General features: G+C 38.7%; 2 protein-coding genes across 2 annotated transcripts in view; both read left to right on the top strand.

Moving 5' to 3' along the window:
* The window catches only part of tmem8b (transmembrane protein 8B), a 34,804-nt gene extending 30,969 nt beyond the window's left edge, over positions 1-3,835 (top strand). The window contains exon 13 of the mRNA XM_039804592.1: positions 2,733-3,835. Coding sequence (XP_039660526.1) covers positions 2,733-3,068 — 336 coding nt within the window. The 3' untranslated portion in view covers positions 3,069-3,835. The remainder of the gene's footprint in view (positions 1-2,732) is intronic.
* Positions 3,836-30,489: 26,654 nt separating this feature from the next.
* Positions 30,490-47,677, top strand: tars1 (threonyl-tRNA synthetase 1). The gene is made up of 19 exons (XM_039804004.1): positions 30,490-30,659; positions 31,150-31,227; positions 31,929-32,119; positions 33,944-34,067; positions 35,039-35,163; positions 35,869-35,986; positions 36,074-36,138; positions 36,669-36,747; positions 36,942-37,088; positions 37,892-37,990; positions 38,960-39,126; positions 39,910-40,072; positions 42,148-42,285; positions 45,284-45,361; positions 45,448-45,548; positions 45,970-46,074; positions 46,295-46,367; positions 46,814-46,928; positions 47,064-47,677. Exons 1-19 carry the CDS (start codon positions 30,600-30,602, stop codon positions 47,210-47,212), a joined length of 2,175 nt encoding a protein of 724 aa, XP_039659938.1. The 5' UTR covers positions 30,490-30,599; the 3' UTR covers positions 47,213-47,677.
* The last annotated feature ends 24,412 nt before the right edge of the window (positions 47,678-72,089 follow it).

Here is a 72,089-nt window from a genome sequence, read left to right on the forward strand (position 1 = left end):
GTGTATGATACACGCTGGAAACAGCTGATGTAAACAGACCCACCACGTGGCCTGGCCACGTTGCACGTTATCGCGAAACGCGACGTACTATTGCGAGAACAACGTCACACGCCTGTCAAGAAAAAAAAAATGGTTGAGTTTAGGAAAAGAACACAGGGAAAGGCTTTAGTAACAAAACAGTGACAAAAACACGGAAAATAATGACTAAAACACGCTTACGACAACAACAAATGGTTGGGTTTAGGAAATAAACATTGGGTAAGGCTTATTAAAAAAAAGAAAATTTAAAAAAAAAAATGGCAGAAAACGGCCGAAATCGCCACACGCAGGGCGCAAACCCGGCTCTCCCAGGTGAAAGTCCTGTATTTTACCCGTCCACCACTCCCAACCTACCTCCTTACCCAATCCCCCGTTACTTTATACCACTCGCTACGGCGGAAATGGACTCGCAATATAGGCCAATGGCGGCCGATTTGCGTTGATATACACGCAAAAATGCGATTATGCGTCTTCATAACACGCAAAAACGGAATACAAATTGGCGTGTCATACATACGCCAATTCATGAGATCAGTCTGAAATGTGAGTGTATTTGGAGATATACATAAAGACATTGGCTTCCACTATTTGGCTGGTTGTAATTCAATTATAGATGGCTTGTTGACATATGTTATTTGACAAATTTGAAATATCATGGTCTGGTATACTGTGTCAATATCTACACAATAGAAATATACACAGATTGTGTGCAGTGTCAAAATGACGGAAACAGTAAGACACAATCTTCCTATAGCGATGAACCACACAGTAACTAGCCACAAAAGTAACTTGGATGTTATGCTAATGTTGCCATTGTTTTAAAGATAAGTCTGTGCTCATGCTTTGATTACGAGACACTTCATAATTTATCAGCTGTTCCATAGCGTATGTCTGCATTTCAGCACTCTTTCCTCAGTGCTGCACCTCTGAGTTTGAGCGCCACACATTTTCTACAAGAGCCCTTTCATTTCAACTTGTCATGTTTCGGCACTCTGAATGTTCCCAGACACAACCGAATTAGATCAGTCAAGTGAAGGGCACGGAGCATCTTCTACTTTGTAGAGGTGTCATGAGCAGTAAGAAGAAAGGGGAGAAGTTCAAATCTGTCAATGCCAAATATTCCTAACCCTCCAAAATAAATGAGGTCCTTATGCATGAAAACACCGTCCTAGTCTGAAATTGTTAGTCCTAACCAGAAAAATGTACAGTTCCAAAGGTAGTGGAGCAGTAACAAAACATTTTAACTTGGCTTCATGTAAATTAATAGTCTTTATCCTAAAATGTATGCCTCATAATAACTCAATCAAAACCATTTATGTACATTCATAGAATACATTTAATTTGTGTCATTCATGAACATCTTGCATTTCCCTTGACAAGGTTGGGATTATTTATGGTAATGTTTTAGGAAAATAAATCTAATGCAAGCTATCAGTGTTTATGAACCGATGAAAATAGAGACTGAATCCAATAATGAAGCACTCTCTAAACACTGTTTAGAAAGAAATGAAATAAAATGTCTCTCTGTGCCACACGTTCAGCAAAGAATAAGCACATTCTCTCTATTAAACAAATAGAGACATCATATACAGTTACTGCCAAACAGAACACGAGCATAAATAGCAAAATGCCAAAGTGGTGACGGGCCAATCACTGATGACCAATTTAAAACATCTGTCAGCTGATTATGATCATCGAGATGGACTTTATGCTGCAGCACTAGGCATGAATGGAAATTTCAGACAATAAAACCAACCGAGATTTATTAAGAATCCCATCCCTCTGTTCTTCCAATCAAAGTAAACTGCCTGCTGCTCCCTCACTCAAATCCCATTGCGCTACATTTTTGAATGACTGCTCCCTGTGTGATCTCCCAATTCAATATCCTATTTCGGCGTGAAATGTGTTCATTAAATTAAGGAAAGGAGAGCATTAAACACGGGGGCCTTTGAGATCAATTGTAAAATAAATAAAATAATAATGTAAAATTGTATGGGTCCCTTAGTTTCTAATCATTTTCTGGAAAGAAATTGATATGCAACTGTTATTTCTTTGTAAGTGTTTTGGAAAGGACTGTTTAACTTGAGATTCATTAAAGAGAAACATTTTATTTTTCAGTTTCTTGCATAGCACACAGTTAGACAGTGTCTTAAACTGGAATTAAAGCGTGTTGTGCATACCTCCCAAATCTCAACAACATGTAGTGCTGACCTGCACTTTGTTTATTTCAGAAAAAGAGTTTGGTCATACGTTTCAGCATAGTACAGCCAAAGGTGATCTTCTAGCAGAGCATAGGAATCTAAATTCCTCTTTAAGGTACTTAATAATGTTGCCCATCCTGTCATTGCTCCAACTTACAGTGATAAATCCAAATTATTTCATGTGTGTTTCGTGGATGTAGTGGTTTGTTTACACTGTTACCAGAGTGCAATCTGTTTCCATTTCCTAATTTCGTCTGTTTTGTCTTTACACAGTGATTTGCTAAACGTGACACTGTAGACACATATGTTATACCCCCAAACACACACACACATAGAAACGTGTCCGAACAACACCTGTACACATCCGCTTATGTGCAGCCCGGAGAAGAATTGTTTTAGCTTTGCTGAGTCAGTATTTTAGGTTATTGGCATAGTGTTAAATAGTAGTGTCTAAATGGTAAAGTTGAAAACATTGTTTTATGTGTCTGTCAGACGGTGCGCACCATCCGTCGGCGGCGTTGCTACCCGCCCACCTGGAAGCGATGGGTGTTCTTCCTCTTCCCGGGAACCATGATTGCCACGTCTGCCGTGGCCCTCTATGCCTTCGTGGAGACAGAGGAGAACTACTTCTACATCCACAGCATCTGGCACATGCTGATCGCGGGAAGCGTTGGCTTCCTCCTGCCGCCACGCGCCAAACCCGACGCCAAGGTGACCCCGCTGAAGCGTAGGCGGGGTTGCGGCTATCAGCTGTGTGTTAACGAGCATGAGGAGCTGGGCCTGGTGGACCCCGCCATCATCTCCATCAACAGCATCTGTACCAGCTAATAAACTCCCCACTCCCAGCCTTTTACCTTAGAGACACTTCATTGCCTTCTTTTACTTGGGAAATTCACACACGGGAAATTAAGCCACAGAACTTGAAAAAGCAATGTAAATACTTTAATGCAGATGTGACACTTTTTTTTTTGGGTTGTTATTGTCATGGTAATTACTATCAATACAACTGTAATTATTATTATCTATAGTTAAAGTTGTTCTGATGAATTGTGGGTGTACAGTGACACACTGTGTTTGTGAATATGTATTTAAAGTCAAAGCTGAAACACTGCTGCTATCTGACGGTGACTGTAATACTGCTTCTGTTGGTTATTTATTGGTGGTCTTGTGAATAGGCCAATTGTTTTACTGTTGGGGCACAGATCAGGGGGAGACGTGGGGGGACGTTTATCAAGGGCACGGCTTTTCTGAAATTCTTTTCGAATATATCTTTTGCACTGAGACACAAAAATGTTATTCTGTACATTTTTATAACAATATAAACTACAGTGGGCATCACAAATGTAAAACCTAGTTGTTATGTGGAATGTTAGACTGTCTTTTGCAATTGCAATGTATTGCTTTTACACGAATGTGCAGATTGTTCTTGATGGGAACAATTCCAAAGTCCAGCTGCCTGTTGAAAGAGAAGAGGGGAGGCAGGATTATTTCAAAGACCTCAAACAAAGACCTCACCTCCCTGTTCTTTTTCTGACAGGACCTGTGTGACACCACATTCATAAACAATAAATGTTTCCTTTCTTGCCTCAGTATTACTTCTGCTTTCGAAGCTTTTGAATATAGTGTAACTGGTGAACCTCCAACAAAGACATCACATTGCAATTCCTGCCCTGATGGAAGCCAGTGGTACTCAGACAGTGAGATGAGACACTGTCAACAACATCCTCCAGGAATAGAGCAAGAGATAAATAATTCTCCTACAGAGCAGCAGTATGCGGGCAGCTTTGGAGCATACTGTCGATATATGTAGCCTCTCTCTTACATCAGTAAAGAGAGAGTTATATTGCTCTTTGCTTTATGCCTTATTAGGCGTGATCCATTCGCAGCACCTCAGTATTTATCATCCTGTGTGCACGCTCTGTCTTTTTCTATCAAATTATGAGAAAAGAAAAATGAAGAAGGTGAAGAATTCATTATTTTTTTGAGGTTGTACCTGGCCTTGACATCACACTTATAAACAAGATTAACAGTCTACAGCCATGCTAGCAGCTCTGTGAGGCTAAAATGCTTACATCAACATGCTCACAATGATAATGCTAGCATATACAAAGAAAGAAAAGTAGATAGATAGATAGATAGATTGATAGAATATTGATGTTAAGCAGGTATAATTTATATAATGACGTGTTAGCATGCTAACATTTGCTGATTAGCACTAATCACAAAGTAAAGTTGAGGCTGATGGGAATCAATGCCCTTAGTTTTGCAGGTATTGGTCATAAACCAAGTATTGGAAAAATGAAAATTTGACCAGATGATGGCACTAGATGAAAGGTCTGGGAAAGATTACAATTCATCTTCAGGGGACCATGAATGTGTGTACCAGGCATTTTAATAAAAACTAATCTTTCAAGCTCTAAGGGCATAGTTTTGGGAAACACACTACTATCATTTTCTTTCTTACCAAGTGTTGGATGAGAGGATTGATACTCCTCATATTTGTCTGCTAAATATGAAGCAACAGTCAGGAAACAGTTAGCTTATCTTAGCTTAGCAAAAAGACGAAACAGCACATACCCCTCTGTAAAACCATAACGTTTTCATACTTGGTAAATTGTACAGATTCAACAAACAAGCTATAAAGTGTTAATTAGTGAGCTTTATAGATGCTGGTAGGGGCTTTTTTAATCTTTGGACAGCTGTCAGTCTTTGTGTAAATTCATTCAACTCACAGCACGAAAGAGTTTAGGCTAGGTGTATTTAATTCCTTTAAGGTTTCTAGTGATACAGAATAAACACACACGCCTGCATACACCCTCATATTAGTGACCTAATCAACATTTTTCCATTGAAGTTTTGCAAGCAAAGCATTTATTTACAGGGCAAGACTGAGGAGGAAAAAAGTAATTCCTCATTTTTACCAGAGCTGCCACTGCTGCAGCTAATTATGCATCAATTCTTTACTCAAAGTGTTTCTGTTGAGCTTTGAAAATGTGATGGAATGAGGTCACTGGGGGCATTTAAAATCCTTACATGAACTTGTCTTCTCTTCTCTGTCCAAAAGGGGGAAAAAAGCACAGAAGTCTAGTGGTGTTTCTAAATAAGAAAGAGCAATATGACTAATGCACAGTAACATCACTTCATGCTTTTATCTAAATCTTGTCAAATGTCATGTATGTCCTTCATATGCTTTTCTTAACGATTATTAACCTGAACAAGGTACAACCCACACAACCTATATATTAAAAAGATATTAACACTGGTTAAATCAACACAAAACTTTGTGGAGCTGTATATATTCCAGGGCATTTCTCCAATACTCCCTTGCCACTTCAATGAAAAGCAAAGTAATGGAAATTTGTGTAAAAAGAGACTCAATATTCCAAGTGGAGATTGCACCCCTTGGCGGGAATAAAAGGCCTGTGACTGTACTTAATGAGACAAATAACACCAAAATGACAAGGTCTTCGATATTGAAATTTCAAACAGTGAATATCCCTGTCCTTCCACCACACATGAAATCAAAGAGAGTACCTTCTTTGTATTCATGGATGCTTGGCTAACATATCTAACAGGATTATTACTCACACACCATAACCTACAGCAGTAGAGCAATTTCAGCTCGGCTTACAGTATTTGCATGGCTTTTTTCCCTTGGGTAAATCCTGCAGTCTGAGTACAGAGCTACATTACCAGGCTAAAACATGATGAGCCGCAAAGTGCCAAATTTCTTTTGCAAAAAATCTTTTGTTTTTCCCTTTTTACTTTTTATGCCCCTTTTGTTACCCTACATGTTGCTGGTCCACATCATTCTTCAAAGTCTATACCATGCTAGCAGTTTTGTGAGGCTGTACTTAGGCACAGAGATGGTTTGAGCTAAATCAGCATGCTATCATGTTAACAACAATAGTAACGTGCTAATGCCAAGCAGATATAATGTTAGCATGTTAGCATGATAACATTGACTAATTCAGTCTGGACCAAAGTGGTGGACAGACCAACCGACAGACAGACAGACATTACCAGTCATGCTGCTATTGTCGCTAAAGAACTGTAAACAGAGACAAACTATCATGAAGAATATTTTTTTGTAAAATCTTTAAGAACATTTCCATCTAACTATTTTTATGGTGTTTATTCAGGATATATAATAATAAGAGTCTGCAGTGATTCAAATCAGGCATTTACATTAAAAAAACCTTTAATGGGAACATTTTGCATGAAGTGTGATTCTTAACACTTTTATAAAATGTCAAACCCCTATGACAGCTACAGTTTGCAGCATATTTATGAATATTAAGGCTCACCTTACAAATGTGCCAGCTTTCAGCATTACAAAAAAGAAAATCCCTGCAGAAAGGTGGAAAACAAATGTAAATTTAAAATTTAAATTTAAATTAACAATTACTAAGCCGTCGCACAGACAAGCCATTCATTTAAATAATGATTAGCAGTATGTGGAAGCATTACCAGAGTTCAGAGAATGTGAGTTTTCAACTGTTAAAATCGTATGTGCATCTGTCAGAAAAACTGAGAGCTATTGAATGTTGGAGAAGGAACACTCAAGATATCTACAGTTTGGCCTCCAACTTTACTCAGTTTCGAATTTCCACTTCAGTGTCAACAAAACTGCACATCACAAGCATCACAGAGGGAGGACCTATAACAGAAAAGCTGTTTGTGTACCACTTGTATCCAAGGTCAACCCAAAGATGCATAATGTGATCAATAGAGCTGAAACGCTGAAGGGCTGATTGGTAATGAGTCATCTTTCAGCCTCTTTTCATCCAAAATATTGAATTTGAAGAAAGCCAAAAGAAGAACAGTGTCTGTTGCCCACATGTTGATCAATCTGTTACAGTTTGGGCATCCATCTGGTGAGAGTCATCAGGTCCAATGTTTGTTCTCCACGATTGCTTAGCAACCAGAAAATATAAGGCCATTTAATAGGACCAGATACACTCTAGGGTGCAAACCCTGGTCCATAATGATGATAGGTTAGTTTAGGTTGGACTGGCCAACTTTTATTACCGGTAATAAAAAAATAGTTTTTTATATCAAATTTTACATCGTGGACAGGTCAAAGCTTGTCAACTGTGTTCCAACACAACCATCAAGGGCAAAACATTGGCTTTTCCTGCATCACCATCATGCCATCACTCACTTAAATTGAGCTTGAAACAGTAGAATGTCTCATTTGCCTTATGAGTCAGACATTCTGCATGAAGTTGTGATTTTAATACAAATGAGAGATTAGTGAATGTCCATGGGGGAGATTAGAAGTTAGGAAAGAGAGCAAAACCAGCAATTAAGTTGTTACAGCTACTGTAGCTCTATTAGTTAGAGGAGGCAGAGAAGCTCTTCTTTCACTGCAACAGCAAACAGTTCAGGGATTGAGGGGAAAGGGGAGACTTCCAAGTTTTAGCTTAGATTCTGAACTGGGGGCAGCAGGTTAAATACTGTACTGGCGAACAAGCCCAACATTGGACATAGCAGGTAACAGGAAGAGAAGGAGGTAGTCAACTGAGTTACAAACATGGAATATAATTTTGCCAATGGGCTTATGTACACTATTACTGCTTTTGATTTAGTGGGGGTGTGCATCTTTACGGATCATTGTTTACCAAGACACTGTCCTGTCTAGTTATCCCTAATGGCAGCCAGATCACACAGTATGCAGCCAATTAATATCCAAATCCAAATCCAAATCCAATTGTTACTGTTGTCTCTCGCTCTCTCTTTTTTTTTTTTTTACTTTTTATTGAAGTTATTTGCTTGTTGCCTTTTTTGATTTATTTAGTTTTTTGCCACGATGGCAGCATGGCTCTAAGGATGGCATTTCGGTCGGCCAGTTGGTCCACCACTTAAGTTCTAAATATCTCAGCAGCTGTTAGATGGATTGCTATTCAATTTGGTTCAGACATTCCTGGTACCCAGAGGATGAATCCTATTGATGCTTTGTGCTCCCCTGACTTTTCCTCCATGAGTTTGACATTTGTTGTTTTGAGTGAAATCTTTCAATAATTATTGATTGGATTACCATAAATGTGGTACACACATTCATGTCCCTCTCAGGATGAACTGCATTGACTTTGATGATCCTCTGACTGTTCATCTAGTGCCATCATCAGGTAGAAATTCCAACACTTTGGTGAAATACCTGCCAAACTAAATACATTCCTATAAACCTCAGCTATCTTGTATTTAGTGCTTATTAGCAGATGTTAGCATGCTAACATGCTAAACTAAGATGGTAAACATGGTTACCATTATACCTGATTTACATCAGCATAGTATTGTCATTGTGAGCATGAAAGCATGCGGACATTAGCATTTAGTGCATACAGCTGCGACCATGACTGTAGACTCTCAGTCTTGTTTGTAGACCGTATGTGCAGATAAAAATGAATTAAATGTAAGTTTTAACACAATAAATATATAAATCTTGATTGTCAAAAAGAGATAAAGGGCCACCAAAGCATATAAAACAGCTTGTTTTTATTGAAATTGAACTACTATGTGACTAAAAACAGAGGGAACCATCTTTTTCAGCTGGAATTATTTCCCAAATTACATCTTGGATGCTAATATTAATAATTCATACAGCCTGAGGATTTTGTTTCTAAGAACTGGAAGCAGACTGACTTCTCACATAAGACCAGGACACAGTTATCATCAGGTTACACAGGAAATCATATGTGATGAGAACGTTTTGCACAAAACTACAGAGCACAAATTCATTTTGTGACCTGCATTTCTGTGATTTTTTTCCCTACATAATCCATGATTAGGTTGGTAGATGGAAACTGGGAATAGCATGTGAGCTATCAGCCCAGTACAAAAAACTGAAATTAGATAAATTAAACACACATCAGAGTTTGTGCGGTCATCCATTACATTCACACAAGGAAGCAGGGGTTTAATTATGTAGTCTTGTTTGACATGTGTGCTTGCTGCATGCAGATTATTGAACTTCCTTGTCCAGTGAGCAGTTTGGTCCTGTGTCCTGAAATAAGTTTTATACCAGAGTATTGCTGGCAACTTATAGATAACCATCGATGAATATTTATTGTAAATTCTTTATAAAACAGTATGGTTCTGACTATTCTGAGTCTTTTACATACTGCTCATTCAACGTAGCATGAAATTTAAGCTCAGGAGGGTTTTAAATAGAAAGGTATGGAAAGGTGTAAAAACTGTCATAATAGGGCAGATCTGAATAAGCTTCACATCCCAGATTTGGCTGCGCTCTGCTCCTCTTCCGGTTTCCTGTCACCACATTGGACCCAAACACATCAAACAGACAGCCTAGCTGTCTGATGGGACCAGATAGGTCATGCTACATTTCATATGCTGTGTAGAGAGGGATCGGTCGAATGTTTGAGCTTGGTCATGGGTATATACCGTGTATAGCCCCGCACAGACATCTGTCATACAGGACTAAATGTTGGCTGGCTTTCAAAACTGAAAACCCTTGGGGTTTGTAGAGTGCTAATGATGCTCGCAGTTTAAAATGTTATAGTGTTGCGGCTTCAAGAAGGGTCCTTGTCCTTTTAGTTTAGTCTCAGATTTGACTGCTGCTGGTCAGAGGGACGGGGGCTTTAATTAGAACTCCTCAGTGTCAACACTCTGTTGTGAGTGTTGAAATGCCAAATCTTTTTAGTGTCTTATAAAGTCTGTCACAGTTTTATGCAAGGAAACTGAAACTAAAAATGCAGTAAGAGCCTTCATAAAATCACTTTCCATGATTTTTTAACAGGAATTATGTTACAAAAAAATCTCATGTCCTCAATCTCAAAACTGACAAACTTTAATGATTTGCAGTGGTGGAAAAAATACTGAGATCTTTAACTTGATTCGGCTATAATTGATATTTTTATATTAACAATGTATCAAACGACAATGTGAGAACAAAACGTATAGGTTCATGGTGATGAAGCATATTGTGATGAACCTGTTTAGTTTTCTGGCCTTCAATTTTACTATTTTGGTTCACTATCACCACTTCAGTTGTTTTCAGCTGAAGCAGAGCGTTAAAAAAATTTAGTAGCTAAAGTGCCACATATTTCCCTCAGTAGTTGGTAGAGACCAAAAACAGAGTTAAAAGATAGTGACTGTTGGACTACATTCCTTATGTGGACAGAAACACGGCGCTAAATAAAAATGCTGCGCAATAACAGCAGGATGTGTAAAAAAGCTATCGTTTGCTAACAAGTTTACAAACCTAAAAATATATGTCAATGTTTGTTCACAATTTGTTTCGCTGCCCCCAAGTGGCCAAACAAATCAGTTAATGCAGGTTAAAATAAAAGACTAAAATATTTTTCAAATTTCCCTATCTTTACAATATCTTCTCATTTGACTTTAACAAATCTTCCATTTTGATGAGGGTTACATGTTTAGACTCAGAGCAACACCACCAAACAGTTTTTCAAAAGATTTTCAAACAAGTAAAAATGGCCACAATATTTGCAGACTTATATGAAATCTTCTGATACCTCTCATTTTCTCTTGGTTTTGGAAAAGACATACAATCTAAAGATTTGTTGACATGAACAAAGCCCATGAGATATGGTTGAAGCTCCAAAACTACTAAATGAACCTCTGAGCTGAGAATCCTTTGTTACACTTGTTTCCAACAATGAACTTCCGTGCCCAAATGTACGAAGCAGCTCTCACCTGTGCTGCAACATGCTTCTGTAAGATATAATTTATCCACTACATCTCCACTTTCTATTTTTTTCAAAGCTTTGTTGCTGTTAAACTGTATAGCTTTCCCAAAAGTTCTCCCACTTTATCATTGCAGGAGAGCTGAAAGCATTTTCCTCTGGTTGGTGATAGTTATTTCATATCATGAGACACATCTGGCCCCCCTGTTGCCTCCAGGGGCTTGTGAATTATGCTAAACATTCAAACCTATCAGCATACCACATGTAGGCTTCTGCCTTCTGTTATTAAATTATAAAAATCACTTTAAATGATGTGATTAATTTTAACAAACTTTGTTAACAAACTTTGTAGTTATTGTGTAGCTACCATTGTTTTTATTATTTTGCCCAGTGGATGCAGTGTCTGTTACAGGAGTCATAAAAACAAGCACTCCTGAAGATTAAAGTTGATATGACAGAAGCTTTTTTCTGCTGCTCATCATTCACTGCCTTCTTTTGGACAGCAAGGTCTGATGTGACCTGTGCTGTGATCTTTTCAGAGGGTGTCTGTCACTCATGTCAGGCTCATATCTCAAGATCGCAGTCACTGACAGTGCACTCATGCTGCAGGCCTTCAAACTTCTGCACATCCCAATTTTTTTTTTTTCTTTGGATGAATGTGGGTGAGGCTGAAATACTTTAACAGCCTTTGGGTGGATTGCCATCAACATTTGGACACACATTCTTATCCCCCAGACGATGACTCCTAAGTATTTTAGTGATCCCTTGCCTTTTCCTATAGTGCCACAATGCAGCAGGTCAAATTATTCACTAATCCAGTGAACTATCTCAGCAACTAGTGGATGGATTGGCACATTTTGTACAGACGTTTATGGTCCCCATATATGTATCTTAATGACTTTGGTGATCCCCTGAATTTTTTTACAGACATGCATGTCCACCCCAGGATGAATTTGAATCACTTTGGTGGTCTCCTGACTTTTATCTGCTGTGATTACGTAAATTTTTTAATTTGTCTAATACTTTTTTTATGACCAAAAACCTGCAAAACTAATGCCATTCCCATCAGTCTCAGTTTTGTGTTTAGTGCTAATTAGCAAATGTTAGCATACTAACACGCTAAACTAAGATAGTGAACATGTTAAACATTATACAAATATCATTTTATATTTGTTATTGTGAGCATGCTGAAGTTAACATTTAGCTCAAGGGCCCCCCATGCACAACAAAACATGCAAGAATTATGTCCCCTTTTCAATACCTTTGATGGTGCCACTCGGCAAGCCATGCCAAAACACTTATTTATGAACTTCAATAACCAATGGAAAATAATCTCAAAATGACATAGCACAACTGGTGTCAACATAAAACACAGCACTTTCACCCAGGAAACGCTTGTTCAGTCCTCGGAAGTGTTTTAACCACGGTCTTTTTCCTAAACTTAAAGCAACACTATGTAACTTTTCCCACTTCGGACCCCCTACAGGTTGTCTCATTGGAACTACAGCTGCAGCTAAAAGTTACAGTGTTGCTTTAACTAGTCATTTTGGTGCCTAAACTTAACTGTCATCGCCTCTAACTTTTTCTGGCTAAACTACACTACCATGGCCCCTAAAAGGACCGTCATCTGGCGGTGCCTTTACCTGTCTCACAGTCAGCTATTGGCAGCTAAACAACTGCCTGTGTCCCGGAGCTCTATAGCAGCTAAATACAACCATACATTTTGACCCCACCAGGAATACAAATAATTCAGCAGAGGCAGGGACCAAAAAGGGGGGAATCCCATGCATCCCCCCTGGCAAATCACACCCTGTCGTAAGCCATATGTATTTCTCACATGAACTGATGGTGGTGGTGAAATAATAACAGACAATATCTCACACCAATTTGATTGGAATTTAATGGCACAATTTGATCAATTGTGCTGTTAGATGCCAGCTATTTTACTTTCTTTCCTTCGTTGTGTCCTATTGTCTTCCTGTCACCCTGAAACAGTTTGCTTGACTATGATGTTATGTACAGTACCTTCCTCAAACGTACCACATACATTTTCTACTTGGTGTTTTCCAAGAGATCGAGGTGGTAATTTGAGTAACTGTACTGTATGTCTGCTGTGTGCTGCTGCTCCCATGATGCTACAAGTAACTATGCCTTAACAAGCTCCACAGCCAGCATGCAGTTCCACTCCTCTGGAGAGGGAGACATCCTGGTTGGCTTATTTTTTTGCTATAAGCCCACAGTCTTCCCAATTAAGGACTCAGAGTATTGCTTTGGGAGGTGAAGGACAGGGAGCCCAGCAAGTTGGGTCAATCACTGGGTCGAGTCTGGCCATCCCTGAACAGCTTCTTGGGTTTCTTAATGGAGAAGATGGTGGGTCGTTGTAACTCAGGAAATGTACAGTGTTTTGTAAAGCAAATTTCTTCTTAGTTTTCTACAGTTAGGGATGTGCTGCTATCCTGGAAATCATTGAGCTGATACACGAGAAAAGTGCAAATGTGCCAATGCTGAGCCTATATCAACATTTGCTTAAGCTGCAGTATATAGCTTTTTGGTATTAAAATAGCAACATATTAAAAATTTGGGTCAATTCCACATTATCAACCTTTGCAGGTCTTGATCTTCTTGTTCACCTGGAATTGGCTCTTAGTGATGTTTTGTAACAGAGACATTTCCTGAGGGGCTGACATTTGGTGAGAATGAGCAGGTGGAAATGATTTCGGAAGGCAGCCAGAAAAAAGAAGAAGAAGAAGTGGGTGGCAAAGATAAAAATGGAGACAAAACATGTTCATTAACAGCTTATCGAGATGATGTTTTCACTCACTTGACACTTTATAAGCTGCAGGTGACACAAACAGGTTTGGCATTGAAGGCAGTTTAAGAGTGATCATCCCTTCTTAGAGCGACTCATTTGAATACATTTTTGAGTTCTGAAGATGTAAAACACTATCCACAAATTCCATCAAGTCCTACTTTTGTAACTCTCCTCCAGAACGGTAAACAGAAGTGATTTCTGATTCCCCTAAATGGCAGGACATCATTTGTCAGTGCCTTCAAAACTGTTAAAAAGTCAGTTTGGTTAGATTCAGGCACAAACACAATTTTGAAACATCATTGTTCAATTATGTTAAGGTAAAGAAACCTTTGTCACCATGGCTACAATAATAGCTACTTTGTTAAGGATGAGGAAATTATCACAGTCATGGTTAAAAGAAACCAACGTATAGGAAACTGAAATGAACATCGGCCCCCTATGGCAAACAAATTGATTAAAAAAAAATAAAGAATTTAAAGCAGGGAAGGGGTTCCTTCAGTCTTATGCCTATAATAAACTCATAACCCTTTAGATTTATCATATTATTATTTTACTTCAGTTGGAACATCACAGTGAGGACATTTGCTAAAAGACTGTTTGAATTAATATATACAATAGGGAAAGATTAAAAATATGTTTTTTGATGACAAGGCAGCAGTACTCCTTACTGTGCCAGTCAAGTAAGACAGAAGGTGTACTGGAGTTATAGAAGTGTTATAAAATCACAAGTAATTCTCACGAAGACTAATCTTTGTCTTGTTGTCAAGCTGTTAAAAGTCTTGTTTGATCCAGTTTTTTAGACCGTTCTGCATCATGTTCAACCACTGTCAAAGCAATGAAAAGAAATGTTACGTTAAAAATATATTTTACTTGAAGGTTGAAAGAATGTGCTTCAACACGATCTGTTCAAAACTTTGGATGTGTTAAAAAGTGTGTTTTCGAGTGTGGAGCGCTTCAACCAAAATATACTGTCTAGATAAACAGAAATAGAAAGTCAGCAGGTATAGGTAACATTTCAGTGTTCCACTTTGATTTACTTTGTACAGAAGCACACATCAGCATTATATTTAAACTGCCTTCTTCAGAGCATCTTCCGCCCAATCACATAGTAAAACAAAAAACAAAGGTCATACAAACACAACATAGATTCCCTTAATTAACCACTACCATCAACCGACATGTACATTAAAAACCAACCAGTACATCCCAGCATGCAGACATTCTCGTAGCCTGGATTTCAGTCTCTTTTAGTGGGAGAGAAAAAGCAGTAAGAATAGATCATTTCACTTCATCTGCAGAGGTAATGAACGTAGGTGCACACCAGAGGCACATCCTTAGTTCACTTCTGTATTCACATTTCACTCATGACTGCATTGCAAAATATGATAGGGACCGCATCATTAAATTAGCGAGCAGCAATACGGATAGAGGGAATTCAGAATAATGATGAGCCCTTTTTTTTTTTTACAGAGAGGAGTTTGTGTGACTCACAGGGTGGTGAAGTGAAAGTAAAGTTGATTTAAATGCCACCAAGATGAAGGAAATCATTCCTGACTTAAAGGCACACAGCAGAAAGCTCACTCCTATTAGTGTGAATGGTGCTGATTTAAAGAAAGTAATTTTTTTGACATTATCAGAAGTTCAAATGTCCAAGGACATTGAATTTCTCCACTGTACAGACATTGGAAAACAGGCTCAGCAACTACCGTTTAAAGAAATGCACTATGTAACAAGAAATTTCCATATTATAATCTAGTAAGAAAACTGCACTGATGAGGGGGAGGCTTACAGACAAGGCCATAAAAACAGCACATTAAACATCTCTGAAACACAGTTACCATCTGTGGGTGTCATTTAGGTGCTGTGATGGGGAGATAGTTACAGATGCAAAATCAACAGGGCGACAGACTGATAACTCCACTCTCATCAGATAAATGCTATCACTGGAAATGCAAAGTACTTGGTTTTGAATTTGTTACACCACAACAAGAACACAAAACAAGCTATTGAACTCATAATATTATTTATGACATTTGCTTCATCAAGCGCTATTTATTCTCTTATGCGTTTTCTTCCTATTAAATGTATCTTTCTTGGTATGTGTCCTGTATTCTTATTTTCTTGTCATGTCTTGAGTGATGATCAATGAATCAATTCAGTTGTTTAAAAGTGCAACAATGGCAAGTATTTTGTGATATACCTTCTGAAATGTGAAGATTTGCTTTTTTTAAGTGTGTGTGTTTTTTTTTTGTTAACCCTCCTGTTGTCCTCGGGTCAAATTTGACCCATTTTCAAAAAGTTTCTATATCAGAATAACGTGGATGGCTCCCTACAACGCTCTTCACAAGTGTTATCCAATTTCATAGCATTTACATTTTTTTGTTTTTATAAAAGAACATTGAAAAAAATGTCAGGAAAAGCTCCAAAACCGTGGGGAAAAACACACACATAAACATCAAAAGGTGCAGAAAAAACATTGAGGAAAAAGTGAAAAAAACATCAGTGGAAAAGCAACAAAAGTCATCCTAAACATTGAAAAAAAGTTTAAACTTTGACCCTGAAAAACAAAAAGCTTGTGTTGGACATTTGTAACTTGTATTTTGAGATTTCATAGAACCAAGAGATTGATCAATTCATCAAAAAAAAAATGGGTGATGAAAATTTGTTGCAGTTGTCTTGTTTTTATGTTATTGGTAAATTACCAAATGTATATGATGTGTAATACATCAAGTAGATGCAGATATTTTATCTATATTTCCAGTACTCGTATGTCACTACAATCAATTGATACATTGTCTATAATAGAACCCATAAAACGATGTGATATGAATAAGAAATGAATGAAGAAATGAATAATACAGTACTGTAAGTATAACTTTTTCGAGTATGATGTAAATATACAATGATTAGATGTGTTGCATGTTTTTATGTATAATTTATGTACATTTTGTTGATACTTATCTTTTGGATAATGTTTTGGAAAATTACAATATAATGGGAAGAAAAACATTCATCTATACATTTACAAAAAAGAATAAAAGTCATTACTCAGCTCATTAGGGATCACTTTTGCTGAGTGAATGGATCCTCATCGCTGTTTGAGCAGATTTTTTATGTGTTTCTTGCCTAAGGTGCCAGGTTGATTGTAAAACCGGTCAGCTTCTTTCTTGTAATACTCCGTGTTGTCAGTTCTTGTACTGAGCTCAGATAGTCTCCACTGACACTGCAACCCTGCACAGAATAAGCAGCTAGATATAATGGACAAATCCTAAAATGAAGAACCAGTTCACAGCACATATCTACAATTAGGAAACATGATCAGTAATGTGAAAGCCCGTGCTTGTGCCAAGAAGCATTACATTGAAGTGACCACTCACAAAACAGCAGCTCCACAGTGCGGTAAATTTATGCAGCATTTTTATCTCCTATCTTTATTTGTTATATAACCTGATCAAACTGGAATATCTTTCTGAGTTCCAGACGATTTTAACTTTGGAAGCAAGCGTGTGTTGCTGTTCTGAAAAGAGAAACCTTGCATGCTTCACTGGGGACTGCATTACATAAGGATGATTGAGTCAAATCAAGCTATTGTAACTCTACAGCCTGTCACAATCAAATAGGTAAAAGCCAATCATCTTCTTCACAGGAAACAGTCTTTTAAATTGCTTTCCCAAAACTCACCAACATACATAACAACTTTAGGTTTGACAAGTTAAAAGGCAGACAGGAAAAGAACACACCGTTTTCATAATGGTAGCATAATTACATACTTTTCCATCCAATATGGCAGTTTATCTAATTCCTAAAGGGTCCACTGCCATTTGAAGCATAATGATACATCTGTTTTTTTTGTGTCGGGAGTGATATATTGCAGCAAGTAATACTGGACATCATTTATCATTTACATTAACTTAACTAACTTAAACTTAACAATATAAGCTTAATTAATGAACTAATGCCTCTCTCATAGAAATATGAAGCTATTCTGTCAATTGGCACCTGCTATGATTTTTAGTGCATTGATCTCTGCAGTGCTACATGCCACTTCTTTTAACAACAACAACAAACAATAATAATAATAATAATAATAATAATAATAATAAAAATAATAATAATAATAATAATATAAAAACACTAACTCATGCTACAGCCCCTAGGTTGTAAATGTGGCATAACTACCAGTGAGTCATACAACATCATGTGATTTTTTTCATCTGAAGACCAGTTTGATTAAAAAATGTCCTATTTCTATGAGAATATGTATGGTTTTTGTCTGAAATGAACTCGTATGTAACTTAAATCCATCTAATTTCGGCACATATTAATTAATTAATGAAGTACCTGTGGATTACCACTCCTTAATTGATGATCTATTAAGTGTGAACTAATCACATAAAGTCATAGTGACTTGATGATTTGTTAATAGTGAGCAACAGGAATTCAAATGCATCCTGCATTAATTCAAGCATTAAATCATCAGGAGTCATGCATTAGCTAAGCGTTATTGAGTATGCTTTGTTGCCTTGGTCACAAACCAAAGTATTGGACCTCCTGGTGGTGCTACTGTAACTACTACTGTAGGGGATCAAAACGTCACTGGGATTCATTCTCTGGGGAACATGAATGAATGTACAAAATCCCATCTCAATCGGTCCAGTAGTTGAAATATCTGTCTATCAGTCTGGACCAAAGCAGTGGACCAACCAACTAACATTGCCATCCCTGAAGCCATGCTGCGAGCAACACTCAAAACCACATTGTTATTCAGGGACAAACAAAAAAAACAAAAAATCAAAATATCAAGTTTGTCCAGGACTGTTGGTTGGCAAAAAAACGTCTGACTGAGGCATTTACAAATTCAGTCTAAAACACTAATCACCTCCAGCCTGAACTGAGCCGTCCCAGTAATATACAACAGTTCTGCTATTTATGACCCTTGTGAAATTCTTGATGGGATAAAAGTAGCTACATACTGTATAGTCATAAAAAAACCTCTTAAGAGTTGGGTTCCTTGTGGACAGTATAGGACCTGCTTCCTCGGAGCATAACTAACGTGTTACTAAACCATCTCATAGGGAAATAAGTGTGTGTACGAGTGGGAGTGATGGGACTTTCTAGGTCAAGGAAAGTGAATCCCAGGAAAGCTTTTACTTAGAGCAACACAACACGATTTGCTTATCTTGACTTGCCAAAGCCATAATCACATTGTCACTCTGCAATGCTGCACTATTTATAGCTTTTCTATTTATATAAACAGCAAATTACCACGAAAAGTAATCCTTCTCCAAAGTCAGAAAGCTAACAGGCCATTAACCTTGTTGCTGTCCTCCTTTGAAGGCAGCTTATGTTTTGGGGTATTTTTAACCTAATTTTGACTGCTGGATTTGTTTTTAAAAACAATCACAGATCTCAAAATTTTGAGTGGCCTAAATGGAAACAGGTAACATAGAGGCTCAGTTGTTAGTGCATTTGCATATTTTTACCACATTTGTGTGGTTTTCTTTTGGATGTTGTCCAAATACATGCAGGCTGTTTGGATTGGAAACACTATTTCGTCCATAAATGAGTGAGACTGTCAATCTGTGTCAACCCTGTTATTAACTCCTGCCTGGTGCATGTTGGGAAATACTTCAGGCCCTGCAGACAAACCAGACAATGAATGATTTACCACATGAAAAGGTGTACCAGTCATGACCCTCGTATTAGCTGAATACCATCTCAGCCATTCTTCATTTTAATTTTCTCTGTCTGATTCACTTGTCAGACAAAAATGCAAAAATCCTGCAGAAATTTTGTATTTCATAGCAATACAAAATTTCTGCAGGATGTTTGCATTTACTCACTCTTATTCTCTTAGTCTTAAAATTGTTATTAATTCAATTACGCCTCCTAAGCCCTCTTTTATTAGTAGAAAGCATGCACATATTCCACTTCAGTGTGTTTTGTTTTGAGACTCCTGGTCAACTAGCCTGCAGCAAGTACATCTCAACGGTAGATACCAAGATGATATGAGTCATATGGTATTTTATAACATGGGTCTTATTCCTTTGCACTCACCACCTTAATTGTAGAGGTTTTGCTGCGACCCCAGCAAATCAACTTATATCAAGGCAAGCAGCACAAGCATATGTTATTGTGGTGACCCATAAAACATGGCCACAAGAGAATAAGAGCCAGGTTGAATAATACAGTAATATCTTAAGCTAACTGGCTGCTTCAGACATGCAGAGCCTAATTTCCGGCAGTGAACCTTGGGTAGAGTTCCTCAAAAACGTATCATAAATTTAGCATAATTTATAAATGTAATAAGGCATTTTTCTCAGCTAATTTTGTGGAGGTTCTAGGCTCTATCACAGTAAAACAAACAGCTGTTTTCCCATTTTACGACTGTCAGATCAGTTGGAGTTTTCTGGAGTCTCAACAAGATTTCACATAGCACTTAGTCTATACCGCCAACATTTAATTTCCAGGATTGTTCAGCTGCTGCCGGAAATTCCGCCGGATGTCCCTCATTTTTAGCCGGATGTCCATCACCTTCCACTTTCTTTGTGTTGCCATTCTAAACTCCGGACTTGCCAGACCCTCCTACAAAACGCTGTGGAGGAAGGTCTGGCAATGCGAGACTACATAGCACTTAAAGCTTTAGTGCATAACTTTTTTATAATAAAAAATGTCTGTTACATTCAAGCCATTGCCAAATGAATTGATCCAAAGCTGCAGTGCAGAAACTCGATTAAAGATAAGTACTTCTTCTGAAGAGTTGATGTTTTTTTAATCCTCCGTGTCCTCTTTGGCTTCTAGCAACTGTGTGGAGGAGGGGTGGGGGTGAAACGCAATGACGGAAGGCTTGTGTCATGTGAATACAGCGACAGAATTGTTGTCATTACTTAGAATTCCTCATGGGGGAGACATAAACTATGCACTATAGCTTTAACAAGTACTCTTTGAATGCTCTGTTATAGACTTGAATGAACAGCCTGTAACCTTGTGCTTCATTGGATTCTGCGACTTCCTGTGCCAGGCATTTGGCTAAATGACTTCTATTTCCCCCAAAACACTGTGATAGTGTTTAAGGACCTCTGTTAGCCAAAGGTCAGTAACTGTCAAAGATATTGGCAGTTAAATTAGAAATATGCCAGTCTTACTCTTGCTGGACTGCTTGTGGTGGCAATCCCATCAGGTATATTAGCCAAAGTGCAGGTACAGAGCTTGTTCCTCAAAAGAGTTTGAGCTTGTAATAGCATTTTCTCTTCATACATCAGGGGCTTATTCGTGGATAAAGATTCTGACCTTGTCTCATGTCTGTGTAAACTTGACAGTTAAAGGTAGAAAGTTTTAGTATTGTCTCCATCAGGTAGAACAGGAAGGAAATGTAATTTTTCATACTTTGTGTCTGATATTGAACGGAGGATGTCATGGTCCTTGGGCAGTGCACTCCACAGGTCCTAAAAAAGAAATAGAAAAAACTTTAAATTAGAAATGAAGGCCCACATTTTCTATCTAGGCAACTAATGATGATGTGTTACCGGCTCCAGCAGAAGGCTGAGGGTTGAAGGGAAGGTGAGACTCAAGGGTGGTTTGGAGGCAGGAGGTTTTAGAATGCTGTGCAATGCAACAGGTGATTTTAACATGGAGAGAATTAAAAGGATTTCTAGCACCGTTTCTGCACAACAAATGGTAGTGTGTACTTGCAAAGTGTATACAAGGAATCAGACAGTGAGTACCCTACATTATCTGTTATATAAAAATTATGTTGCAAGAAGTTTTAGCCTTAAAGATGATCAACTTTAATGCTCAAACCTAGTGCCTTGAAGTACGGACACAACTGACTAGTGCAGGCTCCCAGGGCACTCCTGACATTTTATGTGAAACACCACAGCAGTAATGTGTGTGTCATTCCTTTTTGCCTCTGGACTAACATCATGTAGGGCTGATAGAAAGATGTCTCTTCACTCGGTCCTGAACGATACATTTTGTTCTTTGAGAAGTGCCAAATGCTCAGTTTAATCTATTCACACACACTCTTTTTCATGCTGTTGTCTTCGAGGGCTGAGGCTACTGCTGCACACAGAGCAGCTCTTGTAATTGTAATAAATAATGTATGATTAATATGGCTGATTAAACAGTCTGGGAATCCTCTCCCTGTGGGCAACACTACTTCTAGCAGAATAACAAAGATTACCTCAGAGCTTTTCCGCTCTTGTCACACCATTGTCTGATAAGGAGTTTGACAGCCGCTCCAGATCAAAGAACACCTTCATGCAATGTAGCTCTGCAAGTTCAGTTTTAGTCAGTTTGAAAGTCTTGGTAGGATTACAAGGTGTGCAGGTATTGTACATTGCATTTATTTGGTCACCGCTTTTGTCCAAAGTGGCTTAAGCTTTCCCCCCATACACACCACCCCTATCTCCTTTATAAGATAAGATAAACATTAAGGTCCCGAAGGAAATTTGTCTTGGGCAAGAAGCGCTGACAACATACACTCTGCATACAAACACATGCATTAATTATCAATCATACAGTTTGTCACAGACAGTAGTACATGACAATATATAACAAGACAACAATGTACTTTAGGACAAGAAAAAAAAATAGAGATTATCCACTAGTTGAAAGGATATTACACAGGCCCTGATATAGTAGAGTACTGCATGTGCCCCATTATAAAATAAACTATGCATAGTAAGGGAATTTATAAGGCACACTGATAGTTTATGCGTTAAAACACTGACCTTGAATAAAAATAAAGTAAAGATGTTATTTCTGGTTCTACTGCAATGATTGTTGCTTTTACTTTACTTTTTTTAAACTGTCCATTGATGTTATAGGAGAGCAATGCTAACTACTCTTTTAATTTGTGCGAAACATTTTATACGATTTGAAAAATTAGGATTAGATTAAATACAAATAAGGCACAGTAGGTGGAAGTTTGAATGTTATTTACATGGTGAAATAATTAAAAAGTACATGGCTTTGTTGTCGCTATCAGTCGCTCGGTTCACTACCATACTTTTTGAGAGCCAGCAGCTGCTTTGCCAAACACAAAGCATTGCAGAGAGCTTGCCATTACAGGTATTTCTCCAGGCCATCCATCATCGTGGCATGGCTGCGCTGAGGTATGCTTAGGTGAGCCTGATTAAAGCCAAGGATGCCTCCCGACCTGCTCCAAAAGAAAATGGGAGGGGAGGGAGGACCTGAGCCCCTGCTCCATCCATCTCCCTACTGCTTTATTCATGTGCTATCTGGTTCACTGGCTTTTGCTTCGTGTTCCCTCTCCATTACTTGAATTCTACAGCAGGTGCCGGTGAATTGTGCATGTGTCATTATATGTTCCACAGTGCCTTCCTCTAACTGCTTTTTTGTGTATGGATGATTGTGCCTGGAAAGGTTATCGCCAACCATCTATTCACAAAATCTACCTTTTCAGATTAAAAGACGACATATTAAAATTCTATAAGGTAAAAATTAATAAACATACAACACTTAAATATTAAACCTCTGTGGCTCTCAGGCTTGCAGAATATTTTCAAATTAATTTGTTTTGATGTTACCCCTAAGCTTTATCTTAGGTATTACCTGTTTGTTTATTTCAATCTTTCTTTAGCGCATTTTATTGTGGTTTATTTTATTTTATTTCAATTTGTGTAATCTAATCAGTGGTAGAAGACATACTCAGAATGTTATAATAGCAGTACCACAGTGTGGAAATACACTGTTACTGTACATGTAAAAGTCCTGCATTCAAAATATTACTCAAAATTACAAAACTATCAGCTTCAAAATATATTTAAAGTACCAAAGGTAAGTAAGTAAGTATTAATTATGCAGAATGGCCCACTTCAGAATAATGTATATTTTATAATGAGATCATAATTATTATTGCATTATTGTGTACATTACTTTAATGTTGGAGCTGGTAAAGGTTGCGCTAATTTATACTTTACAGCAGGGGTCTTCAACTTCTTTTAGGCCAGGGACCCCTTCGCTGAAATAGAGACGGAGTAGGGGCCCCCTACCGTATATATTTTATACAATTGAGTTGCATATTAAACTGGGCAGAATGTATGAAAAGAAATGGATATTATTTATGCATCATGTTTTAATGTTAAACATACGATCTGGAAGGCACAGTGATTCCTTAAGCTTACATGTAACTGTGTGGCTACCATAGTGGCTACCTCACCTATAGTGAGCTTATCTTCAATGTGTGAACTCTTTTTTCAAAATTGTACTTGAGTACAGTACTTGAATATATGTACTTAGTTCTGTCCACCACTGATTCTAATTGCCTGAGTTTAATGTTTAATTAACTGTAGTGTTGGAATGTTTTAATCTTGTTTTTTCTAAGTAAAGCACTTTGTAACTTAGTTTTGAAAAGTGCAATCTGAATAAGGTGTATTATTTTATTGTTATTATTATTAGTAGTGGTTGTATTATTAACGAAACACACACAAGTATTACAGAAAAAATCTCTATGATCTTCAGTTTTCAGTGAAACTGATTTAAAATCATCATGTGTGGTTTCTGAGGACAAAGAACAGGTTGAATAGAGGGTTAAAGAATTACAATGTTTACTATGCGCCCCAGGACTAGATTTAACCATGCTTTAAAAGTAATCAGTAAAAATTTAAAAATCAATTCCAAACGGTCAATACGCGAGGAGATGCCTGAATTGAAATGGTGTGATTTTGTCTGCTTTCACCAATTAGGATCTGAGGTGCTGCATTCAGAGCAAATTGTGACTGTGAGAGATGTGTGACTTGATTGCAAAATAGAGAGCTACAGTAGTGCAGCCTAGGTTTAATTTAGAAAACCAGTTATTAACTTCTTCTTTTTTTTGGGAAGAATTACTTTACATAATTATACCTTTATGTTGAATTCATACTGTATCTCTGTAACACAAGAAACAAGAAAACTAGGAATGATAAGCTTCACAATGGTATGCTTTGTTGCCTTTCATGTTGTAAGGCCAAGTGGGAACGAGTATATGAACAGGACTGGGCCTAAGACTGAACCTTGAGGAACTTAGGAAGACATTTCTGTAGTCAGGATGAATGTTGTAGTGATATGAGTTGAGGCAGTTTAGAGTTTCCCTTTGATTTCAACCCACAGATCTAAGTCAGCCCATGAAAGTATGTGTTGTCAATGGGTGCATTAAGATCTAATAGAATTAAAATTAAACTTTCAACCCCAATCGGCTGCAAAAATGAAATCGCTGGAACTGCTTACTATGTGTTACTCTAAAAGCTAGATGTAATCTTTGTTGCTTTGAACAAATACCTCACAGACTAAAGTCACATCTGCCATCCATAAAGTGAAGGGTTGCTTAACATTTTGTTTAGTTTTGCTGCTCTCATAAGATAGAAAATCAGATATTCAATGTTATGCTCGCTGTAAGACGTATGAGCTTTCTGGAACTTGTTGGATGCTTTTCAATTTGTAAAATGAAATGAGAATTTGTGAGATTAATGCAGCTTACCTGCGTAGATCACTAAGACTTTCTTGTACAGCACTCACCAAAGATGTGACTCAGAGAAAGTCGTGCCGAAGTCTGGGTCGATTAACTTTTTTTTTTTCTCATTTTTTGTGCTCCTAATGAGCTGTTTTATCTCAAGGGGCTTATCCTGCTACTGAAGTGAATAAACCTAGTGTAATGTATGTTTGGAATTCAAAATGAGTTTAATTTTCTTTTCCTATTGTGTAATACAGTACCTTTTGTTCAAGGATCGAATTGTGCAGCAAAGGTAACAAAGTATTTAGTAGAATAAGGGTGATGTGTCCCTGATTCTATCAGCTCTTATATTAAGAGGCACTACATACAAAACAGCCTTTGACATGCAATGGTTGTATACATGGACAGGTCAGTGAGTCTAAAAGTATGCATGCACAGTGATGCTATCAACTGTACAGTACTCATTAGTCCAGTACCCATTTCCTAATGGATGTCTTTTCAAGTTCCAAACTCCACTACTATGATACATAATTGCTAAAGTTCAAAACATTGCCCTTCTCCTGAAAAAAGATCACAATAGAGATGCTTGGCTTCTTTCAAAGGAGGCATCCTCAGATTAACAAATGTTTAATGTGATTTTTGTTTTCAGGGTGGAGGCACTTTAAGTATACACCAGGATTCTTTTGGCAGTAGCAGAGGACATAAAGTGTAATCCTCTAATGACAGTCAGGCCCGGCTTGGCTCACAATACTGTGAAGAGGTTCTAGCTACAGCAGATCCTGTTAGTTAGCTTTTCTTACTGCTGCTGAGCCAGCAGACTGAACTGAATGATAATGGACCAGAATCAAGCCTAATCCTTCTATCTCCCTTCCTCTATGTCTCTCTTTTTCAAACTAACCACATCCAGCTGATCTGCCACCACCCCTGGCAGTAGAAAGAAGCCAATAAATGTTCCTCTAGGTGTGATGTGATGTAAATTTGATTGTCTTCCACACATCAAAAGATTCTTATTTCTTACTAAGATGAAAGCACGGGGGACGTCTATCTTCATTTTTTCCCATTCTACTTCTGCCTTCTACCTATCCCTCTGGCAGCACAGAAGGTTAGGAAATGCTACCTTTCTTAAGCCTTCCTTGGTGTATTTGACATGTGGCAATGCAGAGATGGCAGTCTAAGCAGCATAATCTGGATGCCCTACTATCCGCCTGGGATGTGACCCATGCTAATGCTTTAAAGAAACAGAAATGTGACTACAATTTCAATGCTATAGCATATGAATTATTTATAAGTTTTGGGTCAGACTGGCATACCTGATTTCTCATATTTTGTGGGTGCATCTACTCTTAAATGCATGTGATTGGGTAAGCTTTACTTTAATATAGCAGTGCACTTCATAACTTCATGCCACTTCACTGTTAAGCAGGGAAACCTTAGATAAAAACAAGCCAAGTCATAACATATTTCTTGTTTCTCCTTTGAAAAAGTTTTTTATTTCCCTGTATATTGTACTTCATTTGAGATGCTGTCAGAGCTGTTTCATGTGCATCAGCATTTGAATTTTCACTCAAAGGGAGCACCTCTGTGTGAACCAGAAACTCTGCAGGAGATCAGCAGAGGAAGGCAAGCAACCCAGAAACAGATCTGCGTGCGTGTGTTTGCGTGTGTTGTGGAGAGGAGTGGGTAACAATGGGTTAATGTAGATCAAGAAAGCCATTTCCAAGTATGTTATTTGTATTCATGCAGTATGAAGAGCTTTGAGGATTATTCTTCAGGAAAATGGACTACACAACTGTATTACCATGATATGATAAGATAACTTTTTACATAGATTAAATTTTACATGGATTACCATAACCATACAAGTTCTAACCACTGAAATAAACTGAAAGCATGGGAGAACTGGTACCTGAAAACACAGAAAAAACAAATTTACTGATATTGTTGTTTTATGTTGGAAAATGTTCCAATAATATAAAGAATATGTTTTGTCAGGCTACTAATGCAGAGACTGATTTTTCTCTGCGCCATCCTTATTGGCATGTGAATAGAAATAATACTCAAAATGTTTGGAAAATGGTATAAAATTCAAATTTTGTTAACTTCCATTCAAGAAACACAGTCACTTGAAGCACTCGGTGGCATTTCTGTAGCAACATATTGCTGAGTCTGAAGTCCCTAGGACAAAGAGACATACACAGGTGCCTTACAATTAGCAAAGTTGCATAAGACAAAGGAAATAAATAAATAAAAACCTTTGACATAATGTCCAGCCAGTAAAAAGGTCCTAATTAGAAAGGTTTACATTTCATTATGATAATGTATACATTATGAGAAAATGCTTTGACAATAACACATAATGATGAAAGACTAGAACTAGTAGTAGAATTTACACCCCATGCTCAGGACCATCTCATAAAGGATTTTGCAGCAGACGGTTGTCTGCCTGGTCGGGGTGATTCTCCCTGCCCTTGTCTCTGACCTGGTGTCATCCTTTTCCAGTACGGAGGGGAGCTGAAGGCCAGTGATTTTTCATATTGGAGCTTATGCTTGGAGTAGGAAACCAGCAGGCTTACTCATACATGTAAGAATGGTTCCGCTTACAATCATGTTTCATTAAAATGGGATTGTGGGCGCCTGGGTAGCTCACCTGGCAGAGCAGATGCCCATATCTAAAGGTTTACTCCTTGATGCAGTGGCCGCAGGTTTGACTCTGCCCTGTGGCCCTTTGCTGCATGTCATTTCCCCTCTCTCTCCCCTCTCATGTCTTCAGCTGCCCTATATAAATAAAGGCCTAAAAAAATTATCTTGAAGATTGTGAGGTATTGATGAGTCTCATTAAGTGCTCTAGAGATCTATTATTAGCTCTGATCTTGAAAAACATGCTTGCTGCTCTCATCATCTGTCTTGATCCATTCTTGACAACTCCAGATTTTACATCTTTGTTGCCTCACAGGTTCAACGCTTTGTTTTGTGGGTGTTGGCTTCGGGAGGCTTTAGTGAGGCTGTTTTCATTTGGGCCACCCTAAGCCATAAGATTTATAAATTGTCTAATCAATAGGTATCCCCCAATATTGTTTAGAGAAGTGTTTCATGGGACACAGACAATAGCAATGACTGATACACTCTGCATTGAAAAAAAATTACCATGGAGGGATAAAATATTTATGATCCATTTGGAACAAATCCCATCATTCGCCTCTGCAATTTCCTTTGAATGTGGAGCAGAGTAAAAGAGGCAGAGGCAGGAGTTTTGCGGTGCTCTTTCCAGAGATGCCTGTAGACAAAATGCGGGCTATATCAAAACTTCAGTGAGGGAGGTGACAATGTCAGCTGCTGAACTGTGGGGGAGTGCAAACTGCAGGCAGAAAACAGTGTTTGAGACTGGCTGGTATTGGATTCGGGCTTAGGTTTGTCCTTTGCAAGGTTTCTCTACTGACACCTAATGGTTATAGTGATATAAATTATTCAAAAAATCTCGAAAACAATTAGAGAATAAATATTGAAATGATATATACATCTTATCCTCACAACACCAGGGGCTCCCTGAATAAATCCACTTTTATTTTTGCCTCTGCCACATTTATTTTTCACTTTCTCGCTATAAATTATGAGCATCCTCTTTTCTCCTCACACCTTTTATGCACCACGTTATTTATAGAAAAATGGAGCAGGGGGTATTTTACCACCAATGTTCTCATAATACATTCTATCAATTTTTTGGGCTTTTCCACCTTTAATTGATAGGACAGAAAGGGGGGAAAGACGTGCAGGAAATCGTCAAAGGTCAGACTTGAACCCCAGACCTCTGTATCAAGGAATAAACCTCTCAGTACACGTGCGCCCGCTCCAACCACTGAGCCGACCTGGCCACGTCATAACACCGTCTTAAATCAGTAACCTACCAACATCTATTTGTTTTACACCCTCAACCTACTTCTAGAATATGAAATTAAATATTAAAATAGCATTCGAAAATGCAATGATTATTGATTACCATGCCCATAATGAAACATTCAAAATATATTATTAAACATGTTGCTGTAGTTCTATTGCATGTAATCATGGGGCCCATTACAGAGCCAAAAAAATAAAACATGGTGCCTGACTTTTCAAGTTCTTAAAGGTTAATTATTCAAGAATTCCCTCTTCTCACAAGAAGCCAAGAACAGCAGGATAGCACAGCTTCTTCCTTATTCCCTTGGAGAGTGGCAGGAGTTTAAAACCACTGTTCAACATAATTGAAATGCACACGTTGTCTGAAGTCTGATGCCTTAAAGCAAGGCAGAATGAAAATGTAGTACACCATAACCTCAGATACTTTCTCTGTTATAGCAGAGCAATCAGTGATATAGTTCTAATCAGCAATATGGTTCTAATCAGCAACAGGACTAATCTGCTCTTTCTTATTTGGATTATGCATACATTGTGAGTAGGAATTATGTGTGTGGATTAGTTGGTTCATCTAATTAGATTAAAAGACATACCAGTATTCTATATTGGACATGTAAATAACAACACAACACGTATAAGGTTTTCATAATTAGGTTACAGTTTAAACCAAAATTATAATTAAGATCCACATAAGGAGCTGACATTTTATAACATTTGCATAAAAGAAAAAGATGTAGGCTATAAAAAATAAAAAGGGAAATATAGGTTAATGTCAAACAGACAAATTTAGAGGTCGAGGAACACCTTTAAATTCACATGTTGAAATCTCCACCAAATTTATTCTAATCTTTTAGTATTCCTTCATGAACATTTCCCAAACCCAATCTTTTCTTATCTATACCAGTCAAAACAAGATACAGAAAAATATTTTGACGAGAGGAAAAGCAAAATTGAAGCCTAGACTTTGACCAAATAACTCTGTGAACCATCAAGCCACATTGTCAACAACAGGCCCTAACTGCATTTTCAGCATAAGCTGACCTTGTTTTCTGAGCACCTTAAAAATATAATGCAAAACATTATTTATCCAAACATACTGTGGTCTCCTGAAATGTGAGACTGAGCATAGGCGCCGATTTATGTTTTCCTCCGTGGGTGCTCACAGGCGCACGCTCTTTAAAACCCCCCCAAAAAAGTAGTCAAAACTTTTTTAGCTACATTTCAGAACCTTAGGAAATGGACAGCGGCCGACACGAACACACACGCAGGAGCACTACAAAACAAGAAATAAACCAAAATGTAGATATAATCAAAACTCCCTTGCTGGCTACTGCCCTGATGATGTTATTTGAAATGATTTTCTGACTTTTCCCTGAGTTTTTTTGTCATAGCAAAGCACCGCCTACTACGGCAATGTTGCATCAGAATCGCAATATCCGGGCAACGTCATCAGCCCTTACCCGGCACCAGTACAGTACAGTACAGCATAGACTTGCAAAAGTTATCTCTTAAACTGAGGTAGCCTTTCACTTGTTATGGCTGACCAAACTGTCGTGGAGAAAATGAGCGAATTGCAAGTGGACGAGAAAAAAAAGGTGATGTAACCGGCTACGTTTAAGTCATATTAGCCAGCTAGCAGCTAGTGTAACGTTAGTCAGATTCATGCTGTCATCCAGCAATGCGGTGCTACCCTTTGGCTAGCTAGCCTTTATGAGTAACGTTAGGTTTGCTTTACCCAAAATGTCACTCTCAATATAACTTCAGCGTTAGTTTAATTTTTGTTTCAATCTGTTTAGGCATTAAAATGGTGTTACATTGTCATTAAGCGAGACCAGCCAGCGAGTTTGGTTTGGCTAACGTAGCTAACGTGTTCGGGAGAGAGAATACCCTTTTACGCCAAACTCAATTCAAAATTCGGTGATTTGAATGTTTCACTGTCGCTGAATATATTATTACAGCACATGCAAATAGTGCGTAGATCGTATCCAGGTGAGTCTGAACCAGCGTCATACCAAACTTCTTTGTCTTTTATCCGCTTTCTTCTTGATAAAAGTTCACTAACGTCATAGCGTGAATTTTGGACAGGGGGGAACTGAAAGTGGTAAAGATGGAGGAAAAAAGAAGGCTAAAAGTTCTGCTGGGGACTCTGGAAGCAGGGCAGAGGTACGTTGCTAAATAAAGTGTCATCTATATAGATGCTATTATTAGACATCATAATGTATTGTTTTACAACAACTCATATCATGGTGTACATATTTGTGTAGGTCTTTGTAATTGCATGCCCACACATCTCAAGCAGCCACACACCCATTTTGATTAGATACTAATATAGATTAAAACAATTATTTTAATTTGGTAAAACATTGCACATATTTCGAAGTGCAATGAAAAAAAAAGGTCAACAATGACATCACATTGAGATAGTTCTAGCACGAATGGAAGTTTGAGTTTCAGAACAGAAAATATTTCGACAATCTAAAACACAAACTATAAACGTAATTGGTCCAAGTCCCTTAATACAGTACAGTAAAGTGCTGGTGTGTCTTCGTGCTCTCACTGTTTTGTCCTGTTTGTTCCATAATAATCTACAGTACATACTGTGAAGTAGAAGCTGTGGCAAACTGAGAAGATTAGAAAATAGTGGGTAGACAAAGAAAATAATATTTCAATTCAATATTTTTTAAAATTTTTCATCTCAACCTTCTGTCATGCATGGATAATAATGGTCCGATGTGCAGTTGACTGAGACTCGGGAATTAGCATTAGCATAAACTATTTGTGCAGATTAACCCAATCAGAGTTATTTTAAAGTGACAGCATTTTTCCGCTATCCTCCATTTACTTACACCTTTGGTTCTGTCTAGCTGACACCAGCACCCCAGTACATTGATGAGCGTCTGACTTTGTACGCTAAGCTGAAAGCTGAGCATGAAGCTCTGATGGCAGAGAGGGCTGCGAAGAACAGCCGTGCCATCAAGGTGACTCTGCCCGATGGAAAGGTGGTGGATGCCGAGTCCTGGAAGACTACACCATACCAAGTGGCCTGTGGAATCAGGTCCGTGTGATGATGATGATGATGATGTAACTTTTAAATGTGACACCTCGTTTTCATGTAGCACAAAAAAAGAAGGAAAACCTCAAGGGTGTTTCAGGAATTTATTTTCCAAAGATTAGCTGTCAAGTTTATTTGTACAGACTGTACTCATTGTTACACTTTTAAAAGTCTTCACAACACCCACATTAAAGTGATGGTTCGGAGTAATTTCACCCTAGGGTCCTTTGCACCATGACCTTGAGCCAAACACCCCCCCAGAAGTGGCGTTATCAGCTGAATAGCTTAGCGCAGAGGCTAATGGACCCACGTTTGTATCTCGTAAGTGACCCCACTAATAATGCCCGAAATGATACCAAACGTCTACACTAGTACAAATAGGTTATGTACTCATAAAACGATGGATTGGAAAGTATTAATTTAATATAAACACTTGCCTGCTCTCTGTTGCTGCTGCTGCTGCTAGATGCAGTTAGATGAGTGCTTAGGGCCGTCTACAAATTACTACACCGAAAAGAGATACAACAAAAATATTTATTAATTTAATGATTAAATAAGGTAATGTCTCCAAACTTAGCTCAATTATTACTTGTCTCCTGCTAGTTATACTACAGCACTTATGTTAAATTAAAAAATATTTTTGTTGCATCTCTTTTCGGTGTTGTAATTTGTAGACGTCCCTAAGCACTCGTCTTACAGCAGCAACAACAAAAGCGGAGAGCAGAAGCCAGCAGGCAAAAAATTCTGTTTTCAATCCACTGTTTTATGAATGTATAACCTATTTGCTATCTCAGTGTAGACTCTTTGTATCATTTCGGGCATTATTAGTGGGCTCATTTACGAGATACAAACGTGGGTCCATTAGCCCCTGCGCTAAGCTATTCAGCTGATAACGCTACTCTACGCTAACGCTCCCAATGTTAGACCCAGGTGAAAAAAGCTTCTGGGCGGGTGTTTGGCTCGAGGTCATGGTGCAAAGGACCCTAGGGTGAAATTACTCCAAACCATCACTTTAAATACACAATAATTGGAAATGACACCCGCCAACCTAAGACCGTCCAGCGAAGACAAGAAAATACTCATTAGTGTTAAAAGAAGGAGTGGAAACTTTCTCGTGGCATAGCCTGAGAATACAAAAGGTGCTCGAGACTGTTGATATTTATATAATGATGATAGATTTAAGTTCAAATGACCAGATTGCACAAAACACAGGGAAATGTAAGCATCTCTATGACCATCGTTGTATGAGTGGATGCTGCATTGCTCTGCTTGTTATTTCTTTATGACGCAATGACCACATTGGTGCATATGGCATGTCATTCTAACCTTCTGTGGCGCATGAACCTGTTTTTAGGTCCTAAAATTCTCATGACCAAGGCAATTGGATAGTTTTGTATGCGTGTTGTAATTTCAGAAGCATGGGGGGGCTTCAACGCTTTAAACTCAGTTTAAATAATTATTACTGCATCTCAGATTTCTCTCGATCTTATCTGAAAATAATTTAAAAGAAGATTGCGTTTGAGTCGCCATTATCATATAATCATGCACACATCTTGTAAGCATGTAAAACAAAAATTTGATAATCAGTATTGGAAGGTTTGGATTGGAAGGATGGTTATTATATTGCGATATTTATTTATGTTGAAATGCGCAACAGAATTTAATGGTGTGTTTTTTAATATTTTAGCTATACAGGATGGAAAACAAGATGTTATATTTTGACCTCTTTTGACCAAGCTTATCTGTTCCAGTATACTGTCAGAATATCTTATTTTTGGACATCTGCACATTCATTTGATGTGGAATATTTTTCTGTTTTATGTCCAGTCAAGGCCTCGCCGACAACACAGTGATTGCTAAAGTGAACAACAGTGTATGGGACCTGGACAGGCCACTGGAGGACGACTGCAGCCTTCAGTTGCTCAAGTTTGATGATGAGGAGGCCCAAGCTGTAAGTCAAACTCATCCCTTGTCTGACGCAGACGACGCTTGTTTTTATTTTTTCCCCTCTACATATAGGAGAGAAGAGTGTAGTATAGTTTATTCATCTTAAACACCTTTTTTTGGATGCACAGTTAGCTCCTTCTTGACCACCAAAACTATACTCGCCTGCCTATGAAAAGTATAAGTACAAATTTCAACAATTCTTCCGGTTTTCCCCCATTAAATCTCAGTTGAGTATTCAGAACAATACAGTTTGTTTTTATACATTTGAGAATTATGTGCTAAGGTTATACATTATATTTTGTCAAAAGTAAAGGTGTTAATTAGTTTTTTGGGATTTTGTCAGTGTACTGTGATTTTAACAAATACGATAATTACTGATCAGTACACACATCTCGCAGAGTTCGTTCAACCTTATTGATATGTAGTCAGGACAGGCAAGGTTAAATTGATGAGTGAGGTTTACAATCAATATTAAATGTCAAAGCTCTGTGATTTACCAGCTGTCTGAGCCACAAAGACATTAAGAGGAGACGTGAGAATGTAAAACACTGCTGCAATCATGTACTAAAAGTCATAAAAGTGGCAGCAACTGGTCTATAAGAGAATAACCAGACTTGTTCCTAAATTAAAAGTCCAATTTTATCATCATTGTCTATACAAGCTGCTGAGTATTTTACCGGAAGAAGAGCAATTTGTCAGTTCACGTACATAAGAAATTCCAAAGTCTCAGCAGGTTTTATAGCATATTTTTCAACATTTCTTTTGTGTCAACAGAAGTGATTTTACACAATGTAAGTGGTTTCACTTTTTTCCAAAAGCTTTAACAAAGTCTGCAGCACAATGAATGATTGTAACAAGGTCAACAATCTTGATTTTCCAGTAAAGCCATACTTCCCATTCTTAGTAAACACAAAAGGATGGATTGCACTGCAGTTTCTGCTAATAAAGTAATATTTTTGTTGTATATTGTTTTAGGTTTACTGGCACTCCAGTGCCCATATCTTGGGTGAAGCCATGGAGAGGGTGTATGGAGGCTGCCTCTGCTACGGTCCCCCCATTGAGAACGGCTTCTACTATGACATGTTCCTGGAGAACAATGAGTGAGTCACACAGGCTTTGGGTTCAGATTTGTCTGTACAATTATTGGTGTTAGTCAGCTCTTATTGTTATTTTGGTGTGTACTTCAATGCTTGGCAACGGTCTGGTTCACTGACTGGTGGCAAACACAAAACAGGTTGATTGGAATGACACTAATGCTGTCAAGCCGTATTTTTCTTGGGTGTGGATTTTAAATGACATCTTTTTATATACGTATGCTCATAGGATTGGAAGCCTAAAAGCACATCTATTCAAAACACAGAACTAGAGATTGCTTCTGAGAAGCTTTGAAAATGTATTGAGACTCCTTCAGAAATTTGAACAACTTTTTCACTTGACCTTTCCCTGAAACAGATGCATTCCTCCCTGCTGCAGGAGAGCGTGAGGAGAGCTGTCTAATTAATTCTACAACCTCTTTAATTAAGTCATTTTATGCAAATGGAATTCTTGGAGAATGTTGTTTGCAAGCATATTTTGACATTGCTCAAGCCCTAAAGCCAAGGACTTTTAAGTACTTGCCCATGCCCGGCTGAGGTTATCAGTTTCTGGATATCAAAGAATTACATTGGTGAACAAAAGGTCTGGCCACATGGCTTATTGGTCACATCCATGATGCCCTCTAGAAACACTGGCAGACAGAGTAAGACACAGTTATTGTCATTGAATGTAATGCTCTTGTTGTGTTTCTCTTTTGATGTTTTGGACAGGGGCGTATCGAGCAATGACTTTCCATGTCTGGAGACCTTGTGCAAGAAAATTATCAAGGAGAAGCAGCCATTTGAGAGGCTCGAGATAAAGAAGGAAACTCTGTTGGAAATGTTTAAGGTATTTGAATACACAAGCGCATAAAAAAAAAAAAAAGGAACACTTAATAAGTAACAGAACTCTAAAACTACTTCTGCTCCTTGACAGTACAACAAGTTTAAATGCCGCATTCTGAATGAGAAGGTTACCACTCCCACCACCACGGTTTACAGGTGAGTCCTGGCCCTGTGCATGTCAACGTTTTTGTCTTTAAATTAGAATTCTGGTGATAAACTATATTTTTTGTAGTGTCAACAGAACCCATTTAAAATACCAAAACCATGAATACATTGATCCTACTGACTGAGTATTGTCTCTGTTGCCAAAGCCTGATATAGCATATTCCTCTGTGTCATATGCTTTGTTTATTACAATGAACATGGGCGCTGTATTATTAGGGAAATGTTTGCTAAAAAGCTGGTGCCTAGCTGTACTAAGAAATTCATCTGTCCCATTAAAGTATTTAATCATGAATTTGTGACTTGTTTTTAAATATTTACGTCTTCAGCAGTGTCAGAGATCGGTCTGGAAGTCGGAGAGTACTGAGAGATTAACGCGTTCTTGGTTTTGGTCTTTTTATGGGATTTGATAACAATGACAGAAATATACTATATATAGAATATTGCTAGCCTTATCCTAAATGCAACACTTATACTATTCTTGTAAACACACTTGTAAAAACACTAAACATTCTGCATTTTAGGTGTGGTCCCTTAATTGACTTGTGTCGCGGGCCCCATGTGAGACATACAGGGAAAATCAAGGCACTTAAGATCCACAAGGTGAGCCATGTATTGTTAGTGTATATGTGGACATATTGTTGAATAAAACAAGTAGTATTTCATGTACTGTATTCTGTGCCCTGAATGTCGAGTAAGCACATATGTCCCCATTTCAGAGCAGAGTTGCCTCTCAAGGGATTTGATGGACCCAAAAGACTGATTAAAGCTAACATATTTCTTTTGTCGTGTGCTAGAATTCGTCTACATACTGGGAGGGAAAGGCGGACATGGAAACCCTCCAGAGGATCTACGGAATCTCCTTCCCTGACCCCAAAATGCTCAAAGAGTGGGAGAAGTTTCAGGAGGAAGCCAAGAACAGAGATCACCGCAAACTGGGCCGGGTAAGAATTGAGATGCGAAGAAACTACCAGTAGAAAGAGTTGATTTCCATGGTAATTTTGAAATAGTCTCCTACAGGTTTTATTCTTACAAACAAAGGTTTTTCACTGTATTTTATGAAATACCGGTAGAATACTTCTAAAGTATAAGAACCAGAATTGGTTTTGATGTGTGTCTGATGTTACCAAGTCACACTTTCTCAACAGACAGGATATTAAAAGCCATTTCTGAAGTGTGAAAATATAGTGTGTATATATAGTATACTCTGGGTGCATTTGTAGCAGTTTTTAAATGTCAGAATAATGTTTCAGAAAGTATCACTTACTTTGTGAATTGTTAGAAAGTTGGTCATTTACATGTATTGTTAATATATATGTCAATTAAGCATTATAAAAACAAATTATCCATGCCATATTTTAAGTTTTGAGTGATGCCAAAATTATGCCATGGCATAATGCAGCATTCACTTAGATGTTACTTTAAGTGTGTGTGTGTGTGTGTGTGTGTGTGTGTGTGTGTGTGTGTGTGTGTGTGTGTGTGTGTGTGTGTGTGTGTGTGTGTGTGTGTGTGTGTGTGTGTGTGTGTTGTGTGTGTGCAGGGTAGGATATATAAATAACAGGTGTGGAAAAGCGATCTGAGCAGGAGACGGAGTACATTGTCAGACAAACCCTAGTTACTTTAAATATGTTATGAGCAGTTGCATTATTTCAAAGTGAAACCAGTTTGGCCTGGGTGGTGGCTCTTTGTAGTTTTCCATCACAATAACAAACCCTTTATTTTTATATATATAATTTTGTTTTTTTAGGAGCAGGACCTGTTCTTCTTCCATGACTTGAGTCCAGGAAGCTGCTTCTTCATGCCTAAGGGAGCCTTCATCTACAACACCCTGATTGAGTTCATCAGAGTAAGTCAAAAACTGTCTGACACACAGTGGACAAATTGCTGTGACCTCACTCCAAACTTTAAGACATAAAAAAAAAAAAGACTGAGGGTATAATTCAGAAAGTTTAAATTGGCAGGGAAGCTTGGGGAGAACAGATTTGGACCTTTAGTTGGCCTGTGCAATAATAATGGCTTTATATATTCACAAGATGTATTGCTGCAGTTTTAAATCACTTTAGCGTCATATTCTTTTATAGAGAGGGGTAGGAAAGGATTAGTTATATGTTCATAATACAACTTGGTCATGGTCTTAAAACCAATGAAAGGCTAATTAATCAATTTTTTGAAACCAGGAGCTGCGCATATAAAATGTTTTAGTTTCACAACTATAACAAAAGGATTTTTATTTTTTATTTCCACATAAACATGTGCATAAAAATACAATAAAATGCAAAATCATATGTGTGCCCTCTCTTCCCACAACAATAATGCTATAACCATAATGCTGTAAATAGATATTGACACATCACATTTTTCTGTCTCACTTGGTTTTCAGTCATAATGCAGTGCACATTAGAAGCAATTTCACTTTGATGTGGTAAAATAGATTTCTGACTGGGGAGTAGTGGGATGTGTTTATTTAACAGGCACGCAACAAAATACCTTGCGCATCCAACTGTTTGTAGGGTATATGACTGTCGGGATAGAAATGCCTACCATTTCCTTTCAGTTTAGCCCAAATCCCCTTCATCATGTGTAAACCAACTGGGATGTGAATATGCAGCGGTTTAAATGTTTTCTGAGGTAGTTTACTTTTTCAAAATGAATGTTTTAGATGAAAAGCTCTATTTATCAGCGAGTCCCCAGGTGTTGACAAATAGTTTTACCAGTTGTTTGTAGTTGTGATGTGTACAGAGCATTATGGTATATACTCAGAATTCTCACAAAGATGATTTCACTATTAAGACTGTCTTATGTCTGTCTTTGGCAGAGTGAGTACAGGAAGAGAGGTTTCCAGGAGGTGGTGACACCCAACATCTACAATAGTAAGCTGTGGCAGACCTCCGGCCATTGGCAGCACTACAGCGACAACATGTTCTCCTTCGAGGCAGAGAAGGAGACCTTCGCCCTTAAACCCATGAATTGCCCGGGACACTGGTGAGGCCTCCTTTTCCTCACATTCAGAGTTGTTTGAAAATACGGTTTTAATTTCAGCAAAGGACTAGAAAAGAATTAACATAAAATGTAAAGAAAAAAACACCCACACTGTGAATCAAGTCTTGCTCCAGTGTGAAATAGATATGTTTTGTTGGTTTCTGTCTCTAATCAGAGAAACGACTTTGTTGGAGCCAAGGTTGTTTGTTCACTAAATGTGTTGGTAGCCTTTAATGAGCTCAGAGTATTGTTATTTAATCTTGGTACAATATTTAGTACCTGTGGCAAACCGGCACAACCATTAAGCAATGTTTTCCCACACTTAAATAGCTTAATAAGAGTTTGCAGAGTGGTTTTGTTATCAGGAGTTGGCACAGTCATTGTGAAATGGCTTCATATTTTACTGCTAGATTTGTCATCCAGTTCCGCTCAACTCGTAATGGACCACTGTGTTGTTGAATGACCCAGTTCAATTTACTGCTGAATGCTGCATTGCAGTGTGAAGAGCCAGACTGCAGCTCTTTGTATTAAAATCTTTTATCTTCTTTTTACTGTTCCAATCTTTGTGCTATCCACATTGGCAAACCCTCTGGAGATCATACTGAAATGGAAATTGAGCTTTCAAACACATTTGTGTTAGATCTCAGTTAAATCAAATATTGAATGCAGTCTTTCATAGTAGTATTGAAGCAGTAGAGCAATTTTTTGTTTTTGTGATAACTTAAGGTTGAAGTAGGCAGTAATTTGTGTCGTTTTTATGTGATGCCTGGCTCTGTTTGGCTGCAGTCTGATGTTTGATCACCGTCCACGCTCCTGGAGAGAGTTGCCCCTTCGCATGGCCGACTTTGGCGTTCTGCACAGGAACGAGCTGTCAGGAGCCCTGACAGGCCTCACCCGTGTCCGCCGCTTCCAGCAGGATGATGCTCATATCTTCTGCACCATGGACCAGGTGAGGCTTGGACAATGGTGCATTGACAATACTCTGCCAAGTTTATACATTTTGGATTCAAATGTGATGAAAAGGTTGCCTGATGGCACCAATAAATTTGGCTTTAAAGGGTTATTCTGCCAATTTTACACATCAGCCTGTTTAAAAAAACAAAACAAAAAAAAACATGTGGAGTACTACTGTACATGTGAAAAAGTTGTATAAAGCCTTTTTGCGTCTCCAGAGGGAGCTGCTTGAAGTCTTGATTAATTATCTTAAAGGTCCCATGGCATGAAATTGTTTTTTTTTTACATTAATATGCGTTCCCCCAGCCTGCCTATGTTCCCCCAGTGGCTAGAAATGGTGATAGGTGTAAACCAAGCCCTGGGTATCCTGCTCTGCCTTTTGCGAAAATGAAAGCTCAGATGGGCCGATCTGGAATCTTGCTCCTTATGAGGTCATAAGGAGCAAAGTTACCTCCCCTTTCTCTGCTTTGCCCACCCAGAGAATTTAGCCCACCCATGAGAGAGAGACATCATGGCTTTCAAACAAGCAAAGTGGCAGTTGGTCAAGGCCACACCCCCACCCTCCACCTTGGCACATACTAAGGAAAGTTCATTGTGGGACTGGCTCTAGTGGCTGTAATTCTGCACCAAGGCTGAATTTCGGGAAAGAGACTTCAGATACAGTATTAGGGGACCACTCAGGTCTATATAAAAGCATCCAAAGAGCACCATGTCATGGGACCTTTTAAGTGGCCTTACTCAGACAGCGTCAGTTGCAGCTGAAGACTACAAGTTTGAAAGTGAAAATAAATCTGAGGGTGTGGAGAAAGAAGGGATCTTACCAGACATCTATAACCCGCTCTTCATGTCTGCTCGAGGCTCCATTAGCCACTACTGGTGTAACACACACACAATTCTCCAACCGAACTGTCGAAGTTGCATTGTGGGTAATGTAAGTGCCAGGTTTTGACAAGGAAGAGGAATGAATGTGTGGAATAAGAAGGACAAAATCTCTGGTTCTACTGTATCAATTTTGATACTAACACACACTAAAAACTGTTCGTCATGAATCTGACAATGTTATGGGAGAGCAAAGCTAAATTGGTATATATATGCATTTCCAAGAAAAAAAAACACTTCAATGCAAGTTAAACAATGCTAAGACAAAAAAACAAACGCACAGCGGTAAACAGTGGGAAGCAATCACAGTTTACTGAGAAGTGGCTTTCTGTGGAGAAGAATTTATACTTGTTTGAAGAAGGCCAGTTTTGAAGGCTCTCAGTAAATCAGTGTCTTGCTGGGACAGTTTATTGAATAAATTCAGGTAACGTTGTCAGTGAACGGTCTGTCACATTCTCAGGTTAAGTGAGAGGACTCCACAAGCTGCCGCAGCGTGGTGTAGCAATTTGCATGTTAAGTTATTTCACCAAAGAGGAGCGCTGCCAATATCGATGCGCACAAACACAATTTTGGAAGACAGAAGTGATTTCCTAATTGCTCTATTCTAATGTAGAGACACAGCAACTTACAACTTTTGTCAGTAATGTTAGTGGATTGGATGGGTAATCATTTGACTGCACTTTGTACACAAATTGTTTGTTTCCATTTTTAATTTTTCACTTTGACTGCAGCAGCTAGAAAGTACTGGTTGTTGTCGTTTTTGAATCGAATCTTGACATTTTCTGAATCGTGCACCCCTAACTGTTAGTGTCTTTTGTGACTTACCAAATTCAAATGTAAAGCAAACTGCAAAGGAGAGTATATGTTCTTATGTTATACTTGCCATGTAGTTTATTATCATGTCTGCAGATGGTAGCTTACGGTTAGGACTTGGGACAGAGAGTTATCCCTCTTGAACAGAGGCGCTTGTTTTTAATTTTTCTTCTCTGTTTTAGATCCTGTTTGACCGCATGTCTTTTGACATCCAAGCTGCTTGCTTGAGAAACAGTCATGTATCATGTACATCCAATAAGATGAACTGTTTATCCTCATTCTTGTGATTATATCGTATGATGGTTCATGAGAAATTGAACATGCAGCTCTTTCACAATGGATTATGCTAATTCTCTCACATTGTTTGTTTTACCCTAGATTGAGGAGGAGATCAAGGGCTGCCTGGATTTCCTGCGGACTGTGTATGAGGTGTTTGGCTTCACTTTCAAACTCAACCTCTCCACAAGACCAGAGAAGTTCCTGGGGGACCCGGACGTCTGGGACCAAGCAGAAAAGGTAATCGGAAGGCCTCTTGTTTCTCTCGTATGGTTAAATTGAGAACCGCACTCTCACAAAGTCTCACTGGAGAATTAAGATGCTGATCTGTGATATTATCAAGATGGAAATGTTGGAACCACTTCAAAGGACAGCACATGGAAATTTAATTTGTAGACCTGGAGAATATTTATACTTTAATGAAGATGTTTTTTTTCTGTAGAGCTGCTATCTGTTCCGAAGCAGAAAATGCTCGTTCATCTCCAGAGAATCTAGTACAGTGCAGTCACCGTCTGCCTTTGCTGTCAAATCAAATTCACTCTCTGTGGACTAGAGCTATATTTTACATCTTGGGTTCAGCTCAAAGTTTCTCTGGGAGAGAACAGGTAGTGTTTAAAACTATTTTGAACAAAATAATAAGAGTGAGTGAGTTAAACTGAGTGATAATGAGTGTATTGCTCGGTGCTTTCGGCATTAGATGAAACACAGTTAGGGCCCTATCTTGCACTCAGCGCAATTGCCTTTGTACACCGACGCATGTATCATTCCTATTTTGCACCCGACGCACAGCGGACTTTTCCCTCCACAGACGCTCGTCGGTAAATTAGGGAATGTATTTGCGCTCCAGGGGGCGGTTCAGCGAAAAGAGGAGGCGTGTTCCGGCGCAAACGTTACCTGGTGCTATTTTGCAGTTTCAGAAAACAATTCCGCCATTGACCAGGAAAAACCTGGTCTAAAGTCAGTGGCGCTAGTCTAAAGTCAGTAGCGCGTTATTCAGATGCTATTTTAGGGGCGCTTGCTTGGCCATAATGTAGCGTGCAAACCATACATAATTACAAAGGAAAATATTACTGAAAATGCGCTTCAGGTGTTTGGATAGGTCAGGAGGCACTTTACAGTACAGTCCTCAAAAAGTCGCAGCATTCTTTGTGGCTTGTTGTGTTTTACACATTTCCATGAATCATGGATGTGTTGATGACATAAATGAGGAAATATTAGAGGACTTAAGGAGACGTGATGTTGAACTACGGCGAGATCTGGTCCGGGAGTAATGCCGCATGCGCCCTGATGGAGCGGGTGGACGGAGATGGAGTGGGGGAGGAGGAAGGGGCACAACAAGTGCAGGTGGTGCGTTTGAGAGGCTCCACGCCCATGGCTGCAGCAAAATCCTCTCCAGACTTGAGGAGATGCGCCCGGAGCGGTCGCGAGCAAAATCGCCACTCGGCCAAGACGGGCATTTATTACTTTGCCGCATCCCGGACAGCTCCCGCTGGCGTGCGCCAGGCAAATCCGGCCATAATATAGCAATACCCGCCATAGAACAAGCGCCCTGCTCTTAAAGGGAATGTGAGATGACGCTCTGATTGGTTTATTGCACGTTACGCCCAAACCACACCTAGCTACTTCAGACCAACCCATTTTAGATTTGCGTCGGGCGCAAGAGTCATTTATCCCGCCGGTATAATAGCAACAGCGCCCAAGATCCGCCCACAAAGCTACTTGCGTTTTGCGTTTCATACTTGCGTTTCAGATCGTTAAAATAGGGCCCTTAGTGTCTCTCTTGGGACAACTTCTAGTCAAACAGATGAATCAGTAAAATCACTAAATGACAGTTGTTGGATAAAGGTGCCACACGTATACTGTATTGTTTTATCAGTAGCACAAGTATATGGTTTATTAGTCTGACAAGCCTTTACTGGCAGGCTCTGAATGAATGAAAAGGTATCTGGTGACAAAGACACCCCATGCGTTGAATTTTTAAGCAGGGTGAGATGTTCTTTCACATGACATTTGTTTTCCTCTTGATCTGATTGTTTAGAGGGCCGTTTGATTTCACCAGTGAATTATTACATCTGCAGTGCACATTGCAACGCTGCCTCAAAGATGTTTTGATTATTGTTTAGTTTTTTACTGTTGGAAACTGAATAAGATTATGCTTTTTATGCCTCACTGTCCCAAACCATGTGTCATCTCCCCCTTCATTGATTGTGATATTTTTATCATATTGATTGACGTTTTTTTTGTGGCAAAATGCATTCTCTGTTTTGTCAACAGGAAATGCTCCATTTTTCTCACCCACTAGAACGATTTAACTTGGTCTTAGGGTACAACAAATCAAAGCCCACAGGGAACTGTATCCACATTCATACTTGAACAGATGGAAACTCAATAAGTGTGGTAAAATGTGAGCCATATATAATGCAGATATGGATACTTTATAAACGTTAAAGAGCTCCTTTTTAATTTCCATCTCTGGTTAAGTCAGTGGTGTTCTGTCCGTAGTGCTTCATTTTAACTGAATTTCCAAGTGTGTCTTTTGCCCGCTGGCAGCAGCACATTACTCATGATAAGTTATTTTTAACATGTTATTTTATTAATAATCAATCCAGTGGCCACAGTACTTTTTTTAAATATTAAACACTGTAGTCTGCTGATGGACAGAATAGACCAGAGAACTTAAAGACTACAGCATAGAGATTGTGCTGTTTCTTTCTCACTGCGTGGGTAATAATAATAATAATAATAATAATAATAATAGTATACCTCTCTCAGTAAGTCACAGTTCTCAAATTAGGGATACTATGAGTATGACCAGTTTAATATCTGGAGCTATGAAGAAAAAAAAAAAAAGAAAAAGATAATTAGAATAGTTCTGCAGCTGTTTAGTTGACCTATCAGGACACTTTTCTCTGAGGGAACCATTTCCTAAATTCAGCACTGACTTTTTATGATTAATGTTTGCATGCACAAAGGTGGAAAATTGTATACACGAGAAACTGACTGAAAAACTTGGCATCAGTGACTGGAACCGAACTTGCTGCATGTTTCCCTCACCTCATTAAATCCCTCGAGCAACCATAAAATATTATTGAGACGTTAACATTTCTCAGTTCAGTGATTAGTTCCAGATGAAGGAAATGTCAGGTCTAAACATACAGCTTTGCTTAACACCCCTGTTTACTTGCGTGTTGGTCAGCCATTGATAGTGTAACAAAACACTAATTGTTTGTTTTTACAGCAACTGGAGAGCAGCTTGAATGACTTTGGGGAGAAATGGATTCTCAATCCCGGTGATGGAGCTTTTTATGGACCAAAGGTGAGCCATGCACTGCAGTAATGATGCCCTTTTAACTGAAACAGCAGGAGGATTAGCTGCTGATGACTTGCGTCGTTTCTTTGCAGATTGACATTCAGATCAAGGATGCCATCGGTCGGTACCATCAGTGTGCCACAATTCAGCTTGATTTCCAGCTTCCGATCCGCTTCAATCTCACCTTTGTCAGGTAACTCTTCTACTGCTTTAGACACATTTTTTAAGTAAAATGGCATAAAAAAAAAGTTCTTTTTTTCCATTCCAAATACACATGTGCATCATAGAATTAAACATACAGTTAACATAGTGGCATATGGGATAACATTAAGTGCTGATGTGAAAGCAAAACATAGCATTGGCTTGAATGAAACTGTGATGTGCATTTATGGAGAAGTACCAAGATTTTAGTAGCTGCCCCAGAGGCTATAGATTTTTTATATTTTGCTGTTAAATGGTTTTTACCGTATTATAAAAAAACAAACAAAAAAACAATGCAGCTCGAACGCTGAGAATGTACTTATTTCTCCAGATGATCACTGTTTCTTTCCTTTTGGATGTTTCTTTTTAAGTGAGTTCCTAATTTCCCCCCCCCCCTTCAAATGATTTTGTAGTCATGATGGCGACGACAAGAAGAGACCAGTGATCATCCACAGAGCTATCCTGGGATCAGTAGAGAGGATGATCGCTATTCTGACTGAAAGCTACGGAGGCAAATGGTTTGTAAACAATCAATTTAAAAAAAGGTTGATTTGTCGAGTAGGCGCCGACATAGACATTTTTGTTTCATTGCATTTCCTCCTGAGCACGGTTAATGACTTTCGGATTCACTGAACAGAAAAAGAAAAAAAAGAACACTTCTTTGGGGGTGTAAATAATTGCACAGGTACCTGTCCTGCTTTTCTGCTAACCAGTTGAATGTGTCGTGTTGGGTTTCAGGCCACTGTGGCTCTCTCCTCATCAAGTGATGGTTGTACCTGTCGGACCGACCTGTGAGGACTACGCTCAGAAGGTAACCACTGACCACAGCTACTCTAGTCCATAGTCTCACTCCAAGAATTAGATTTAACTTTATTCTCATTGCACGGTCACTAAGACAATGAAATGCAGCTTAGCATCAAACCACAAGTACAAAAAGCAGTAAAGTGCAGAGTAATGTACATATGTGAAGTACAATGTTATTACAACTGATGGCTAGAGCAACAAAAAACGAAACCCAAGTTTACCTTTCAAATGTGTGAAATCTTGGACCTTTGATAATTTTTTGTGTTAAACGCATTGTTACTTGCACAAAACAGCCTATTTATAAACAGCTGCACAGTCAAGATATTAATATCTAAGTTATTGAAAAAAAAAACAGAATCTGTAGAAGTCTATTAAAAATGATAAAAGGAAATGAATGAAATGCAATAACGTGCTGGCATGGATTCAACTGTTGTCTCTCTGATAATGTGGCAGGTCAAGCAGGACTTCCACAACAACGGCTTCATGACTGATGTGGATCTCGACCCCGGCTGCACTCTGAACAAAAAGATCAGAAATGCACAGCTGGCGCAGTACAACTTTATCCTGGGTCAGTGGCAACACACTCTCTTTCACTCTTCTGTCTGTTTCCTCTCTTTATCTTTGTTATCTCTTTCGCACTGTCCATCTAGATATTGATTTTTTTTTTTTCTTTCCTCTTTGCATGTTTCCCTGCTTGGAAAAGTGGTGGGAGAGAAGGAGAAGACGAGTAACACTGTGAATGTACGCACCCGAGATAACAAAGTCCACGGCGAGCGCACTGTGGAGGAGTGCATTGAGCGTCTGAAACAACTCAAGACCTGCAGGAGTCGAAATGCTGAAGAGGACTTCTGAGCTTTTCTCAAACTCGCTGCTATCAGCTCGTCCTTCTCTCAACAGTACCTCGGGTCTTGCAACTTTAAAGGGCCATATAGTTGAAATCAATTTTTGAGGGATAAAACTACTTTTACATTGGTGCCTAGTCTCTGCTTTTTGTCCTCTAGAAGTCACATTTTTTTCAGATTTAACCGTTGTCTTTTTACCTGGTGTCTTCCATTGCCTCTTTACTGTATCATTAGTTTTTGGTTATAAAGTCTTATGGTTTCTGTACACCATGGAATGAAGTATATTTGTCCTTATGCCTTCCGCTTATATGGAAATACAACTAGTGAGACTCCAATATGACTAGGTCTTTAAACAGCTGATTGATGAACTGATGAAAACAAATGAGGGGAAATGGTTTGTTACAGTTTGTATCATTCTTTCTTCAGGGAATTGTACATCAGTTACAATTTTGATTATTAAATGATCTATTCTTAATTTGTGTTGTAATTTTTTTTATAAAGTTTACCTTTTACTTTTCCATGTTGAAATTTCAGCAGCAGTTTCTTTCTTCAGAACTGTCTTCTTAATTAAGCAGCTGCAAACAAGCTGTCAGGGTGTGAAGAAAAAGAAAAATTAGCATTAAAAGCATAACATAATTACAGCAATAAAAGTAATTGTGTAGCTGACAAAGTCAACATGTACTGAAATCCAGACTATAAACCAACAAGTACAATATATGGTTCTATGTTCTACTAACAGTCTATATCATTTAAGAAATGTGGTGTTTTTCAAGTCACAACTCAATTCATAAGTTCAAGATCCTGCATATTCAGGGCCAACTTTTGAAATTATTAAGATAGTTAAGAGTGGAAACATCTAATTTTTCCACAAGAGAGTGGAGGTTTGGATGGGAGTTGGAGTATCAGAAAGTTGTTGTGCTACAGTAAAAGTGGATCCTTATCACCATATCCTCCACTCGTTCATCATCACTTAGGATGGAAATTGGTGATGTGCTTGAGGGTAAACACCTGATGCTTCTCATTATTACATGCTTACTGAACTCAGGGACCATTTACTTTTGCTGTCCGCAACATTACACAAGATATGAGATATTTTTCAGTCAAATACTCTGCTTAATATAATTAAAACTGCTTTCATAAAATAAATGTTTCCAATTGCACTTAACTAGCTGGATAAAGCATGCAGAAGATATCACACAGATAAGTGCACATTACTATACATGTTCCAGTTATGCACTTTCACTTCCTTTTTTTCACTTTCTCTCCATCTGATCTCATCATTTCTGCTCCAAACCTGGGAACATACTCGGTCCACTTTATTAGTTTGCTTTACAATATTGACGATAACCTTTGCCGAACCCCCACTTTCAGTCTCCGATTATTATTCACACCACTAGTGGATGCTATATCTGTGTAATCAAGCTGCGCAGCTGGAACAGACAAATAGTGGGAGGCCATGTAGTTCAGCAGTTAAACAACTGGAAAATGTCTCAGCACAGATTGATGCCAAAGGACTTTATTTTAGGGAGAGAAAAAAAAACATTTAACATTTTTTAGTGACTCTTTGCTTACTGAGGTACAGCATTCATGAAGTACTTAACAGACATACGATTTGGAAACTCCTGCCCTGACACTGCTAACTGTTCCCTGTTTTATTGGAATATGACCTATTTAAACCATGCAAACCTAATTTAAGTAGGAACATTAGCACGAAGGTTAAACTTGGGGGAAGAGATGTACTCACACTTGCGGAAGAGGTCGTGGGCGCCCAACTCTGGATCCAGGCCAATGAAAACATTGATTTTGGCTGCTCTACATGTTGCAAGTAATTAAAATAAGTGAGAGGCCATCAGTTATTTTGGCCAATTTGAACTTTTCAGCACCAAATAAAATATGTTCACAGGTTGGGTTTCTTGTGTCGCTCTATATTTTATTTTTATGACACGTCTGTGACATAGTTAAAGAGACTTTTAGAGTTCTTTGTTATTATTCAATTGGATGTCGGGGTTTTGGTTTTGTAAAAATGTTAAAAACGTAAAGTCTCTGGTTGCAAATGCACTTATTATGCAAACAATAAGTAAAAAACTATAACAAAAAGTGTCTTTATACTGCTATGTGAACGCCAACCTGGCATTCATACTTCTTCTTCTTCTTATACACTGTCTTAACAATCATAAATGTTAAATCTTTAAGTTCACTTCTCTAAGGACATAGGAGAGTACAAATTAAACTGTCAGTACAAAGAAATCAGAAGACAAAAACTAATGTATCTCTGTTGGTGTGAGGACACCCTCATATCAATTATGACCACAAGGTGGAACAGCTGAACCAGGATCCTGTGGAGGTGTGTGTGTGTGTGTGTGTGTGTGTGTGTGTGTGTGTGTGTGTGTGTGTGTGTGTGTGTGTGTGTGTGTGTGTGTGTGTGTGTGTGTGTGTGTGTGTGTGTGTGTGTGTGTGTGTGTGAGACACTGATGTCAGTGGAGTGTGGGAGAGAAAAAAAAACATTTTGATAAGGGGTTAATGAAAAAGTAAATGGAGTAGGAGAGTGTCAACAGACAGAGCGAGACAGACAGAAATCTCTGGGGAATCAGCTCGGCTGTTGACTCTCAGCTTCCCTGTGAATCCTCACTCCCTCTTCCACCTTTGGATCCTTCTTTAATGCTTCACTGACAACCTGGCCATGAAGGGTCACAACGCTTCAGTGAACTGAGCAAACTTTTCTTTCTTTCACCACATGCATTTGCAGGTATCGATTCACATGTTAAAAAAAAAAAGGTCCCATTGCGGTGGCTATGATGCTGGGATAAGTCATGGTATGAAAACCTTACAAGGTAGCTCTCTTTTTATGATGGATAATTCAGGTTAGTCCATAGTTTTGGAGAGTATTTCTTGTTTTCAAAACAATCTTTTTATGCTTTACGTTACTTTGTTCTTAAGTACTTTTCAAAAAAACACTACATTTTACAAGTTAGTTATTAATAAAGTCACACGCTGTCTCCAAGATTTACTACATCCCTGACAATCTCCATGGTGAATTTTTCTAATGACCCACCTTAAAGGAATAGTTTGACATTTTGGAAAACACGCTTATTCGCTTTCTTTCCAATAGTAAAATGAGAAGAATGATGCCACTCTTGTACACTAATGGGGTGTTTGCGGGTTCTTAAGAAATAAAAGTCGATACATTTAGTGACAATTAAGGCCCTTAAAAAGTATTAAAAAGTCTTACCCCCTATTCATCAAGATATTACATTTCATAGCTTGTTTTCAATATGAATAAGTGAATTTAATCATTGCATAAGTGCACAGTGGGATTGAGACATTTCTATGTGATATATGATACTATGACAATTTAATGAAATTTTTGTGGCTAAGAAAAAGTCATAGTATAGTATGTCAAAGAAATTGGTAAAAAGTCATGGTATAATATGCAATAAAAATATGAAAAATCACATAAAAAGTCATAGTTTAGCTTGTCATAAAATATCATAAAATGTCATAAATATGTCATAGTATAGTATGTCCAAATAAAAAAAAATATTATACCATGATAGTATATAGTTTTTTAATGACATACTCTACTATGACATTTTTAAAGAATTTATTTTTAATGGCATACTATACTAGGATATTTTTTAAAGAATGTTCTATTACATACTATATGACTTGTATTATTATTTTTTTTATGGTCAGTCAATCTTCTCATCTAACTCTCTAAAGTAAAGTGGACTTCCCAAAATGTCGAACTATACCTTTAAAATGCATAACTTATGCTGAGATTTCTCCTTCCATCTGCCTTTTTTCCCAGCAGTAACAAGTTGTTGTTTTTGTTTTTTTTTGTTTATTTTCCTTTGTCCCTATGACGACTGACAGCAGTCACTGCTGTTGTACTGCATATTCAGTGTGTATAATGTATGTAAAAGGTTTTTCCCACTACCTTTTTTCTGGCTCTGACAGCCAAAAGCTAAAAAGCCTCCCCTGTGACACGCTCATGATACTCTCAGCTCTTTCATCCTCGAGTAATGTTGCTTCTGGACTAAAGAAATGCATATTTGAATGCTTACCAACCAGAATATTTCTCTGTCTCTGCAGCAACTACAACCCCTACCACACACATGCACACAACCGCCTTCTGCACCATTACCCCTCTGCATAAATGCAACACACAACCCCAAATTATGGTCAGCCGCTTGTGAAGTTAGTTTTGCTTGGGAAAACCAAGCTGCCATCTTTAATATCATAATGTTACCAAATGATATGGTTCTAACTGGGAACTGTTTGATCACACTTTCTGGCATCTGGAAAGATTGCGTGTGACTTTAACAGGATTTGTTTTTTTTTATCTCAAAAGTATGACCTTTGCTTCTGACCCAGCATAAATGAAGTAAACCACTTTACACCAAGGAGAGGCTTACTCCACCAGTCACACCCTGCATGTAGTCCACACCAACAACTCACTGTGAATATCTGCCATGTAGGTCTGAAGCATCTGCACACAAGACATCTGCATGTCAAGGCAAACCGAGCAGCACTACAGCAGTACAGTAAAGAGTGAGGATGGAAAACAAAACAACAGAAAATAGATTTGTAGCAGCAGTTGGCAGGTTTCTCTTTTACACAGTTTGTGTAGCAGGACTCTGGTCTGAACTGATAACATGCTTTATGAATAACAAATCATCTTAGAGCAGCGGTTCCCAACCATTTTGTCAGACGTACCCTGACATCCCCATCAGATGAGTTCAAGTACCCATTCATCGACACCACCTGTCGCTTTCCATATTAGTTTGTTTAAATTCACTTTGTTAAAATATTTTTTACACAAGTGTCAATGTTAGCACAGTTTGGTCAAGTTTGCATTCGTACGACTAATTCGAGTTGCAGAAGCTGGACGCTTCTATCATTTATCAATTACTTTCAATTGTTTCAGCTTTTTATCCATTCATTTGATGTAACGTTAATGTATTACCTTTAGCTATTAATTCAACTGTGTATCTATTACTTTCAGCTAACTATTTCACTATTTATACCTTTAAGCTTATCATTTAAATGGTTTTAAAATGACTTTCAGCTGTTTATCCACACATTTTCAGTAATTTTAACTATTTATTTTGTGTGTTTATTTATAACGTTAATTATTTGAACAGTTTATGCATTACTTAGGGCTACCTACGGTATTTAAACAATCTATCCATACATTTTTTATTAACATTTGGATTTCTCTGCTGGCTAACTAGATTTCCTGTAATCTCTATGGTAACACATGGCTTTTAAGGTGTTATAACTGACTCGGGTTGGTGGAAGGTGCCATGTGGATATATATAAAAAAAAAAAATCAAATCATAGTTTCAATCCGCTACAGAAGTATCCCCTCGGGTACAAGTTTGGGAATCACTAATCGAGACTACATCTTATGATTTTCCTTTCAGATGGATCCAACAGGACGTTTCCCACAAACCCATTGTGGAAGGTATTATGTTAACAGGTGTTTAATAAAGTTTAACGTTCTTGGGTTGCAACTGCAGTAAAAGCAATTAGCCTTGACACTTTAAACCCCAATGTCTTTCCCACATCATTGTAATCTCAAATGCAGCTCCCTCAGCATCACAGTAGCAGCCAAACTGCTTTTTGGTTGCTAATATGATCCTTATGGTAAATAATTTCATACTGTAAATCACCCCAATGCACAGTCCACCTTCCTTTCATGCCTGTGTTTGTTGAGATTGGCCCGCAGCACCAGTCCAGCTTGAATCTAGCGGACTCATTACAACCAAGCTTAAGCCCATTACTCTGCTCTGCCCACGGGGAATAACACCTTTTTCTTCATTAACCAGCGAATAAGAGCTGTTACCCACAGTTTCCATTACTTTATACTGTACGACCTGATGCAAAATAACTCACCGCTCACTCAATCGACTTGTTTTCAAAAGGAGTTTAACACATCCTGTCCTCAAGCACAATACCCTAGCACTACTCAAGATACTTATGTACTTTCAGAAAAGTTACTGCCAGGAATACAGCTATTTTCCCCCCATCTTTTATGCTGCTTTTTTACAGCAACACTTGGCCTTAATAATTCTGTGCAGCCTCTGACTGATCCCCAAGCAGTTCAACTGTTAGTTGGCTGTTTCAGCCATGAATTCCTCCTTTCTCACCTTGCTTTAACTCAAACAGTCTTTTCCTTACATGCAGCCAGCCAGATGTTTAGGCTGGAAGTTCTCCACAGAGGAGGCCTCAGTGGTATGCATGGTTGTTATTTATCTAAATTGTATTTTTCTCTTTAACAGCATTTTTTTCTTGCTTTCTGCTCTCAGGGGTAGTTTACTTTAGCCCCAAAGTAGGAGGTGCAGAGAGGAAAGGCTTTGCCAACATACCCACAATTCACCAGTGGCTGACAGAGCTGATGAAGTTGAATTTGACAGCTGCATAAATCAATGGCTCATGGTGCTAATAGGTGGCAGTATAAAATCAAGTGCAGACCACCCATGCTGCAGGGAAGAAATAGAAGCATCAAGTCATATCTACCGCGCAGCACTGTACAGCCATCCGAAACACTTAACCCCCCTCTGGCCGCCCATCCTGCTCCAGTGCAAGGGACTCTCTTAGCAACACAGGAAAGGCCCGTTTGGCAACCGCAATGCAGTGGTTCATATTAGGCACTTTCATAAAGGTTCCAAGCTGCTGGAGTTTTTTTGGGACAATTGTCGAACGTTTCACTCCTCAATCGCCCTTTTTGGAAAAACATATAAACATTTCAATGCCATTTTCCTCTTTCGCATAAAGAGCTCAGTAAGTCGTAGGATGCGTGCTTTCTTTTTCCTCTTCACAGCGAGGAGAAAAGGCTGCACACTCACCATTACCCTCATTTTAATTTTTTTTTCTCTGTAGTTTATTACCACGTATGAATGGAGAGGTGCTTGAGCGCATTCAGTAGAGCTGCTAAGAGAGGTGTGAAGGTGGCTGTTTGCAGGGCCTCTTCCTTTGTAAAAGAGGAGATAAAACACAAGCAGGGCATGAGGGGCCGGCCCCCATCGCACAAAGCTGTGCATATTGCTCAATAACAAGACCTGGATCCCTGGGTCTAGCACAACAAAACAAAACTCTACCTTGGGTGAAGGGCCCCATGCCGTCGGGTTTGGCCATGCACGTGTAGACTGAATTTAGATCTCCCCCCACCAACGTTTTTCTCCATGTTTTTTAGCACGTCTGAGCTACTGTTGTGTGTTACTATCACATATGATAAGTGTGCTCCAAGTTTCCCAGGAGCGCAATGGTATAATAATAAACACATCCATACAACTAGTAGGCTATATCTTTCTTATTTTCTTTAAAATATTCTGGCTATGTAGCTGCTAAATGCTCCACTAGGTTCACCAGCTAGTCGCTAACTGTGTCTATCTGTTTTTTGGCGTTAGATAGGTAGTCTATGGTGGGTTTAATATTTTGTAACCCTTGTGTTGTCCTCCTGCCGACCATGTCCTCTTTGGTCAAAATAGAAAACTAACACTTTTTTGACGCTTTCTTCGATGACTTTGACACTTTTTCTGACATTTTTGTCCCTTTTTATGAGACTTTTTTCAATGTTTTTTCAACATTTGACAATTTTTTTTCACTACCACCAACTTCTTACCACTATAGTTTAAAGCTAAAGTACGTAGTTTCTGTCGCCCCAATGAGGAATTCTAAGTAATGACAACACCACTGTTGTTGCATCCACCATGACACAAGCCTTGCGTAATCGCGCACGCGCCCCCACCCCCACCCCCACCACTCATCCACACTAGTTGTGTAGTTGCTAGAAGCAAAGGAGGAAACGGAGGATTAAAATAACATGATGGACTCTTCAGAAGAGGTAATTATCTTCACTCGAGTTTCTGCGCGTGAAATTCGCCACTTTGTTTTGGAATTCATGGTCAATAAACCTCGTTTATATGAAATTATACCTAATTTTTTAGTTAAAAAAGCTGAAATTATGAATTATTTTAACTAATATAAGAGGAACGTATGTTGATGGATAATCAGAGACTGGTGTATGACAGTTTAATGAGGATACTGTTTAAACCATTTAAAACATTTTTCAAATGCTATAAAATTGAATAAAACACTCAAAATTCAATGAAAGGAGTGATCACTAATAGTACTGGCGAAGATCGTTATAGGAAATCATCCATGTTACTTTTGGGTAATTTGGTTAAAAAGAAACCCATTTCTCATATAGAGATTTTTAAAAAAGAGGTGAATTTGACCCGAGGACAACCAGGAGGGTGAAGAGCTTTTTCGCAAAAAACAGCTGACTACTGCTGCTGCTGCTGAGTAACAAAGCTGATGAAAGCGTTGGGAGAGAACCAAAACAGTAAAGTTGCGGGCCGGAAAACAAAAACAATGAGCTGAAAGGTGTGAAATGCTGCGCAGAGCTGAGGAGAGATTCAGTCAGAGACTCACTGTGGGTTACTCACTACGTGTAACACATCTCACATAAATGTAGTAATTTGATCCATTGTTATTATAGAAATAGCAGCTTTAAGACATTTTAAATGTTGCATGTCTTCAACAGATACATGAAGAGCTGAAACGAGAGTTGATTAATCAGTTGGTCAATCGGCAGAACATAAATCGGCTACTATTTTGATAATCAAGTTATTGTTTGAGTCATTTTTCGAGCAAAAATGCCAAAATGATTAATAATTTGCTTGTTACTGCTCCTGTTAATGTGAGCATTTTCTCATTTTCTGTTTTATATCATTGCAAACTAATTTGTTTGATTTTGGACAAGACATCACCTTGGGCTCTACGAACCTGTGACTGGCATTTTCTTACCCTTTATAGACCAAACATTAGGCCTGCACAATTCGGGGAAAAATATGAATCACGATTTTTTAGCTTAGAATTGATATCACGATTCTCTGCCACAATTTGTTTCTCACGAAGTGTAATGTTTATTGCACACGTGAACCATGACAAAACAAAACAAATTGGCAGTACCAAACATAGATTATTTTTGGCACCTATAGCACATTGTGCATCACCACAAGCCTGTAAACATAGAGGCTTCAATGAATAAAGAAAATAAAGTACATACTGCCCATTTAAGTACAGTTGGCTACCAAAAATAGTGACATATAACACATTGAACTAAATATGACCCTGATACAGGCTCTATCTGAACTCCTTGAACATGTCTTAACATAATTAAAACATGTCAACGTCAAAAATGAAATCACAAACGGGTGAATCGAGATCACGATTTTATAACGGTTTATCGTGCAGGCCTACCAAACATAACCGTTTATTCAAGAAAAGAATTGGCAGAATAATCGATCATGATAATTATCTTTAGTTACAGCTCTAGAAACAAGATTTGTCTTTGTTTAAAAGGGTACTAGCATTTTTTTTAAATCTTGCATTACCATTAACAAATCTCCTGCAGAGGCCATAATCGACAATGAATTGGTGATAAAAGAAAATAATTCCAGCCTCATGCTCTAACACCACACTTGGCCCACATTCTGTTCAACTCATTAAGGGATTTTCCTCAGTTCATTTAGGTTTGAGTAAAGATCAAGCCTGCCAAACCACAGAGCAGAATTAAATGCGAGAATTTGAATGAAGGGAAGGACACACTTATCACAACTGGAATTTACTGAACCAGAGCAACATGCTTCAGAGTCTTCGTCTGAAAAGCATGCCCTTCCACCCGTTGACAGGTCTTCTATCTTGACTGACCGTACACTTCAACCTCTGCCTGAAACCTCTGGCTATGATGCACTTAAGCTGCTACAGGCTGTCCTTTACTGCCTATAAATGGCTTGAGGTCATCTCTCATTAAACTAGAGTGTGCAACAAAATGACTCCTGGCTGTGTTTGCCCCCAACGATTAAGAGTAAAGAGTGTTTATGGCAACTACCTGTACTCCACTCTCACTCTCTGCCCAGGTGGGCTGACTTGGGGAAAAGTCAATAAATGATGCTGATGTTTGTAACATTTCAGGAAGATAAGCCTGGTCTGTGGTTTATGGTATTGGTTATTGTCAGCATAGAAGTTGTTGAATTTGACGAAGTACCAGCTGTTGTAAAAAGAAAAGTGCTTTGCTTGAATAATTAGTGTTAAGTTCTCTTTTTTTATGGGGACTTGTGGGCAGTGTGGGCGGATTTATTTAATAATGTGTGGTGTTGAATAAGCATCAGTGGGTTCTTTGTTTCGTTATAAAAAATATGTAACCTTAAAAAGCTTTAATAGTAATGGCCAAATTTAAACCTTGGTCTTAAACTTCAGCTAATACAGTAGCTCAATGTGCAGATGTTTTTAAAGGTTTAAGGGATTATATTAGTATTTATGTGAACGCCTTACAGTGGTATTTTTCTTTGTCATTTCCTAATTGCAGTCATCATGGCTCTAGTATGATTGATGTAAGACATATGAATTACCTGATGTGTTACTGTGGACACGAAGCAGTTTGTGGTGTGTGATCTGTTAGGAGGGAAAACGGAGTTACAGTCAGTGGTCAGACAGTTCTTACAAAGGAGAGGCCGTGCCGGGGCTGTTCGGCTGACCAATGACCACAGATTACTGTAAATGGTGGAAAGTGGTTAGTGTGAGCTATCTACCGGTAGGGCTATTGATCTATATATTCATATGTATGACTTATGCACATAGCTATACAAAGCTGACTCAACTTTTATATTTGTATTTTTATATTTCTGCATCTCATAATGTTTGTTTTCTAATGGATCCAGCTAAGACACACAGAAGTAATAATCAGTTATATTGTAGGAAGATTAGTCTGTGTTCACCTATTGGTTTAAGTATGGTGCAGATGCAATTTGCACTTGGAATTTCTAAGAAAAACCTAAAATTCACTGAAAAGGTGACAAAATTAGGGTTGATTTTAAAAGTTTACTTCCAGAGATTAAGTATATCTTCCTGGACCTCCCCCCCCCTCCCCCTTTAGGCAAGAATTCCAGGGAAATACTGGGACCTCAGTTCTCAGTATTCAACCCATGAAAGGATTTTAAGAAATGTAACAAACAAAAAATGTAAGTACTCATAAAAGTACTAGTACACAAAAACATTATTTACTTACAGTACATCAGTTACAGTAGTTCTGTGTCCTGTCTGCACTCAGGTATAATGCTGATGACAGAATCACACCTGTAACTTTTTGCCTACATACCCATCTCTGTATGCACAACGCACACCTGCTTGTATATTTACATTTCCACTGTTGGCAAAATATTGAGTTGCTGCATTTAAATAATTCAGTTTAGTTTGAGTAATCTTCAGCTTCTAAATGGATGTAATGCTGCTAATTGCTCTGCAGTCAACAGGACGTCTCGCTCTGATGCTGTTTGACATGACGTCCCACCCAAGAGTGACATCATGCCATGGAGAAATGTGACTTCATCCAGCACGCTGAGCAGCAAGCCTATCAGGCTGCCAATGACTGTGGGTCTGTTTTTTTAATGTTGTATTGGCAGAGATGGCTGCATTCACAAGAGCCAAACAAAAGGCTCTTTTGTCCCTCTGTCCACATCTGTCCGGAATCACCTCACCTAATTACCAAGGTTAGTTTTTGGAAGTGACAGCATAAATATTAAACTGTCAAACTCTGTCTGTTGGCAGCACCTTCACGTATGAGTCATTGACTGCGGAGGCCAAAGGAAAACAACACTCTCTTTCTCTTTGCTGAGCAGCAGGGCTGGTCAGTGAGCACCTTAACAACCATTCCTCCCTGTGCCTGTTAAAGTACTCATCTGTTACACCGGTCTACATTTTAATATTATATGTGTGTTTTTCTTTGCCATTATTTCTTCCGGGACAGCTAGAACCACACACCATTAGTGGTTTTTACACCACCCAGGCCAAAATAAATCTGAATCCTTTTTTCAGTCCTAGTGTGTGTTCCTGATCTGTTCAAATCCTATTAACAGAACAGCATATTAAAGCAATAGTGAGAGTGAGAGATTAGCATATTGCACCATGAGGTGCATGTGAATTTTGAGAATGGGAAAAAAGAAAAACAAAATCTATGTTTGCTGCAGTCACCTTTTAGATGATCTTCCTCTTGGATTGTTTTGTGTTGAAAAGAAAGTGAACTTGCCGACTATTTTCTGTGCTGCTGTTTATGATGAAACACTCCTTAATCATTTTCCAGACAAAGCCTGGAATTGCGTCTGAGGAAATGTTCTGCCTGCAAAACTATCACAGATGATCTTTTCAGATGTACCTTGAAATGGAGGACTATAGCGGGTTTGACGGGCATAATACCTAAGCAAACTACGCTGACAAGATGGAGAGCTGTGCAAACAGAAGGTTAGAGGGGAGATGAAAGAAAGAAGAAGCCGGTTTAGTCAGTCGTTGCCAGCAGAGTGTGGCTTTTTGCTACTGTATCCAATGGAGTGTTTTGAAACCTGAATTTATAGGAATCCAAAATCAGAATTTTTTTTTTTTTAAGATAATTTTTGGGCCATTTTAGGCCTTTATTAAATAGGACAGCTGAAGATGTGAAAGGGGAGAGTGAGGGGGAATGACATGCAGCAAAGGGCCACAGGTTGGAGTTGAACGTGCGGCCGCTGCAACAAGGACTGAGCCTTTGTACATGGGGTGCACGCTCTACCAAGTGAGCTATCCAGGCGCCAAATGCCTTAATTGCCAAGATCAATAAACATACAGCAATTTACAGAATATAACCAAAGGACTACTTTTTTTTTCTTCCTTTTTTTCTCGGTTTATGTAGTTTTTATGTAGGCAATGTTAAGAATAGTAGAAGTACAGAACTCAGTTTGTTATCATTTCGCCTTTTTTGGTAGGAGTGGCAGGGTTATGCTTGGTCTTTGTCAAGATAAAAAATGACAATAAAATGTAGCACTTTGAGATTTGTTTAAATATAAAGTGCATTTCAAATTAAAAAAAATATTATTATTATTATTATTATTATTTAGCAATTAGAAAATAATTAGCAATTTGAAGGTGCCATCTTGTGTTGGGGAAATTGTGATTGGCATTCTTTCACTGTTTTCTGACATTTCATTGACCAATCAAGAAAATAATTATAAAATGAATCAATAACAATAATAGGTACAGCTATAAACAAAAGTGAACAAACTAATCGTAACATTCAAATAGGAAAAATAGCAGCTTTTTGTTCAATTTAACCATGAAATCTGTGATTAATGACAAAATACAAGCTTTTTGTGACACTTGTGAAGTAAATGGATGTACATTGTGCTTGTGTTCAGGTGTGTGTGTGTATGTGTGTGTGTGTGTGTGTGTGTGTGTGTGTGTGTGTGTGTGTCCTTGCACTTCCCATGACTCGGAGGCATGAAAGGACACATAGTGGGCTCTCCTGATAGCTCCTCCTCTTTAGTGAGGCAACAAAAGTGCCCATCGTGTTGTTTGGTTAGTTTCGCTGTAACCCCCACATCCACCGCTCCATCACACAGCAGCCAAACACAAATGAACAAACGCTGTCAGGCTGCGAGTCGGTTGCTAAACAACCAATGGTAGGCATCTTTGGAGATTAGCAGCGCTGCCCTAGGTCTTTAGGACCCCTAGCTGTGCTGTAGGCTGGCCATGTCCTGCCTGTAGAGAAGTGTGACAGAGAGACCTGACAGCTCTGCTGCCTTGCCCAAGGACACGCTGTCACTGAGGCATAATAAGAGCGGACTGAGTGGTTCCCGGCCATCAACAACACCACAGCCCCCGCTGGACGATTAGAAAGAGCTTTCCAACCAAGATGCGGCCAACAAAAGGCCCATGTTAAATTAGGCATTTAATTCAAAACTCGGTCATAAGGGCAAAGTAATCAGAGGGAAATCGTAAAAAGGTATTAAAAGGACAAGGAGAGACAGAGTGTCAGATGAGCCCACAGAAATGACTTATGTGAAGAAATACCGAACACAAACTACAGAGAGAAAAAAAACATTGAATGATGAAACAATATTTGGAACTTGATAAGAAAAAGATGCAACAGCGGAACTAAATACCCCAACCACCGAAGCCGGTCTAAACTCCAAACTAAAAACACAGCTATTAGGAGAAGGCAAGCTGAATTTGTCACGGATCTCAGGTTTAAAATTTTTCTCTCAGCACATCAGAGAGTGAGGCAGGATTTTAGATTTAGGTCTTTACTCCTATTGCCCACTGGGCCAGACATAAAAACCTGAATCAAATGTATTTCCAGTGCTGTATGAATGCTGACTGTGCAGTTATAACCACAAGGTAGAACAACAAAGCAGGCCACAACATCGAAAATGTCAAATTGAAGCCTGAGTCAGTGGGATGCAAGCTGCACTCTGGGTGAATCAGTCTGTACCTGGTAACCTGTTGGAACTTGTAATCTTCTTAAGTGTGTCACATTACACAGTGACACCCCCACGGGATGTCAGTCTGTGCCTCAGTGTCAGGCCCCAACAACTGGGCAATAAAAACATGGTATATGGCACAAGTAAAAAAAAAAAGAGACATCAATGAAGTCATCTGGCATGCACCCGTTTCCTCAAATCACAGTCTTATATTGCTCATTTTGAAAAACTGAATTTGCAGTTGTTGTTATTTTATGATTTAATTACAAGTGTAAAGTTCTGAGGTATTGCAGGGGGTTAAAGGAGAGCTGCTCTCTCAGCGCCTGTTGAGCAGAGGATAATTATAGGGAGGGTCAACTTCGTCAGAGTCACAGGAATTCACTCTGATTTATTCAAGAATGAAAGGATTCCTTGTAAGCCTTAAATAAATTTTAATTGCAGCAAGCTGCCTAACACAAGAGACCCCCCCCCCTTCCCTCCTGAACCCTGGTGAGTTGGGAACTTTGATTAGATTACAAAAAAAGGATTGAAGGGGCTATTAATGTGCCACGGGGTCCCCATACTCACACAAAATACTTCATTTATATTTTGCTCCAATGCAAAACGCACACCACTTGCATAAACACAGTTCACTGCAGCATAGCAGCATACTTACATACCGTTAACAAGTCGATTTGTCAAAAAAACAACTGCTGTCATATTTCAGCAAAGGTTTTATAGATGTAACGGAAATCCAAACGTGATTTTATTGAAAAACCTGTAAATAATGAGTGTAAACTTGTAAGTGTTGTGTTTGAACACAAGCGTAAATTGAAAAGAAGACAAAACCTAATTGACACACTTTGGAATGCGAGCTTCCAACATCCTCTGGCAAAACAGCTTCCTGCCCTTATGTCTCACTTGTCAAGTCATGTTGTGGTATTTATTGGTTTGATTCTCCAGTTTTGCTCCTGTATTTTATCCTCTTTAACCACTAAAACTTGTGCATTGCTGCTTTCATGCATGAATGTGCCTTTGTGTTGTCATTTTATTGTCCCTGCTTACTGCTTAAAATCACTTATACTTTCACTGTATTATCGTTTTATATATATATATATATATATATATATATGATAAATATGAATGAAAATAAATAACAGTAAGGGACTGTTCGTTATTTATTTAAGGAGCCACCGGAAAAGTTTTGGGACCTTCAGTCAAAATAGACATGACCCTCCCCTCACTGGTAACAATTTTTCTACAACCCTCCAAAATGATTTGGAACAAAGGAATGACACTCCCCCAACAATTTACTGATAGCTTCTGTACTGGATTGCACTTGGCAAAGGTATACAGATTACCATTGTTTTACAGCAATGACATAGGTGATTAAACCTCTGTTTTCTCATCTGACGCATCACACTCCTCTGTTATGGTGTGGTGGCCATTTCAGTAGATTTACTTACTAACGTTGTTGTGGAAACACAAGAAGAATGGAAACTAAATGCACACTTCCTCCATTACTTCGAATACTAAGTTACTCCTATAGTAAACTAGTATTCACATGAAATAAAACAATAAAACGTTGAGACCATTCAGCAAAGCACTCTGGGTAACATTCAACACCCAAACTGGTTGCTATGGACTCGTCACTAGGCTTCCTCCACTTCGCTGTTTAAACAAAGTGGAATAAACGTAAGTCCAAATCTACACAAAACCCACAATCAATTAGTAAGCTGACATCAAATGTGGCATTTAGGAAACCTTTATTGCAACCTTGGCACGGTAAGATGTCCAGACTAGTGCAACACTCATTTCCGTTTTTTGCGTCCTGCTGCTCGCATCGTCAGCCAGGAAATATTTTTTTACTAAAGCAGTATATGAAATCAGATGTATTACCTACCACCATTTAGTTGTTTTGTGTTATTTAAGATATTTATAAAATATCTGGTCATGCCAGACAATTATTCCACTCATTTTTTAAACAATGCAATTACCTGTTTCAGCCACCAGGGGGGCAGTGCTCCCCGTGCCCCACAGCAAACTCAATGGTCAGACCCGTCTGGTAGCGGGGGCCAAGACTGAGAGCTAAATGAAAAAAATATGCACCAAACAAGCCACTTTTGCTGTTTCTATGAATACAAAACTTGGATGACCACCCGCACTAAAATTTTTTGGATGACCCTCCCCTCAACAAAGAATAAAAAGACATGACAAAAGACATTCTGACAAAGGATGAGGTTCATATTTTGGCCAATAAATTACACACACATAACCTTGTTTTTAGCAGTAGTTTCTCTCAGGCCAAACTCAACATAATGCATAATTTGCCCGAGATTGTTCCCCGAAGAGTCTGAGATACTAAGTGCGGAACATGGATTGGCAAATTATGTGGTGCCTTTATCTCCTTTAGGACTAAGAGTAACTTTTAAAATTGTGAAAATGTATCATTACCCAAATTGTTTTCAAAATCCAATAAATGAAGTTGTAAAGCTCTTTTAGAAAAATCTGTGTTATTCATTAAATTGCCTACAAATTAGACACATGAGGTCTTGATGTTTACTGAACATCTAAAACCATGAAGCCTGAAAGGTTGTTTTGAAAGTGGCAGACTAAAAACAATGACAAGAGGTTCTTAGTTTCTTCCAAATTGGATCAGTGGCAATCATACAAATTGAAAGACTGAGACGGTCTCCCCTGTTTTCATCATAGGGTAAAGTCGAAAGCCCTCTCTGAACGTCCTGACAGGCCTGTCTGCATGTGTGTGCCCTGGAGAAATGGGCCAGTAAAAGATTTTAAATGAGCACTAGACAGGTGTCAGCAGTCTTTTAGGAAAGACAAATCTGTCCACGCCATTCGATACTTTCCCTGCAGTAAGTACAGAAGAAAACTGTCTGGGCGGACAGGGAAAAAGATAGAGACGGATGGAGCAAGAAAGAGGGAGGTACATGTTGAATTGAAATGAATACCTATATATATACTTTCTCTTTTTTGTCTTTCGTTCTGTGTTCTCTCTTTACTATTCTCTCTGTCTGCTTGTAAGGACAGTTAGGGGATCTACCACTGAGAAACAATATGTGAATGTAATCAGTCTTACTGCTCAATTACTGTAAAAGTAGTTATAGCTACAAACACTTTCAAAAACAAACTCATGCACCACCCATACTATCTTGACTATAAACTGAGCACAGTGAAGGATTAACATAAGGGGTGGAGAGTTTGAAACTTTATATCTTAAAGAAACGCCCTTTTTTATGGTTCGACCAGAGATTTAAGACCCCTGCACAAGTTGAAGCCTGCTGCTTGGTGCTCAGGCCCCAAGGAGGGAAACGGGACGATAATTGAGCTTGAAGGAATGGAGGGAGGGAGTCACGTTCCCATAATGAGTCCAAAACTAAACTCCTGCTAATTCTCCTCGCTTTTAAACTGTCTCCTGCCGCCGACAGGTAAACCTCGCCAAAATCTTAAGTATAGTCACTCAGTGTTTCCTGCTTTTTCCACAAGAAAAGAGCATTGTAAAGCCCAGGCAAGTAGCATAAAATATTGGGTTTGGAATTCATATTCAGATTTTAATGTAATCTATGTTTAGCAGCCTTTGGCATATACTGCGCAGCCCTACAGAAGCGAAGTGAAGTTGAGAAAAAATTAATGACTTCATTTAACTTTTTAGATTAATTGCATCACCCACCCTAAAAAAACAACACCACCACCAACATAAAACCTATACAGTAGCCCACCAAAATAAATTCTCACCGGTGATGAGATGAAATGTGAGGGGAAAACAGTATAAAAATGTGTTCTTTCAGCTTTTTAAAAATATTTTCTTGTACTGTAAGACAACTAGGAAAAAAATGAACAGTTACATTTTAGCCTTAGCTGAGGCTCATCGTGATATAGCTCTCTTTGCTGTGCATAGTTTCACATCTAGACTGTAATGAAGACTTTATACAAAACAGAGAAGATTTTTGAAGTTAATTTAAAAAATGTGTGGTTAAGGTGGCTGGTGTTAAAGTCAAGTCCAATAAATCAACGTAATCCAGCATGGACAAGACAGTCTTCTGGATCCCAGTCATTTTACCCAAATGGGTGAAAGGTCATTAGTCAAACAGCCACGTGGGATTTGACTTTTCCAACCAATTTCTCTCCGTATGATAGACAAGGCATTCAATTTATTGAGGAAAGCTCAAATTGAATCCGTGACCTTTGCTGGTCGAGGTGGGATGATCTCAGTGGCGATGGCCCTTGAGGCTGTGCTGGTGTTGGCTGAGTGATCTGAGCCTGTCAAAGGTCTCGAGGCAGCTTCTTGCGGTCTTCAGCGGTTTCTCTCAACAGAACGATCATTCTGCAGCAGCAGCAGCAGCTCCGTCCTGCAGGGTCACAACCTGCACTGGACCGGACAGACCCCGCAGGCTCTTAGTCACTTAGAGGCAAAGATCTTCTGCATCGGACTGAACATTTTCGCTCTCTGGATCTCTTTCTCCATTTCCCCTTTATGTATTTCATGTGAATTTAAATGCTGGTTCGTGCGGCACGTCCATTTCTGCATGTCTACAAACACCTTCTTTGCTAAGGACTTCCATACTGACATTAATTATATTTGAAATATTAAGCAGTAGGTCAGATAACAGAATCATGTGCATAAAATGTTAGAAAATATTGAAAAATGCCCATCACAATTTTACAGATCACAAGATGATGTATACAAATTTAATTATTTCCCAACTAACAATCCAAAGACACAAAGCTTAAGGTTTTTAAGTTTATTTATTACTTAACTCATCTGGAGTTTTGTATATACCACATATATTTAACATGTTTAAGTTGATAATGTTTATAAATCCACAGATCAGTAAGGACCATGATGACTAAAACAAATTATTCCAAAATTTGTTAACAAGGTCTACGTCTTTAAAAAAAACTTTGACAAGGTATCAATATTGGTCATAAAAATAACCACATTCAAGTACTAGAGTGAAATGTCATCCAACAAACCCCTGTTAGAAAATATTAGTCCATTCTGGGCAGATTTTTACTCGGCTGAATATCCCCGGCTGGGCATGTGCAAATAAAAGGTTACGTTTGACAGAAGTTTGGGCTCAGGTTGCGAAGCCCTCCTGATGAGATGCTCAAGAACGCGCCAGCAGAAGTAAAGAGGAAACCAAGAGGAAGAGCAAACCACAGGCGTCTCTGTGGAAAGCCTTGACCTGCCTATGGCTTGATCCCCTCCACAAAGGAGAGCTTTGATGGGCTGATGCGCCAGCTTGCAATGAATATCACCAAAACACCTTCACACCTCCTACACACCGCTGAAATGACACAATGACGATGCTCTGTTGTTTAAAGGAAAGCCTGAAAGAAGAGTGTCGTTCTTCACACATACTTGGGACATGCGTGAGCACTCTCATAGATACACAAACAAGTCTCTATATGTGCTGCTCTGAACCCCAGAGCATTTTAAACCAGATTTCTTCAGTTGAAATATGTTGACGCTACCTGCCTTGCTGCCGGCTTGTCTTGCTGTAATTGCAGATGTTGCATTAATTCACTTCACTTTGTACTTAGATGCAATCATTCTCCCCTCGCTTCCTTCTCTGCTCACGTGAGGCTTCTTAATGGTCGTGGCATTTTTCAACCATCAGCACGAGTGCTGCTACTCATTATCCCAGGCAGCTGTTACCGCATGGATAACCTCAGATCTCACTGACCTGTCAGAGAGGGCAGCTTCTTAGCTTGAGATCTTTATTGACACTGAGCATGTGCAGACAACAGCCAGGTCACACTCCTCCATCGACACTTGTGGCTCTTACAGGGCCTTTGCAAAGGTCATAAGGTCACTGTGGATGCCACTGTGGACATTGTCTTTCCGCCCTTTTCTGTTAGCCACTACCTTTTTTTTCTAGATATGGGAGATATTGTCCTCCACAAGTAAAAATGATAATTTCACGCATCTGTATTTCAACATTCAGTGAAGCAATACTTCAGAATACTAAGGGAATTATCTTCTTTCTGAGTTGTTAAAAATGAATTACAGAAAGCAGTGTGGTACTTCCTGAGACTGTCCTTCCCCCGAAAAATGCCCCCATAAGTCGTTTGTTCAAGCAACCACTAGGACTCATATTTACGTTTATAGTGGCGGCGCCCTCTACTAGCCGTAGTAATTATGACGGGAGCAAAGCAGGAAGTAAGGTGACAAAGTATAAACGTGTGAAATTCCTTGTAAGGAGGTTGGTTGGAACAAAGAGAACTGTGTCCTGTGTCCTGTGTCCTGTATCCTCAATAAATAAATTAAAAAAAAAAAGTGACGTGACGTAACAGGTGTACTTATTTAAACCCAAACTTTTTCTAACCTTAGCCAAGTAGTTTTTGTACATAAACATAACCAAACTGCAACCCTTTCACAACGTTAACGACGTGTTTAAAACTGCGACCGTCACATTCTCTGTTTCAGAACAGACAGAAAATTCTCCAGTGGGTCGTATTTTCTGCCACCTCTAGTGGCACTAATTTATAAAACACTCCTACGGGTTGTATTAGAGGGTAAATATAAACAACCTACAGTATATCGTCGTATGGTTTGAAGGACTTGTTGTAGCCTACTTACTAAGTCGTGAGTATACTTAAAACAAAGTGATTGATGGATGTTCTCACAGCACCGAAAACCCCCTCTCCATAATCCTTTATGATGTCGACAATGTGTGCTGGTAACAGACTTATTATTCTTTCTACACTACATACACTAAATGTTGAATAAATTATGTTTCAAGCTAACCCGGCCTTTAGGTGCATAATGTGATTACAAAATCCTGGATTAAAATCTGGTGTAGGACATTTAATGCCTGTCATCAATTTGGATCTTTCCCATCTTTCCTTGTCAAACTAAGAAAGACACACATAATGCAATGATATATTCTGTGAATGCACATCTTATCCTCACGTCTTGTCTTTTTTGCTGGTTGGATCAGAAGGACCTTAGGCTACCTCTTCTTTTAACAAAAGAAACTTGTTCCGTGAGAGGCACAATTAAAGAGTGGGAGGCAGGAAGATTACACACAGGCATTTATAGGCACCTCCAAATGACTTAGGAGCAGACTATTCACCAGCTGGTAAAATGATCCACCATTGTCACGAAACATTCATAGCCAATCTTTTTGCTGTAATGCGCACACCTCTCCCTCTTCCGCTAGGTTACCTCGGCGGGGGTTATATAAAGTCGAGGGGAGATTTAAAATAGTTTTGACATTCAAGCAAAAGGAAAAAAGTGTTCAGTCTGGCTGCTGTCAGAATAGATGAAGCCACAACAGTCTTCAAAAGTGAGGAACATCAAGCACAGTAGATTAGTGCGAAGGAATTGGGTAATAACTTTAACACATGACATCTTAACACTTTCCATCACGTATGCAACTTCAAAGGGAGAAATATGGTATTTATTGATGTGCCCATAATTCAGTTCTCCTCTAAAGCAGGTCAGATTTCATTGGACAGGGCAGGGAGAATAGAAACCAGATGATACGAGGCCTGGGCCCCAGATCTGGCTGAGCTTTCACTTTAGGCCTGCAGGTTGCCGGGTCGATTCCTGATGGGGGAGAGCCCAATCCTCCCTGGATCATGGGGACATAGAGAAAAAAAACAACCAACCAACCTCTAGACCAGTGTTTCCCAACCATTTTCTGTCTGACGTACCCCCACATCGCTATCGCATGAGCTCAAGTAAACCTTCAGTGTTTGGCCAGTTTTGTCAAGTAATCCTACTGCCAACACTTGGAGTTGCTGGATGCTTCAACCAAATATTACTTGTAGCTACAGTAACTAGTTAAAAGCATACACATTTTATTAAGTTGTATACTTTTATCTCACTATTTAAACCATATATCCATTACTGATAGCTAAGCATTGACTTCTCTGCTCACTTGCTAACTAGTTTTCTTGCTTTCAGTTGGAAAATGTGGCTTTAAACTTAAACTTAAACTGGAGGGTTGTGTACTGTTCAGTCAGTTGCGCCTACTGATTATTGAGACAGTAAATGTACTAAAGATCACCATCACACCAAATTGTAATTCTATATAGATGTTTATTTTTTTACTAAACACAAATATATATAATATTTATTTTTTCTATGATCAAAGACTTTTTTTTGGTTCTTTTTTTAGTTGAGCTACTCCACAATCCTCTTAGTGTATTAGTCTTATTCTAAAACCTTCAAACTATACAGCTCAAGCTTTTTTCTTGAGCACTACAAGAAACATATCAAGGCCATCATGGAATGTGATTATTTTTAGCATTGCTCAGCCCTTTTATACCATAAATAGGGAACTGATTTTCTCAGTTCTGTAGTGCAGCATGTGTATTTTGTCCCACAAGCACAGTTATTCCATATTTACCCAAAAGAATCACAGCCTATAACACATAACATGCAACATGTGACTGCAGAAAGGAGGGCAACAGGCTTGTGTGAGCCATCCGTCCCATCTCACTCTGAAAATGCCAAAGGGATTTCCACAAAGCAAACACTGGTTAGCCTCGCTATTTAGTGTGGAAAGCCACCGCAGCCAACAAGTTCTCTTCCAGAAAATAGCTCAGTCTGCCCCTGATAGGGCACCACTGTGTGTGTGTGTGTGTGTGTGTGCGCGCTTGTGTGTGTGTGTGTGTGTGTCGGCGTGTGATATCCTCATGATTCTGAATTGGCCCAGAAAGCTGAAGCTATGAATAATTTGCTGGCAGAGATCCAAACTGGATGTGGTTTGACTCTTTGCTTTAGATTTTCTCCCAAAGGGGGGGGGGATGGTTTGACTATCAATTACAGTGGCTGGAGCCCTGCAATCTGAGATCCTCTGTCATTCATCCATGCTATGCCTGCATGCTTGACTGGTATTATGTTCTCTTGCAATAATCACCATACTGATTTAAAAAATACCTTTGCATGTCTGTTATTATCATTTCATTGGCTGCTGTTAGTTGTTTCACATTGTTAATGGCATCTGTGATCAGCTGCAACATTTTAAGAATGACAGACATCAAGAGCACAGAATTTAAATGAAAGCAAGGGCAGTTTCTTACACACTGTAAAAGTTACATTTGCTCTGTAACATTTTATATACAGCTGTTTGTAATGTACTTTGCATTTCATGCAGATGACATGATGTCATGTGAACATATTTCCAATGCAGTTTTGATGGAGACTGATAGTAGAGCAATTTCAAGCAACCTAAAACATCTGCACTGTCAGGTTTCTCCTTCACAACCAAGCAGAAATGGTTTGTACACACTCAATATTTTGAAGTGATGCTCAACAAACAGAGTAAGAAAACCATTGTTAAACAGGTAGAGACGCCATGTTTCCACCAACATTAGCCCCAAATGTAGGCCCGAATGCAATTCAGCCATGAGACATACTGCAATTTGAGTAATAGACAGGGCCACAATCCTAGGAGGACCCAATGTTCATAAACCCAATCCAGTTGTGTCCTTGCTTTGGTTGAAAGCGCCAAATCTACCTCTCTACTTCTTGTAATGCGGGTGTAGAAAGTAAGAGGTGTTCAGTACCCATGCACGAACAAATCTTTAACAACAAATCTAACCCTCTACTTCTTGTGAAGTGGATGTAAAAGAAAGTCATCACTGTCACTGCCAAAATCAGTAGCTTTTAGCAGAAGAGCTCTGCTCCCTGGTGACGGAGAGCACCGTCATCATCTCAGTTGTGACACACTTGCTTTCTTGATATAATCTATTGAAAGACCCTAGGATCATCATTACACTACTGAGCTGACCTGCATCCAAACTCAGTAAATAAGTGTATGTCCTGCATATTTAAGTTTTCTGTTCTCAGTACATTTTACAAAATGTTGAGTTTATGACATGAAGCTTTAAGTAGGCACAGGGAAGAAGGACATACAATACAGTATGTATATCACATTAAGTCAGAAGTTTGAGCTGAACAACTCTTTACAGCTCATATCAGTTAAGCACCTTCTTATATGATGGATGAGTTCAATTGGAAGACATTTTGTCTATAATGTTATGCAATAAAACATGTTGGAATACATTATCAATGGACCTACCTCCAAAAAACAAACCCACATGTAAATGTGTGCCAGTTTGCCTCAATTTACAGTCTTTTATTTAAATAGCAGTGCTTTCATCAACTACTATTCATCATTCATGAATTTCATCAACTAATTATATATACTATAATGTATACTGAATGCTGTTTTTTGTGTTGGCTGATTTTGTTGTTGATTGTTTTGTTTTTTTAGGGTCTTTTTCACCATTTAAAGATAAGAAACAACAAATAACTGAATGATAATCATGTTATAGTTGTATAAGATGAGTGTTGACATTTCTCTGGGTGTATTTTCCAATTCCTATAAAATTTCTACTTTTTTAACATCTGTGATTTACTTTATTGTGATGATGTGAAATCCTGCAGCCATGCAGTTGGATATTTTTCATGCAAGCAGCCCCATTTACTCTGCTCATTAGAGAGGGTGGAACCCCCAAAGAAATGTCAGTAGCTGCTCTGTGAAACAGTCATTCATGAGACATTCTTTGATTCCTCATTGGACAAATTGATATGCAGTGAATAAAAGAAAGTCTTACACGCACACATTACACAGA

The sequence above is a fragment of the Perca fluviatilis genome, chromosome 6 (genome assembly GCF_010015445.1).
Source record: "Perca fluviatilis chromosome 6, GENO_Pfluv_1.0, whole genome shotgun sequence".
Lineage (NCBI taxonomy): Eukaryota > Metazoa > Chordata > Actinopteri > Perciformes > Percidae > Perca > Perca fluviatilis.

Coding starts and splice junctions, on each gene's coding strand:
- tars1 (XM_039804004.1), top strand. CDS start 30,600: ATGGCTGACCAAACTGTCGTGGAGAAAATGAGCGAATTGCAAGTGGAC. Junction 35,164..35,868: donor ATGTTCCTGGAGAACAATGA/GTGAGTCACACA, acceptor TGTTTTGGACAG/GGGCGTATCGAGCAATGACT. Junction 37,991..38,959: donor CCCTGATTGAGTTCATCAGA/GTAAGTCAAAAA, acceptor TGTCTTTGGCAG/AGTGAGTACAGGAAGAGAGG.